This window comes from Haliotis rufescens, unplaced genomic scaffold (genome assembly GCF_023055435.1).
Source record: "Haliotis rufescens isolate VD_foot unplaced genomic scaffold, xgHalRufe1.0.p SCAF_11, whole genome shotgun sequence".
Lineage (NCBI taxonomy): Eukaryota > Metazoa > Mollusca > Gastropoda > Lepetellida > Haliotidae > Haliotis > Haliotis rufescens.
In genome coordinates, this window is record NW_025963791.1 from 27,230,476 (window position 1) to 27,302,564 (window position 72,089).

At 42.4% G+C, this 72,089-nt stretch overlaps 6 protein-coding genes and 1 non-coding gene across 7 annotated transcripts; 4 read left to right on the top strand and 3 right to left on the bottom strand.

Moving 5' to 3' along the window:
- Positions 1-226: 226 nt before the first annotated feature.
- On the bottom strand, positions 227-2,657 carry LOC124149323 (cytochrome P450 2C23-like). Its single transcript, XM_046520828.2, has one exon. It carries the CDS (start codon positions 2,420-2,422, stop codon positions 920-922), a length of 1,503 nt encoding a protein of 500 aa, XP_046376784.2. The 5' UTR covers positions 2,423-2,657; the 3' UTR covers positions 227-919.
- A 1,349-nt stretch (positions 2,658-4,006) lies between these two features.
- Positions 4,007-6,159, top strand: LOC124149325 (cytochrome P450 2H2-like). Its single transcript, XM_046520830.2, has one exon. The coding sequence runs from the start codon at positions 4,351-4,353 to the stop codon at positions 5,836-5,838; it is 1,488 nt and encodes a 495-aa protein (XP_046376786.1). The 5' UTR covers positions 4,007-4,350; the 3' UTR covers positions 5,839-6,159.
- Positions 6,160-6,344: 185 nt separating this feature from the next.
- Positions 6,345-9,798, top strand: LOC124149324 (cytochrome P450 2H2-like). The gene is made up of 2 exons (XM_046520829.2): positions 6,345-8,967; positions 9,056-9,798. The coding sequence occupies exon 1, from the start codon at positions 7,440-7,442 to the stop codon at positions 8,961-8,963; it is 1,524 nt and encodes a 507-aa protein (XP_046376785.1). The 5' UTR covers positions 6,345-7,439; the 3' UTR covers positions 8,964-8,967; positions 9,056-9,798.
- A 1,957-nt stretch (positions 9,799-11,755) lies between these two features.
- Positions 11,756-16,891, bottom strand: LOC124149326 (E3 SUMO-protein ligase ZBED1-like). The gene is made up of 2 exons (XM_046520832.2): positions 16,699-16,891; positions 11,756-14,269 (listed from the first exon to the last, which is right to left on the bottom strand). The coding sequence occupies exon 2, from the start codon at positions 14,248-14,250 to the stop codon at positions 12,271-12,273; it is 1,980 nt and encodes a 659-aa protein (XP_046376788.1). The 5' UTR covers positions 14,251-14,269; positions 16,699-16,891; the 3' UTR covers positions 11,756-12,270.
- Positions 16,892-21,272: 4,381 nt separating this feature from the next.
- Positions 21,273-29,394, top strand: LOC124149327 (phenazine biosynthesis-like domain-containing protein 1). The gene is made up of 9 exons (XM_046520833.2): positions 21,273-21,392; positions 22,479-22,578; positions 23,099-23,197; positions 23,540-23,649; positions 24,437-24,466; positions 24,996-25,084; positions 27,227-27,420; positions 27,816-27,878; positions 28,613-29,394. The coding sequence occupies exons 1-9, from the start codon at positions 21,288-21,290 to the stop codon at positions 28,720-28,722; spliced, it is 900 nt and encodes a 299-aa protein (XP_046376789.2). The 5' UTR covers positions 21,273-21,287; the 3' UTR covers positions 28,723-29,394.
- Positions 29,395-29,781: 387 nt separating this feature from the next.
- LOC125378086 (phenazine biosynthesis-like domain-containing protein 1) lies at positions 29,782-36,446 on the top strand. Its single transcript, XM_048392933.1, has 7 exons — positions 29,782-29,877; positions 30,924-31,023; positions 31,282-31,442; positions 33,877-33,965; positions 34,171-34,391; positions 35,154-35,216; positions 36,337-36,446. Exons 1-7 carry the CDS (start codon positions 29,782-29,784, stop codon positions 36,444-36,446), a joined length of 840 nt encoding a protein of 279 aa, XP_048248890.1.
- Positions 36,447-37,035: 589 nt separating this feature from the next.
- Trnaf-gaa lies at positions 37,036-37,108 on the bottom strand. Its single transcript has one exon. It is a non-coding gene; the product is annotated as a tRNA-Phe (tRNA).
- Positions 37,109-72,089: the final 34,981 nt, after the last annotated feature.

A 72,089-nucleotide genomic window follows, 5' to 3' on the forward strand; every position in this document is an offset into this window, starting at 1 on the left:
AAAACAGGAACGAGTCAATTATAAAACGATGGGAGAAGTGTGTTACTCTTGGTGGTTCCTATGTGGAGAAAGACTAATACCTATGCCAAGTTTCATTCAACTAGGTCCATTGGAAGTGGGTCAGGGGAAATCTTTAATGAACACCCCTCGTAGTTGTTGCAAGTGGTCATACCTCATCATATGTTAACTGTATGTATTGTATAATATATCACAATGTTTTGCAATACTTTTTTATTAAATATAGAATAATAGAATATCTCTTTCAATGTTACAACATACACCCAACAGTCAAATTTTCTAAACATACAAAATTACATCACTGTCCTTATATTCTCAAAAATGGATATTCTGTCAACAAATAGGGTAAATAAAGGCCACACAACCCTTTCCATTATCAAAAAGACATTTCCTGAAAGGAGTGTCAATTGTACATTTCTAATATCATAAACATGTGTCGGAATAAATCACTATCAAATAGTGATGACCCCAAGTGTTCATCAACTTCACAGTTCATAGTTCATATTACAGTAATTGATCCTGTCATCAGTCACAAAGTCTCCAACACTTATTAGATCAATATTCATCACCACGAATAAACATTTGCATTATATGTGTGCTACAACAGAAGGGGCATGTAGTTATTCATCACTGAAGTCGCCACTAATTCCATAATGTTTGTGACATTGCCGAAATCATTTATCATACTTTATGCCTCACAGGGATGCCATGTGTGAACTCATTCTTGATGTAGTTGTGGTACAATAAGAAGGATTATAAAATCTCACTCACTCACAAAGAGAAAGATTTAGGGTTCAGTTTGGCCAAACCACTGACTTGATAAATGTGGGATTCCAATGTTGGTCAAGGTTACAGAATCAATATGTGGTCATGGTCAAGTACAAGGAACAACCCACAGACATCAGACTCTTGGTGCTGCAATGAACTTAAATGGCAGTGGGGCAAACGTTACTCCCGGCACAGCCTCCATGGTTGGCGGTTGCTCATCTTCAGGTTGTTGGAACCGGAAGCGCTGAATCATTGCTGTCAGGAAAAGGAATAGTTCCATCCTTGCCAGAGACTCCCCAATACAGGCCCGCTTGCCCAGAAAGAAGGGGATGAGTTCCTCGGGCTTCACAAACTTTCCATCGTCATCCAAAAATCTCTCAGGCTGAAACCTTTCCGGATCTTTGAAGGTTCCAGGGTTCATAAGCACAGAGTCAATGTTGGGCAGCACGATAACTCCTTTAGGGAATGTGTAGCCCCTGAACTTTAGGTCATGAGGCACACTGTGCCAGATTGACACAGGGATGATGTTGGCCACTCTCTGTATCTCAGCTATGGTTGCTTCAACATAAGGTAACTCCAGCTTGTCCGACATAAGTGGCAGCCTCTCTTGGCCGATGTTCATCTTGATTTCTTGGAAACATTTTTCTTGAATTTCAGGATATTTCAAGAGCAGTAGAACGGCCCATCGTATGGTAGTCGCAGTGGTTTCAGTTCCTGCAAGGAACAAATCACCAATTACTTTTTCCAGATTTTCTAAGCCAATGGACGACTCCGCGTTTTCACGCTCCTTCCGCTTAATCTCTCTTATGTAAGCTGATATATAATCATCAATGTTGGACTCATCATACTCTTTCAAATGCTCATCCATAGAAGGTTTTGTCAGATTGTTGACAAAGAATGCCAGATTCGCCAGTGTCCTTTTGAACTTGAATGGGTCTCCCGGAATATACCGAGCAAGTGGTATGAAGTTCAAGCCGGCTGTAGCTCCAACTGACTGAAGGTTTTCATCTATTTTAGCTGTCAAGTCCTTGAAGAATTGGTCGCCATAGACAAATCTTTTGCCAAGCACTATAGAAGTGATGATGTTGGCCACCGCCGTGTGGATCAAATCTCGGAAATCAAACTTCTTTCCTTTCATCCCTGCAATTTCATGCAGAAACGAGGCTGATTCTTCGTTAACCTTCACCTGCAGTATGTTCCTGCCCATCCCGAAGTCTCTCAGCGTGGACAGCGTGAAGCGCCTCTGTTCCTTCCAGACCTGTCCGGATGTTCCGGCCAAGCCCATGCCGTTGCTAACCTCGTCAACCACAAAAACATGAGGACGATCAGAGAAAACATCACCGTGCTTCACAAAAGCGTCTTTCAAGACCTCATAGCCATTCAAGATGATCACTAACCGATTACCAATATACACACTAAAAATGTCACCGTATTTTTTATGCCATTCTCGGAATTTCTTCTTCGGATTCTTCCCGATGGACAACGCATGGCCGACAAGCGGTAAGGGGAAACCTGGCCCCGGGGGTGTTCCCGACGGCCTCCTGAACGTCAGCCACAGCACGAGGGCACCAACACCACAACTGAGAATTGCTGTCAGATTGTCCGTGAAAAATATACTCAGCATTGTCGCTTTCATTCTTTTAAAATAGGGTATTTGGGCCTCACCGAGAGGATTGTTATTTCCTTCAGTAGACGGTATACACGAGTGTAGATTTACTCAGTCAAGATATAGGGACGTAGATATATACACCAGTCGTGATACAGGACTGTAGATGTAACTTCACACACCAGTCGACTTAGTTCCACCACATATTTGTACTAGTTATTTCAAGTGAACGCGTAAATATAGCCCCCCCTACGCGTACCGCCTGCACAAATCAAGGGAATGTACAGTGTGGCGAAACGGGAAGACGTGTATGTTGGATTTGAATCAAGGCCAGTGAAACTATGACAGGCTGTATGTGAAAAGGCGAAACATGGACCTCGGACCCAGATAGTATTTTATCAGTGGTTGATCCCGTATCAAAGAATATCTTCTTGGCCCACTTTACTTTGCCCTATATTGCTCTTATGTTTGGGACCGCCTCCGTGGTCTAATGGTAGAGCGTCCGCCCGGAGAGCGGAAGGTCCGGGGTTCAATCCCCGGCCGCGTCATACCAAAAGACGTTAAAAGATGGTACTTATTGTTACCCTGTCTGGCGCTCGGCATTAAGGGGCTAAAACAAGGACAGGTCGGCTCGGAGTCAGTATACTGTGTCTGAGTGTGGTATTCATGTTAAACTGCGGCATGGTATCTCAGCAGGCTTGCACTATAAATCGGCATCAGTCCGGACTAGAACAAGCAGCCATTTACACGTGCATGCACGTCGCTATATAAGTGCAATAATCTTGGACGCGACGTTAAACCCCATTTCACCTCACCTCACCTCACCTCTCTTATGTTTCTTAATCTGTACAGGGACAGGTGTCGCCGATTTACTGTGCAGACAGTAAGTTACATTTAAAACCACATGACCGACAATAGAGCTGCACATACACTTCATCCCAAACCTTCAGGTTCAACATCTGTATATTATCCTTTGCTACCGTTCCACAAGTGTGCCTCACTTTCCCTGAACCATATTATTTTCCCTTCCGCCCATCCCTGACTGGAATGCTATAACCCAAAATAAAGCAAGTCTATATGTTTAACAGGTTCAGGGCTGAATCTCCCATCTCTCTGAGGCTCCTTTCAATTTAAATGAAGTCGTTTGTTTCTATCAAAATTGCATTCTGAATAATCAATGTCCATTGGTTGTCAAATTTGATGACGTATATCGATCCATCAGTTCATGTTTACCCCATTTACGCAAAGACATAACTATATGTCAGACTGAGTCTGCATTGTTACATTTTTCATGAACGCAGGTGATTCTCACTGCTGCTCACTTGAGGCAAACAAAAGTCAGCCCTGTAGACTTTCAGTATACAGGTGACCCCTGGTTTTGTATATTCAACAACGGGAATTGTTACATTTTTCATGAACGCAGGTCATTGTCACTGGTGTTCACCCTTAAAGCAAACAAAAGTCAGCTCTGTAGACTGTCAGTATACAGGTTACCCCTGGCTGTGTATATTCAACCACAGGAATTCGTAGCTGTACACAAATAGAACTGTTTTTACTGACCCATGTTTATTGACCCATGACATTTGGCCTCGAAGGATACAATGGTCAGTAAGTGAGTCGATAAAATAGGTTTGTGAACAGCTGCCATCGAATGCTTGTGGTTCAACAACGCCATAACGACGGGAAAAGGACTGAATGTACATATATCCCTGCATAGTGCTTAACACAGTGCAGCAGTGCGTATTTACACAACTCGCAGCCCAGTTTTTTCAATGCGACGATGAACCCTGGAGGCGCACTTTGAATGCACATGCATTGTCCTTGGCCTGTGGCTAAAAATAACCTATCGCGTTCGTGTGACAACGAAAGCCTCGTTACCCTGTGAAGTAAATCTGGGTTGAACAGTGGATTGGGAGTGTGGTCCGAGGATAGAGTATACGGAGAGACACAGGGTAACAATGTTGGAAGAAGTTTTCACCGGATATGCGACTCCGATTCTGGTATCAGGGATATGTCTGCTTGCACTGTGGTTCAGTACCAGACGTCCATCCGGGCTTCCTCCTGGGCCGAGACCTTTACCTGTCTTAGGCAACCTGCTGTCCTTGAAACCTGACTTTAGGGAACAGTTTCAAGCATGGAGAAAACAACACGGAGATTTGTTCACTCTCTATCTAGGCAACCGTTTAACTATAGTGTTAAACGGATACGATGCAGTGAAGGAGGCACTGGTGAAGAATAGCGAGGTCTTCGCCGTGAGGCCCTACGCAGTTGTGTTTGACGATCTTTTCAAGAACAAGGGAGTGATATCAAGCAATGGGGACGTGTGGAAGGAACAGAGAAGATTAACCCTCTCCACGCTGAGAGACTTTGGAATGGGGAAAAATATGCTTCAAGAAAAGATCAATGAGGAGATTAGGGTTTGTCTTGAGGTTATCGCAGACCAGAAGGGACAGAAGTACGACACTAATCATATTATCCAGACATCTGTGTCGAATATTATTTGTTCTATGGTGTTTGGGAGACGATTTCAGTATGACGATCCACTGTTTATAGAATATCTGAGAAGGACAGACGAGAACTTCAAGGCAGCTGGGAGGCTTGGCGGTCTCAACTTCATCCCATTTGCAAAGCATATTCCTGGTGACCTTTTCCTGTATCACAAGACAGCTGAGAACATTGCGTTTTACGAGGACAGGCTGATAAAACCTTCCATTGAAGAACATCTCAAGGCTTTTGATGAGAATAACATCGACGACTTTATCGCTGCATACATCAGAGAGATGAAGGTTAAGGAGAAACAAGGCGTGGAGACGTCCATTGGATATGACAATCTGGTAAAGGTCATCGGAGATTTGTTCATTGCTGGGACCGACACCACGTCTACTACCATTCAGTGGATACTGTTGTATCTAACAGTTCATCAAGACATCCAGGCTAAATGCTTCAAGGAAATCGAAGACAATATTGGAACACAGAAACTGCCCGGGATGACTGACAAGCTGAAGCTTCCTTACATAGAAGCAACCATTACAGAAGTACAGAGGATCGCCAATATTGCTACCATAGCTGGATTCCATGGCGTCACCGAAGACATAGTATTCAGAGGATATCGCCTCCCCGCTGGGTGCATTATCTTCCCAAACTTAGACTCTGTCATGATGGATCCTGCAATTTGGGAAAATCCTGGACAATTTCGACCAGAGAGGTTTCTCGGTGCGGATGGTAAATTCACCAAACCCGAGGAATTCATCCCGTTCTCAATGGGTAAGAGGGCGTGCCCAGGAGAGTCACTTGCCCGGATGGAGCTGTTCCTGTTCATCACGGGTCTCCTCCAACGGTTTCAATTCTTGCCACCGGAAGATGAACCGCCGCTCTCGATGGAGCCCGTGCCTGGAGCAGTGCTGAAGTCTCAACCCTTCAAGGTCGTGACTGTACCTAGGAATTAGATTGTGTCGCTGTGTACTTTATAACTGAACAGGGATCGTGTAATTATGTTTGAAATATCACCAAGAGGGTTAGTTATTTTTGTTATACGCAAACCCGATCACCAATTACATTTTCGAATGTATATATGTTTAACGTGTATCAAAACAAAACGCAAGGATGTAGGGGTGGGGTGGATGATATGTTTGCTGGTTCCGTGTATGCATTGGAGATTAGCTGTTGGTACAGACTGATGCAAGGTATAGTTGCCTGTAGCTCTTATCTTACCATTACTCTTGTATGAAGCCAATGGAATTAAGAGAGGTAAACAAGTATTAAATTTTGGTTTGTATTTGTAACAAATGTGAAGACCATCAAGCGCAATGTATTCTGACTCCCCTATGAGTGAGTGGGTATGGATTTACGCCGCTTTTAGTAATATTCCAGCAATATCACGGCGGGGGACACCAGAATTGGGCTTCACACGTGCTAACGCTTTAACCACTAGGCTACCCGACCGCCCCTCTCCCCTATGATGTGTCTCGGTTTGATCACTGGCTGCTAACTCTCAATCGGACATTGTTATACTATCTCTAGTGAGCTGTGCTTGCTACAGCAGGTGAGTGAGTAGTTTTACGCCGCTTTTAGAAATCTTTCAGCAATATCACGGCCAGGGACACCAGAAATAGGCTTCACACATTGTATCCCCGTAAGGAATCGAACCTGGATCTTCGGCGTGACGAACGGACGCTTTGACCATTGGGCTACCTCATCGCTCCTCAACTGATATGCAGTTAATTGAAAGCCCGAAGTGACGCATATTCAGGTGGCAGACATTTACCATAAAACATTGGGCTGGATAGTTAGAGCGTTCGCTCGTCGCGGGTTCACTTTCCATTGTGGGTTTACTGTATGAAACCCAACACCAACACCGTGATATTAAATAATTAATGCCAAAAGCGGTGTAAAGCATCACCCACTCACGGTATCCAGCGTTTGTATGTAGTGCAAATTTTTCTGGTAGAATGTGCTCGGAAACGAGAACATACATGTTGCATAATTTATTCTTTTGTTGACTCTCGCTTACCCAGTAGTGCTGAAGTGGAACTTAGTCACTATTTGGTAAAATTATTAATTATGATATAATTATTAACTCATACTGTAATACTAAATGAATAAATATTATTAAGTCAACAACTATTTTTACAATTTCATATGTGATGTAGTAATATCAATGTTCAAAACATTTAAATTACTAAAACATCTAGAAAAAACATTAAATAAAAAAATCTAATGTTAGTCATCAGAAATTATAGTCCACTTTCTCACACCGTAACAACATAGGCGTAAATTCTACATCTGAATGGCAATGTGGCGAGCTGGTGCACTATTCATAGTATCACTAAGACTATTCTATCCAATAACCTCTTTCAGTCGGTCGATACCCTGCGCAGAGCAATGCGGCGGTGAGCCTGGTATAGTCAGCCTTAATCGCTTTATTGACTGAGCTCCTGGGCCGTTTCGATTTGACGAATTATGTGACAGGTAAAATGTGTCTCGACATGTCTGGGATTTGGGAGATGGTTGTTTATAACAGTCGTCCTTGCAGCTGCAACCTGTAAGTATGGACCAGCTAACGCAGATGATTTGTGACAATGTTACTACGACCTTGATTGTCGTTGGATCCGTGCTAGTTGCTGTGTGGCACTTTAGCAGACGACACTCACAACTTCCGCCCGGACCCAGGCTGCGCTTGCCTTTGTTTGGAAATATGTTTTCAGTTACACGGGGCATTAGAGAGGCGTTACAAGAATGGAGGAAGGATTACGGTGATATATTCTGTTTATACCTTGGACAACGCCGTGTCGTGGTGCTAAACGGTTATGACGTCATAAACGAAAGCCTTGTCACACACGGGCACTTGTTCGTGAAACGGCCAGACCTGTTCGTTTCTGAGTATCCCAATCATGGCAGGGGCGTTCTGGGGACGGCTGTGACAGTTGGGTTGGAACAACAGCGAATAGCTGACGTTTGTCTCCGAGGTTTTACAAGCGGATCCGGAAAGGACATTTTGGAAATTAGGACTGGCGAAGAAGTCAATAATTTACTACGGCTTATCAAAGAAGAAAGTCGTCGAAATTTGGACCTACGATCTTTTATTAACTTCGCTGTCACTAACGTCACATGTTCTATTTTGTTCGGCAAACGATTTGAAGATGATGACCCACTCTTTGTTGAGTATTTGAAACGACGACAAGAGGATTTTAGTTTGACGGCCATTTTAGAGTTTATGCCATACCTGCGTTATTTGCCAGGAGATATATTCAATATAAAACGTTTGGCCGAAAATGTTGCATTTACAGAGGATGAAATAATCAAACCTTCCATAAAACGCCATGAGAAGGATTTTGATGACCACAATGTGACTCTTGTATCGGCTTTTTTAAAGGAGTGCCAAAATCTGGGCTTGCCTGTGAATGATGACCATCTTGTTAATATTGTTGCAGATTTGTTAATTGCTGGGTCGGAACCCACAGCTGTTGCTATCCAGTGGGGTATTCTTTATTTCATTGCTTACCCTGATGTACAGGACAGAGTCTACCAAGAAATCAAACAGAATGTAGGCTTGCATCGTGTCCCGAACATGTCGGATATGGAAAGCCTCCCTTATGTTCAAGCAACTATTTCTGAGGTGCTGAGGTGTGTGAACGTAAATCCTTACGGTGCCCGGCGGTTTGCTTCCCGTGACGTTATGTTCCGGGGATACCTTATTCCAGAAGACACAATGATTGTACCTGTTTTAGAATCAGCGTTGTTTGACCAAGAACATTGGGACAACCCAGAAGAATTTAAACCGGAGAGATTTCTGAATGAGGAAGGGCATTTTGTAAAACACAAACAATGGATTCCTTTTTCTATTGGTCAAAGCTCATGCTTAGGTGAACAATTGGCAACTTTGGAAATGTTCTTGTTTCTCTCAGCAATGATTCAACAATTTCGGTTTCGGAAATCAGAAAAGTCAAAGTCGCTATCTTTCAATTCCGATACAAATTTGTCATTCAGACCTTATCCGAAGTGTGTTCAGTTGATTGACAGGCACCGTGTAAGCGAACATAGGAATAACATTCCATCATGCTACCTTCGTTAATGACATATTTGTGGTGTTCCCCCGCCGTGATATTGCTGGAATATTGCTAAAAGCGGCGTAAAACCATACTCACTCACTCACTCGTTAATGACATGGTTTGCAAACGCGGGTCACCTACACACCGCATGATGTGTATTAAATGATGTGTTACCAAGAATACGTGTGTTAGCAAGGGAGTATTTAAAACTGCATCCTCTATATCAGGGCTGGCATTTCGGTAAATCTACACTGACGCCTGGATCCATTCCTCTGGATCTTGCGATCGCTAATTACCCGCCATTGATTTTTATTAATATTTTACCGACCAATCAAACGTCGACAAAAGGGAAAGGGTAAGGGAGGTAACTCGTGTTACCTAGAAAACAGGCTATCCCCAGTTTTAATGGACATGAAGACCTCCTTTTAATCATTAAGATTTATTTAGGGCAATTTTTGCGTCACGTTTTCGGTCAGTTTTTCAGTGTTGAATTTCTCGCAAACTCGATCATGATCAATGGAACTGTCCAAACCAACAATAAGGCTTGTCTGGTACGTTAGACCTAGTAGCTAGTCTATCAAATTGTCAAATGTAAATCAAGGGCGGGTTAGAATGGATCCTGGGGTTAGTGAAGGTTTACCGACATGCGAGCCCTGCATATACAGATGTTTAAAGGGAGGTCCAGTTGCTAAAGTGTTCACATCGTGACACCAAAGACTGTACATAGTGTGAGCCCATGTGTTATGTCGTGATTTTGCTGGAATATTTGGAACAAGTGGCGTAAAACCATCCTCACTCACATTTTGAGGCGACTAACGGGATCGGGTGGTCAGGCTCGCTGACTTGGTTGATGCATGTCATCGATCCCAATTGCGTGGATCGATGCTCATGATGTCAATCATTGGATTGTCTGGTCCAGACTCGATTATTTACAGACCGCTGTTATATAGCTGGAATATTGCTGAGTGCGGCGTTAAACAACAAACAAACAAAACATTTTGATCTAGATCTAACGTCGTGAGTTCTGTGTATGTAACCACCACTTGTATTCCCTTGCGGAGACTTTGGTGTAAAAGAGGTGACTCCGACCTTGTTTGTGTAAGAGGAGACTGAGATGGAGCGGGTAGGCGCTGGGCTCGCACAAGGCGTTATGTTTCTAGGTTTGTCAGCACCGTACCCGTGCTCGTGGGTTTCACCGAAGTGGTAAACGTCTTAGACCTGCATCACTTCGGGCTTTCCTCCCACAATAAGCTGGCACGCCGTGATATAACTGGAATAATGTTAAAAGCGGCGTTAAACCCAACTCACTCACTCACTCGTACAAGGCGACATGGATCAGGGACTGCTCAGGAGGATCAACACTCAACCATGACTGTTCGTTCGCATGTTGTTTAACGCTGCATTTTACTGGTATTCGGCGTGAACCCCCGTAGTCGTTTGAGAATGAGTTGGTTTGTAGTAGTGAGGTAGAATCTCAATACGTATATATGCATTGGTATTGTAATTTATTTCATAATAATATTTACCTTGTAATTTATTGAAAATTGTTTTTTTCATTTTCATGGGTTTTTTAATAACTGTTTAACATTGTATTCATTGTACTAATAACGTCGCTAAATAAAGGTACATCAGACTCTCAAGCCTGTCGTTTGTTTAGAACAAGGCCTTTTGATCTCAAATCAGTAATTGACGTTCAAGGCTAAATTAAGAAGGGGCGCCTGACTTCGTTGATGCATGTCAGCGTATCCCAATTGCGTAGATCGATGCTCGTGACGTGTATCGATTATTTCCAGACCGCCGCCATAGAGCTGGAATATTGCTGAGTGCGGCATTAAGCAACAAACAAACAAACAAACAAACAATCAGACCGCCTCCGTGGTATGGTGGATAGGGTGTCTGACTGGAGAGCGGAAGGTCAGTGGTTTGAACCCCGGCAGCGTCATACCAAAAGACGTCAGTCACGCTAAGTGTATCTCTCGGAATGAACAATCAAGCCGGTAGTGGTACGGAAATGTACACACACACGCACACACGCACACAATGTCCACCCGCTGTCTCGGGTTTAATTCCACACACGGTACGGCGTGGGAAGCCTATCCTAGTGTTGTTTTGAAAGAGTATTTATAAAAACATGATATAGCTTTCAAATCATGCCACTTCTCCATTATCATAAAGGCTCTCTAATATATACATGGACAGACCCCGTGGTGATTCTGGGTTAGAATTGGTCCCCAGCAAACAAAGGTGGTCAATAGCGGGGGCCTAATTTATTACGTGTCATCGTACCTTTGTTGTTTGTTTGTTCTTTAACGCCGCACTCAGCCATATTCCAGCTATATGACGGTTGAAGATACTTTAGATAATTTTGCATCTAAGTTCGATGTTCTACGCGTTATGTTTGAATGCGTAAACGCCACACCCAGCATTATTTCAGCTATATGACGGCTGTCTGTAAATAATCAAGTATGGACCATACAATCAAGTGATTAACATCATGAGCATCGATCTACGCAAATGGAATACAATGACATGCATCAACCAAGTCAGCAAGCCTGAACACCCGACTACGTTAACCGCCTCTTACGACAAGCATGGGTTGCTGAAGATCTATTCTACCCCGGATCTTCACGGGTTTGTCGTCGTACCTCGACGGCGTAGATCGTTGCTCACAATATCGATCACTGGATTGTCTGGTCCTGTGTCGATTATATACAGGCTGTTGTGATTCAGTTAGAATATTGCTGAGTGAGGCGTCAAACAACAAACAAACACACAGACATACATGGTACATCTGGGACAAAATCGACAACAGCCGCACTAGTACTCAATATATATTTCAAAGACACAAGTAAGTCAATGTTAATGGAAATATACATATTTTCACAACACCAGTGGTGGTCGTCAGTTTGTCCGTTTAAGTTTATGGTGTTGGGGCATTCACCCGAATGTTTTGGGGAAGCCCACAACTCAGTATTGCTCAGGACGCCAGTGAACGATTATGTTTCAGTAAGATCTGATGACAAAATACCCCCATCACAACGCGCCAAATCCTGAATCTGTCGGTCCCTGACCAACTTCAGGTGCCATAATGTGTGCGTGTGTAGTCCACAGAGCTTCTTTGATACAACCGTGCGTGCGTAGTGTCACCGATCACGACGGATGGAGATAACAAAGCATTGTCAGTATGACTGTTCCCGCTGTAGCATCATCACAGCGATGACGCAATGGCATAACGTTTTTACAGAAAGGCTGAACATAGTTAGAAAGCACTAAAACGGTACTCGAAGAAACCCTTCATTTCGTAAATGACAGAAGTATTTCTGCCTTGATTTAAAAAGTCATTTTGAGATTTTGATGATTCTTGTTGAGGAAAATCATGGCATCGAGGTTCTTGGGTGGAATGCATGACCTTTGAACCCTGACGGGATCTCTGTCTGGGAGGAAGATATGCTCAGCCGGTCTGGAGGTGGCCATGACGCACATGTACTTCTTCGCAAGGCATGAGATGTTGGGGAAGATCTTCTCCCTCTCGTACCACCAGATCAGTGAGGTGCTAGATGTGATCTGCTTCTCCGCCATAAACCGGTCAATTTCCGAACTCACCATCTCCACCGGCGACATTTTGTCCAAAGGGACGTCATCCTTGTGACCTACTACATCGGACAGCCAGTCGTTTTCAAATTTAGAAGCAGGAGATTTAAACTTCATCCTCTTTTTAACAGGTTCTTCCGAACTAGGGCTACTTCCATGGACGTCCGATCCGTTCGAGATAGAGAATGGTGGTCCTAGGATGATGTTCTGAATGTATTCATCGTCACTGTCCACTTCCTGTTTGATCTGAAAGTCCGTCAAGAAAGGTCGCAGCGCTGCATCATAGAGCAGCCGCCTGGCCTTTTCTCTCTCGACAGCCTCGACATAACGCAGTTCTTTATAACGAGGGTCTAACAGTGAGCAGACGAGAAGAATATCCCGGATGTTGTCCGAGGAGTATGGAGAACGTATTTCCTTCCAGATGGTGTTCCGACACTCTTTAATCACTGGGCAGTCTGTTTCACCTCCAAGAAGCGTGATCTCAAGCTTCTTCAGGACCGGCAGTATCATTGACACCGTGACCATCCTCTGCTCACAGAGTAACATAGAGGCATTGTTCAGGGGTCTCAGTAAGTCTACAAGCTCCTGACACAGTTTCTGGTTATTGGAATCGAACAGAAACAGACGCACGTCTTCCTTCTGTAAATCGGGATTCTGGAAAGCCATTTGTATTGAGGGCATATCTCTGATGATCTGTTCAAGCATTGTAAATGTAGAATTCCACCGATCCTCATCATCAACCTGCAAGGAATTCAAAGAAGGGAGGGATTGCTTCAGACTATCTCCAACGCCAGACATAAAGAAACGCGACAGTTTTCGGGCCGACACAATCATGCTCTGTATTTCGGGCTGGGCTAGTCCTTTCTTGGCTGCAGCGTTGATCGTTTCAGCGAAACAAGGCAAGTGTTTCCATTTCAGCAGCCCGCCGGACCTTAAAACAGTTTCATGACCTGACACAAGGATTGGTTCACATGTTATCCGCCAATTAGCTGCCTGGGTCTTCAGGGTTTCAGATATGTACCCAGCAGTTGCATCTACAGGCAGTTCCACTGTTTGCAACATAAAGGAATTTAACTGCCAAGACCTAGAAATGTAATTAGCCGTGATCGTCAAGTATCTCTCCGAGGACGACCAAATGTCTGTTGTCAAAGTAACATGCTCTTGATTTTCAAGTCTGGCTAAAACCTTAGTTCGCCCTTCCTCATACATCTGGGGCAGGAGGAAGTCCTCGAGATGTTTCCTTGAAGGAACATCTGTCTTCGGATCTAAAGTGTGTATTAGGTTCTGAAAAGCCTGACTAGCTATCGTTGTAAATGGCAGCATACCGTCAATAATAAACTCCATGATTGCATACGTCAGAGAAGAGGCTCTAGGAGACTCCTTCCCACTACTCGGTCCGTGCGCCGCTGCCATGGACGGAGGAATGTGGACGATATCGTTGACAGCTTGTGGACTTAGAGTGATGACCTGGTCATTTTCGGAGAAGCACATGACCTGAGCGACCCCGACCTGGTCCTTCTTCAGGTGATGGTTGACGTAGTGGGTGTGGAGGTTGGTGGTGTTGCCGGTGTAGCGGACGCCGATGCGGCAGTATTTGCAGATGGCCCTTGTTTTGTCCAGCGTATAACCGTCATCACTGAGATAGAAGCCGAAGTTCCTCCACACGTCGCTCTTGGCCTTGCCAGGAAACTCGAAGATCTGTCTGTATCCGCCCTCCATGTATTCAACGATCCTGGTGCTGAAAATAAATAATGACGATAATTGATAATTGGCCAAAAAAATAGTAAAATAGTAAAATACATACTAGTAACCGTCATTTCAGTGACATAGGGGGCGACGGGGTAGCCTAGTGGTTAAAACGTTCGCTCATCACGCCGAAGACCCGGGTTCGATTCCAGACATGGGTACAGTGTGTGAAGCCCATTTCTGGTGTCCCCCGCCGTGATATTGCTGGAATATTGCTAAAAGCGGCGTAAAACCATACACACTCACTCACTCAGTGTCATAGTATGTACGTTCTATTTTCTCTCTCTGGTATTCGACACGTGCTTCAGTCAATGTTGTGTGCAGTTGATTAATTGTGTAATTGTGCAATTTTGTAATTGTGCAAAGTGTATGAGAGGTGGATGCTACTGGTATATCTTTCGGCAAGACTGATTACTCTGTGGTGTTGACGTTTCATATTCATGTAAGAAAACAATAATTTCGATGTATGCCCAAAGCCAAAGAACGTATTTACTGCACCGAATGTTCTGGTTCGGGATTACGTTCAATCACTCGCCAACATGGTATGCGTTCCCGCTCCTTTCCAATGGAAGCGAGTGAGTGGTATAACGACGCCTCTAGTCATATGCGAAGAATATTCCGGCTTGGGTCGTCCAGAATTGCCTTCACATATATTGCCTGTGGTCTTTCAGCTTGACGCGCCAATACTTTCATCACTTAACTACAACACCGGCCACACGTCTCTTCGTTCTTTCGCCTCTGTGGTCCAGTGGTTGTCCGGAGGGCGGAATGTCGGTGGTTCGAAACCAGACCGTGTCATATAAAAAGAGTGAGTGAGTGAGTGAGTGAGTGAGTGAGTGAGTGAGTGAAATGTGTTTCACATATTGTACCCATGTGGGGAATCGAAACCGGGCCTTCAGCGTGACGAGCGAACGCTTTCACCACTAGGCTAACCCACCGCCCCCATACCAAAAGACGTTAATAGATGGTCGACTCGGAGTACGTATACTGTCCGTGTCTGAGTGTAGTCATGTTAAACTACGGCATGGTATCTCAGTGGGCTAGCACTAGAAAATCGGACTTAATTCGGATTAGTACAAGCGCGCGCGCGCACGCACACACACACACACACACACACACAGAGAGTATGCATGCACATGCACACAAGCCACACACACACACAGACACACGGGCATACACTTCATAAATGCAATAATCTTGAACGCGGCGTTAAACCCCATTTTCACCTCACCTTTGTTCTCATTTTACATGAAATATACTTTGAAGAAACACCTACCAAATCACATCAAATCGCATTGTGTACGAATAAAACATGACACACATCTGACCTTCGACCATGTTTTGTACCTCATCAGCAGAGAGATGTCATTTATTAATACTGTTAGATGATAACCTACTTTCAATAATTCATTATGGTGCTGGAATTTATGTTTCATATAATTAGATTGAGATGTATAACAAATTCATCTTAACAGCCTCAATACATCTGAGTTCACTCCATGATTAGAGTACAGGAAAAACCAATTTATATATACCATCGGTCAATTTCAGACTAAACAGAATATTTAACATTTCGTTATGAGCATATATATACAGCATATATACAACAAATGTCCGGGACTTAAAAATAAGTTCGTTATATCGGTCAGTTCGTTATAAGCGTGTTCGTTATAAACGTAGTTAACTGTAATGAAAATTTATGAACACTTTTATTACAGTTATGGAACTGGATTTATCCTGAACCAAAATATTGCTACTGAATTATTGGGTAAGTTTGGGGATAAAGCCAAAGTCATTTCATTTTTAAGAGTCATTCTTGCAATTAAATATAAATTTTACTTGCAAACAATTTACGAGATAAAAATAATCGGTGTACAAATAATGACGACAGAACGAAGACGTATTCCGATCCATAGGCGTCTTTGAACAGCCCGTCCACATTAGGACGCCCACACGTGGTATTATTCGGTAGCGATATCTGTGCGTTGTAGGCAATGACCTCTAATAACCGGTCAAGCATTCTCTTCATCAGACATGTGTCAGTCCTTAAACAACACACTAGCTGTGCTGTCGTGCTGGTTTGCAATCAGCCAAGTCTAGAGTTTCAGTGGTAGATGCGATAGATCCCCCAGATCCATACTATCAGACCAAAATCGAAACTGAAAGACCTCGGATAATTCACCTTGTCACATGCGAAGTGATGGTTTTCACAAACTCCGAAATGTAATAAAAACATGCATGTTAACATGTATATTTTAGTATTGGTTGGGATACCGAGTTTGCCGGAGGCGGATATGTAGACACGCCAACCTGTTATCTAGGTCAAAGTACAGCTCGATAGCCATGTACGGCTTGGTTGTGGCAGCCGAGAGACTGGTCTACAAAACGATGAAATATATTTACATCTTGTGAAACACTTACCCGTAGCACGCGCCTCGTTCTTTACTTCTTCAATAATGAACAGATTGTTTATATTCTGTCCTATCTACGTATATCTGTGGAAATTTCCATGCATTTTCATCGATAGACGACAAGAAAACGGAACCCGATAATCGCCATGAGAAATCGATCCTCCTCAGCTCGCTGGCTATACAATAACCGAGGTATTGGTCACTAGAGCGCAGTTACCTCCCTTTAACTAGTGCAATTAGAACCGGAGTTATCAGTGTGTTATTCGGGCCGTGTTACCGCGGGATATCATCTGCTTGTTTGCCTGCATTCTTTTTCTGTTGTAACTAGGACAGGTTGGGTCACTGTGACCTTTCACTTAGACGCTATATCGAAAATTTGCTGTATCAAAATAGCAGGCGATATATTTTCGATTTAATTTCATTTATATACAAGATATAAGATACAAAATGTTATTGCTGAAACGGTTCCATGTAGAAACAGTGACAGTATTCAATAAACTATATAAACAGACACATAATAAATATGTTACCTAAAGTCAATGAAAATACTGACAAAACGTTAGGGCAGGTCTCAGAATTGGCATTATCGTTTCAACACGCGCATGAACCCGACATCCATTTTAAACCGATAATGTCGAATAGATGTGTCTGTATATGGTATTTGTCGACATTGTAATGTAAGCGAAAATAGCCAAGTGTGCGAATGTTTATTTAGCGGATTATATCAACACACGAGCATGTCGGGATCAGCAAAACCTCGCTCGCGGATTGGCTGATTTTATCTGTAAACAATATACTTATTTAGGAAATGAATTTTACATTGTGGTTGTTTACTGGAGTATGTACGCTTTGAACCGTGCCAGTTAAAATCGTGTAAATATGGATGATATCACAGAACAGGGAATTTCCCACGGATTGAAAACCTTGAAGAGTAGCCTAATTATATTCGTGTGCGTCATGTATTTTGAATTGTATTCGACTTCAAAGTGAGGGTAGAAGAGGGAGGACATATTTGTCCCTGTGGCATCCAGGGGGTAATGTAATATGTTAAAATAAGTGTTTAATGAAACCTTGAGTGAAAAAGAAACATTAATTTCTCGTCCGACATTTCCGATCCTCACGATCGTGGTCAGCAGGGGAGAGAATAAAGAATTGTTCCACTCGGGGATTCCCTATGAAAAGTAGTTCTAGTCAAAAATTGTGTAACCGTCAAAAGGTGAAGTTTATACTTTGTAAACGTCACTTTGTCGAAAAATGAACGGGTCATGTGATCAGCAAATTAACCAATGAAATCATCGGAAATCCCTTAAATTTCAAAATAAGAATTTATTCTATATTAAAAAACATTACTCTGGATGAGGTCAGAATACGAAAAGAAGGACCCGAGGACTCGACCCCTGAGGTGGCCTGACCGGACCGAGACCGCAGGCCATTTAAACCGTCCTCTGTTTTATGACTGTATCTTCGCCGCCAGGCGTAAAATGTTAGCATACCAGACGCCATCTTGTTTTCTAGCAGACGAGTCAATTATCATCACGTGGAAGAACAATATTGATCATGTGACGAGTCAATATTTGAAGTCACTATCAGTCACATGATTTGGGGGTCTACATTGAAATGTATTGTTTCGTCACGTGGTACGGATGAAATTGCAAGATTCTTAATAGAGGCATAAGAATACCACATGTTGTCTGTATTGGGTCTAATATAGACACGGAATACCTATAGCCATACTCATGATAATCCGGACGCCCTTGAGAATCCTGATAAACGAGTTTTTGTCGTATACAATTTGAAGTCTGTACTTTATTATATCTATATCCTCTAGAGGTCGGGATTAAATCGGATCTGAGCGGACCAGAGTATATTCCATGTCCAGGTCCTGTGGTCGCCCTTATGCTTGGCCACACGGTGACTGCTGGTGTCTTGTGACCAGCAGATGCCTCTAGCAGACGATCCATTTGTATTTCCAAATGAGAAATTAATACATTGACAGACATAGATCTACTCATCTTTTAATAATAAATATGTAAGAGTTCAAACTGCATCTAAGCTAATTTATGTTCTTTTGTTCGATTGTATTTGGACATATATAGTTTTTGTTTCGAGCTTTAGTTTTGGTCTTTACTTTCCGATGATTGCATCTGCTTTTTTAATTATAACAAAAGGCCCCATTTATTCTAACATATTTTTAATTACACGTTTTAGGGCTGGAACAAGTGATGAGTACCACATATGTGAGCGTCATTTAGGGGGCTGTCAAGCCGTTGGAGATCATATTACTGAGCAAAGCCACTCTGTTACAAAGTAATTTGTACCAGGTGACCTGATCTCAAAGTGAGGGATGATAATGAGCTACATGGCACAGCTGATGCATAGTCTATCTTACAGTCTCTGAACCAAAGTATATATCCCTTCCGCCCAGTCCTTACTGTATTGTTATATGAAGCAAGGCTAGATTGGGGTTTTGTTTTATGTATGACAAAATCTCCCTGTTCTAATAATGGTATTGACGGATTCATACGCTAAGTGTTAAACTTCAACCACACCGGGATGTTATTTCGACAAAAAATGTTTGAATGTTTCTCTCGGCATTTTTGCAGTTATTATTTATTAGGAAATGTCCCCTTGTCACCTTATTCATATGAAACTCTTGGGGTTTATACAAGCTTTAAAAAAGGATATGTTCAATACAATAGACAACTACTAGCTGGGAAACAAACTAATTATTGTCCAATCATTCTCTGCGTGGCATTTGCAGAACAAATTACATCGAGTGTGAATGTATCCATTTGCTTCATATAATCGGGAACCTTCTGATAGTCGTATTCATACAGACCTGGTGTCTACAGTGCCCATGTATTAAGGTACTGTAAATGTATCTTGTGGAATAGCAATGTTTAAGAAAAACATTATTCAGCTGCATGGTTGGACTACTGCTTGTGTTTTTGCCATGAATCGAAGTACAGAAGCTAGTCCCCTGATTGGCGTTGTTAAAACGTGTCTGATAAGTTTTATACACTTACTGATAACCACCATCAACCTGTTTGATATATTGTCATTATTCATTGAAGGATTGTATATATACTACTCAAAAGAAGTTAAAGAACACCCGATTCTTTCATATTACTACAGTTAATCTTTTAAGGCACGACATAGTACCTATAGCAATATGACAGAAATCGGGTGTCACGGTATATACGATTAACTTTAGTAATATAAAAAGAATCGGGTGTCCTTAAGTTCTTTTGAGCACTATATTAATGGCAATCTCCAGGACATGTTACAGTGGCAATACCCCGTGCCGTGGTCCAGAGCGGATTATCGTGTACTACAAAATGGCAGCACATTCAGACCAAAAAAAATTATAAGAAAATTAAACTATATCACGACGACCTGTAAAAAATCGAGCATGTGCCAAACAGACTAGTGGTTGATATAATGGGCGATGTCCGACGCCGTCAGTGTGTGATGACGCGCAATGAGACAAGTCATCGAACTTTGTCGCCTCTCACAAGTTCTGGGGGTCCTATTATAACCCGGGTCCATGGGACTGGGGTCATCTAGTCGGTCTTACATTAATAACCGAATCGAGTTCCTCATACCAGTCTCATACTCCCAATACAGACAAACCACTGGGGCTAGCTGCAGTAGTAAAGTGTTAGTTCACACCAACATAAAGAAGCGTCTTGACACGTCAAACCAATGGCGGATATTATGTGCAATCGGCACGGACATCAGCGTACAGTGTCACTCAGTCTGCCAGGTCACACATTGCCACCACTCGGTCCCAATGTTAATCGGCGCTTGTAGCAATCACTTTATACAAAGGCTTATTCTGCCCCTTTACTACGGGAACAACTATCCTAATACAAAATTCTTAATATAAAATACTACCATGAAGAATTTTACCCCTGGGTAGAGTATGGCTTCAGCAACCCATGCTTGTCGTAAGAGGCGACTAACGGGATCAGGTGGCCAGGCTCGCTGACTTTGTTGATGCATGTCATCGTATCCCAGTTACGTGGATCGATGCTGGATCACTGAATTGTCGGGTCCAGACTCGATTATTTACAGACCGCCTTTATATAGCTGGAATATTGCTGAGTGCGGTGTGAAACAACAAACAAATAATATAAAATACTATCGTCATCATAATCATATATGTCGATGATATGTAATACCGATTATCTGAAAGTTCTGACAGAAGATATAACAAGGCCGTAGTTAACTTTTTTTGACAGGGGGGTGGCAAATATTTGTACAAGTATCACTTGTCCCAAACTTGTATTTTCATGATTCAAATCAAACTGTTTTCTATGAAAACTCACACACACACCCCGCGCTGGCTACGGCACTGTATAATGTTAGGTCTTATTTTGAAAAGAAAAAAGTGAGTAAAGTACATCTAAATTATAAGTTTTTTGTGTATCATACGTTTTTTTGAAATGACACAAAATAGCACATTTGTTATTAACCAGACCCACATATTTAATTACATTAAAAAAACAACAACATACAATAAAAGTACTTTTCCACGAAGACCTAAATACAATGTAAACCCGTCAGAAGGTCAAGGCTGTATGGGATTTGTCAACCATGTCCAAGTCAACTTGCCTCCCGGTTTTTTGCGTTGATGCGTTCACCAAGACGGCATTCAGTGGCAACCCCGCGGCTGTCTGCCTCGTTTCAGCGACCAGCACGGTGACTATGCGTTTGACCTATTATACAGCTGTCTCAGCTGATTTCAGCAATGTTTTGCTTACTGAGTTGGACATCCACTGCCCATGTGGCCGACTTTCAGTGTCGGTATGTTGCGCATTCGGCACCACTCGCCCTTTTCCGGTACCCGAATTGGGTTTGTCCCAGTTTGACGAGTGACCACGAAGGCGTGTTGGCAGTATACGATTTTAGAACCACTTCAAGTCCCCAGGGCTTAAATTGCATGTTTCTACCAAACACAACATGGTTTATTTAACTGCATATTTAAATATGTAATAATATTAATATAAAATTAATAACTTATTATTTGTCCATGCTTCTCATTATAAAACAACGCATACAAACGACTGTCAATTAAGTCCTTATATCGTATACTGACATTCTTGATACTACTATAATATGACTTGGTATGAAATAAGACATACTTACATATTTATTGCACAAAGCATTTATGACGACACCCAATACTATTAATTACAAAACACTACGTGAGAACTAACAACGTTATCAGTTCAAAATATACATGTAAAGTTTGTGGTGTTTTTTTCACAAGGTATCTAGTTTTCACATAAATTCGATTTATTTTACCAGTATTTTCCTGTTATTTATGATCAGGAGTGCCATTTTCTATTTGTTGACTGGATTCCTCAGCATTGAGCTATTTTATTCTATCGACAGTCGTCATTTTTTAAAGAATTATATGTATCATTTCTCTGCGGTCCTAGGTTTGTTATGTCGATTAGAGTTGTCTCCCTTAGCTAACGAGGTGTACTCGTTTCTGCAAACCGGAGCTGTATGCATAGCCATAACATGAACAAGTACTTATGTTAGGTTGGGTCGTGGAAGAATTTCGAACTTTTTAGAGGCTATTATAGTAAATGTATATCAAAGTTACATGTTCTGTTATACTATCCAGAATAGTTTGGTATTTATAAATGTATTGCGCTGAGATTAAACTTGCTGGAATCATCACAGGACGACAAACTGTTGCAATATGTGGATGTAGGAGAAATACTGGGCCCAAAGTATTGATAATGTAATTTAATAAGCTTTTTTTTTATTTCAAAGAATCTCACAGAAACATTGATGCAGAAGATCGCAGCTGAAATGAACTTGTCGGAGACAGCTTTTGTTTTCAGTGAGGGAAATGAAGATAGCTTCAAGAAAAGTAATTCTGATGTTATGCAATGTCTGCCTTTTTAAATTGAATTACACGAGTCGCTGCCCCCTGTCGTACCAGGATCCGCTGCCCGTGTGCAATCCTAGTCGCACACTGAGGATGATCCTTAGACTGTCCACACGAGTGCGCGTTGATTTCACCAAAGGGGCTAATGTCTATAACAGTGGCTTTAATCCCACGAAGCCGACACCTAGCGGAGAGTCCAGCTCACCCCCTCGCACGTGTTCATGTCGGCAGCATAATAAAAAACAGTATCTTGAGAGTACTGCATCACATACCGGTAGCTGATTATGAAACCTGACAAATCTCAATGCTAACCGGAAATCCCAGGCACCGGGCTCCATTTCAAACCGAGCGGTAACTCCACCATTTACACTCGGGTTAGTGGTTGAGCTACATTCATACTATATTATACTACATGACTAAATTGTTTACTTGGATTGAATAGAATAGAATATTATATCAAAGGAAACGGTACCCGGTGGAAACGCTGTGTTTTATTTTGCAGATTGCAGGTTTGGCCTGCGGTGGTTCACGCCCAAGACCGAAGTGAATCTCTGTGGCCATGCAACGCTTGGGTCGGCTGCTGTCCTGTTCAACAAGATAGGTAGGGCTTAGTGGAAAAGGAAAAGATGAGTGGGGTGTTGTGGGTAGGCCATAGGGTAGGTGGCCGGGTCTTGTCGGGTGTAAGGTGAAGGGGTGATATCGATGTTGGGGGTAGTGTGGTAGACTGGACACAGCATGGTATGGTGAATGGGTGTAGGTAGAGGAAGGGAGAGTGGGGGTAGGGTTTATAGTCGTTGGATGGAGAGAGAGAGAGAGAGAGAGAGAGAGATAGAGAGATATAAGTGGGGGGCGCCCAGTATAGAACATATTCAAGCGTGTTAATGAACCATATGCTATAGTTAAAAACTTAATCCCCTTAATCGGAAGTTGCGTCATTTTTCAGGAAATGAGTCACAAGAAATAAGTTTCGACACATTGAGCGGGATATTAACCACACGGCGACAGGACAAGTTAATCTCCATGGACTTTCCCTTGAACCCTTCTGAGGAACAGGTCATGTGCTGCTACTTGTCATTACCCTTGATTATGCAGTGTGTTATTATCTGGATAAATGAGAGTGGAGATACAATATCGGGGTTACTCCAGGGTGTCCTCAGTAATGGAGAATTAGCTGTAGTATATATTGTTAATGTTTATACCCGTGAAGAGCCGGGTTAGAATAGTTTTCAGCAACCCATGCTTGCCGTAAGAGGCGACTATGCTTGTCGTAAGAGGCGACTAACAGGATTGGCTGGTCAGGATCGCTGACTTGGTTGATGCACGTCATCGTATCACAGTTGCGTAGATCGATGATTATGATCAATCACTGGATTGTCTGGTTTAGACTCAATTATTTACAGGTCGCCGTCATATAGCTTGAGTGCGGCGTTAACCCCCCCCCCCCCAAAAAAAAAAAACCAAACAAAAAAAACCAACAAAAACAAACAACAACAACAACAAACAAACAACAAAACAAAACAACAACCCAAAACAAACAAACAAAACAACACAACAAAACAAACATCTAAACAAACAAAGTTAATGTTTCAGTAAGAAGCTACCGCTGACCATTTTGTTTCAGCGCTGCCCTGTAGAAATGAATATGAAGGGATGAACAGCGAACATCAGTATCGAGAGTTGTCTCCCTTATACTAGCCGAGAGGTCTACAAGTTGATTATTAATAAACAAGTGTACACTTCTGCAATATATACTAGTATACATGAAAAGCAAGCTTCCCATTAAATGAACATTGATTCAAGCAATATAAGGAACAAATAAATTTCGTTTTTTTTATTACAGGATAGATCCGAAATGGAAAATCTCCTTAAGGTATGTTCGGAAGAAACATACAATAAGCGATAACAGTCATCCTCCCGAGGCAGGGGCGTTAACTGACTATAATTAATTAATATTATATATAATTAATTCACACATGCTTTGCAAATCCTGCAGTCGACCGAAATCTGCACGTTACGCGATTTTGATTGGACTTTGCATAGACTCGTACTAGTATGCATAGACTGTGCATAGACTCGTTTGTCGAGCCAGAATGTAACTCCGGAATTCAAGCCAATCTCGACAAGGACGGAAACTGGACTTTTACAGTCAGTTAACGCCATTGCCTCGGGGAGATGATTAAAATAGACGATGGTGATTTCAAGGAACATGTTTGGATATTGTTTTAAAGGTTTCATCATCGTGTTTATCATCACCAGTACCACTCCAATAGTAAATCATCAGTATATATCATCATAAGGGACGTTACTCCACAATTTTGGTTTATCACTGTCCAGATTAACACAGTTTCACTGGACAGCCAAGCTAAGTTTAATACGTCCTCAATCCGTGTTCTTGTCAGGTTGTTGTAGACCCGTCACTGATTCAAGATCTGGAATACTCCCCCACAACCAAGAAGCTGGTGGTCCGGTTGTCGGACTCCGTGACACGGTAAGTCGGACCAGTTGTTACGCACGTGCATACATTTGCTACCCCTACGAAGCACACCTGTGATACACGAGCTTGTTACGTAAATGCAGATACCATTGTTGGCATAGTGTATTGACGTCACAAAAGATGATGACGTCATAATTTGTTGTCGACGTCATGTGACGCTTTTAGCTTCCCCCCAAACGGTCATAGTTTTCTGTACAAACATTCAGCAATATTTTTTTAATTTGACGTTTAAACGATATACGGCTTTTCCATTGGACGAGAGGTCGGTCACATGACCGCGAAGTTGACGTTCATAAGTGTATGAACGACACAATTTGACGTTCATACGTTTTTCACGAGACCGTGTTCTTGAAATGACGTAAACACTGACGGACTACTTCCATATTCCTGGGGAAACCCCTGGGAATTCCCTATAGGGATAGCACGAAAACATACATAAGCATTATTTCTGATCATTTAGAACCTTTAATCTTGTTCTCAGCATTTAAGTTTACATTGAGAAACGCCAGAGAGCTTGACTGCATGATTGTTCAAGAATTTCCTCGCTACGGCCCATCCTAATGAACAAACGAAAAAATGCACATCCAAACTATCGTCAGTATCGACTCGATCTGTGTCTAGGCTGACAGTGACCGTCTCCAGCAATCTACGAATTTACGTTGGTGTCTGTTTGACGCATCTTTAATCACCTTTCAATAATCGGTCAGTTGATCAATTATGACTAACACATGTAACCGCCACAGGTTCATTAACAACTTCGGAAATCCTCCCGTCACGTTTATCGTGTCGGCCATTTTGACGTCTTGTACTTGATGTAAATGTATTACGACGCGCTGTCATTGTGACTGACTTACTGAGGTAGTTCATTACAGACCTTTCTCGTCTAATGGGGTTATTATATGAACACATGTGTTGCGTAAGAAGTTTCTGAAGTGCAAGTTCTGCATCCATACGCTCATGCCACCTCTCTTTTTGGGGAACTATTTTATTCCGCGTTATAGCTGGTTGTTGTTTGGCTGTCAGTGTAAACATGAAGTCACACGTACTAAATAAAATTGTGTTTAGATTTTGGCCTACGTCCTTTGAGGAAAGAAATTGTGATAACAAATTATAAGAATTGACTTTCACTTTGTGTGAGTTCATTGGAGTATGAACCTGCATAGAGTGAGGGCCAAACATTGTATGAACGTTGTCGCAAGCTCCTACGTTCATACAGTTTGGCCCTCACTCTATGCAGGTTCATACTCCAATGAACTCACACAAAGTGAAGGTCAATTCTTAATAACATCACGCAAAACTTACAAAACGAAATATTTATCGACTTTGTACCATGAACGTTAAATAAAATCAGTATTTAGGAGGAACTTACTTACTGAGAGCATGACGTAACAAAACTGTCGTTATAACAATACGTCTCCTCGTGCTTACCTTCCACATTACATATGTATATGGTTCAAAATAAGCGAGTTAATATTAATCTACGAATCAGTCTGAAGCAATGATTTCACGCGCTTTACAGCATTCGTGACGAATTGCAAAAGCCATTTTTGATGTAATTTGTAATGACGTCACAATAGTAAAGGCCTCATAAACAGTCACTGTTGACGACATACGTATACCCAGTGTATAATATAGAACACAACACATCATCACTACAGCTAATAATAGTAAAGTGGGGAATAAATAAAATGTGATCATTATGATTATCCTGATCTTACGAAATCTATGTATTTCCCTTGCTCTAATTCGTATCTTACAAACACTAATGAAAGAAAAGAAAGAGCCCTATAGGCGGCTGTGTATGGCACCATTGTGAATATTCCCCATATTTTAATTGGCTCGTGGGACATACTTTTATTGTCGACGTAAATGTCATAACGCCACAGATTATCACTTCTGACGTCATACTGGCCTGTTAGCTTCTGGATACGGTTTATGGACGACAGACGACTTCCGACGATATGAGCTCACTTGGCTTTTCAGGTGATAGGTGACCAGGTGATATTAAAATAGTGTATTATAGAGGGTGAAAAACACGCTAAAATTCTGAGCCAATAAATGAATGTGAAAATTTCAGAAATAATAAAAACAAATCTTATAATCCTTGCAACTACACACTACCACGTGTCCCTGCAGATCGGAGCTGGAGAGTCTACAGCCCCAGATACCCCGTATGGTGGAGAGTGAGAGAACGGGCAAAGTGAGGGGGGTGATCATCACGCTGAGGGGGTCCCAGTCTAACGGAGCGGTGGACGCTGAGGGGAGGGGGTACGACTTTGTGTCCAGGTACTTCGCCCCATGGGTGGGGATACCGGAGGACCCTGTCACGGGTCAGTTTAAATTGTAACGTATGGTTATTCTTCTCTGCTGTTCATTTATTTTAAACCAGCACTTTTCTGTTTTTTTAGTTATTGTCTTGAGCCTAATTGTGCTTTCATGCTATTTGTGTTTTCATGGAAAAAACTCAGACAACACATATTGAGTGACGCTTATATATGTATAGACGTTCTCAAAAGGGTTTTAGCTCCGTATAGATGTAAAACCAGTATCACAGGCACGTATAAACGAAATATTAGATGATAAAATAGACACAATTTATGGATAACAACTTTTTTAATACTGTGAAAAGCGACGTTTCGGTATAGATCCTTATACCGTTGTCAAGCAAGACTTGCTTATTTTCTATAAATGGGGTTATGTTGATGGGCGATGTTTGTGGTTTCAGGGTCGGCCCACACAGTACTGGCCAGCTACTGGTCAAAACAGCTGGACAAACACGAGCTTTACGGTGAGTCACGTGACGTCACTCTGTAATTATATTAAATCAATCAATCAATCAATACTTTATTCAGTATCAAGGCCTAGATCCATATACAACAGACCATACAAGTAGAAAATGATATTTGTCCTGACCGCCTCCGTGGTCTAGTGGTAGAGCGTCCACCCGGAGACCGATTCCTGTCATACTACAAGACGTTAAAAGATGGTACCTGTTGTTTTCCTGTCTGGCGCTCGGCATTAAGGGGCTCGAAAACAGTATACTGTGTCTGAGTGGGGTATTCATGTTAAAGGGGCGGTCGGGTAGCCTCGTGGTTAAAGCGTTCGCTCGTCACGCCGAAGACCCAGGTTCGATTCCCGACATGGGTACAATGTGTGAAGCCCATTTCTGGTGTCCCCCGCCGTGATATTGCTGGAATATTGCTAAAAGCGGCGTAAAACCATACTCACTCACTATTCATGTTAAACTGCGTCATGGTGTCTCAGTGTGCTAGCAACGACATCAGTCCGGACTAGTACAAGCTTACAAACCTCTTTATGTTAGTATGCATACATGGACGTGCTCATTCCCTGAGAGACAAGAGGAGGATGAAATGGTCCTCCGCTGCAGCAGTTATATACAACTCAAAAGAAGTTAAAGAACACCCGAATTTGGTGTTGTTTTAAAGAACTTCTTTTGATTAGTATAACAGTTTAATGCAGAGTGTTAATATTGCATACTGCATGATGTGTTTGTGTTTCCAGCTCGCCAGTGCTCGCCCCGGGGTGGGGACATACACCTGAGGGTGGCGGGGGAGCGGGTACACCTGGCAGGGGACGCTGCCATCATTATGACGGGGACACTTGAAATATGATTCAACCTCGACTTACAGGGGAATATTTTTCAATATTTAGTATGCATGCATGTTTTTTTTATCAGAAAACGACATTGTATGTATGGTTTCATGGTATTTGAAATAGATAATATGTATTCAAGTTGTATATGTTGGTATACCCATGTGTCTGGTTTTGGGCATGTTTGTTGTTTGCAGCGGTCGTATGTGAATGTTATCGTTTGTTTAAGATTTGTTTGTCTGTTTGTATGTTGCTTAACGCCACTTTCAGCAATATCCCAGCTATGTGACTGCGGTCTGTAAATAATGGAGTCTGAACCAGACAATCCAGTGATTGATATCAAGAGCATCGATCTACGAAATAGGGACACGATGACATGCATGGGCGAGCCTGACCACCCGATCCCGTCAGTCGCCTTTTACGCGACAAGCATGGGATGCTGAAGACCTATTCTAACCCAGATCTTTTGTTTAAGACGGACATCGGTGGATAGAACTGGATACGTGGTTCATTCCTGCAAGACTTATAAATGCATGTTATTTAACATCCGGTATGTTATCATAATACTGTTTTGTTTTATTGGTTTTTTTTAATTTCATCGGTTGTATTTTTTCTTCTTTTTGTTTGGACCTTTTTTGCGTGTTTGTTATTATTAAAAAGAGTAAGCCAAAATAATGTTCAGTTATTATTCATTGACATTGATCCACCCGGCAGAAACATTAACAGCAACAAATATACGCAGGGCTAATACTGTGGTTTACACATAGTGACGAAGCCCAAATTGTACCATTTTAGTTTCCAGGCGTGTGTCCGCACAGCCACGTAAAATAAACAGATAAACATAGGAAGAATGTGTAAATATTACTTTTTATATCTACCGCAAGTAACATATTAAAAATACTGAAAACATTCATTTACATGATTTTCGGAACGAATGCATAAATCGAGCCTTTAGAAGACTATCTTCAAGATCTTGATATCCAAGTCAACACGAAGGCTTGACATATATCTCTGCCACCCCTTTAAGCAAACACAGCAGCCTGACAAGGAAAGGTCAAGGTTATACTAGGAGGTCGACCATGTCCGAACTACCAATATATTTCGTAGATGCTTTCACAAAGACTGCTTTCAGTGGCAACCCCGCGGCAGTATGCCTGGCGTCAATTAACAATGCGGTAAACACGTGTATTCATTCATCAGGCTTAGCTAATGTGACATTTGTCCTATACCCAGTCGGCAAAAGTAGATCGTGAAAACCCATGACCGAATTACCCCGATCGTGTATCAGAATACGAGATTGTGGCTCACGTGCAGGTAGTGGCCGGCGATACCCCGATACAGACGGATGGATGGATAGATACATAGAAAACGTAAATTAGGGTTCAAAATTACATTGTAAAATGTCGACATACCTCTGTTCTATCAATGATAAAGGTATAGTGAAAATAATCAGGAAACAGTTTATATAAAGAATACTATGTAGGATACCAGAGCCGGGTCTTATTCTATGTTGTCTTTCTGTAACCTCGATTCCTCGGATGCCTTTACTCAAATCTTCACTCGTGAAAGCTCTACTACTACTACTACTACTACTACTACTACTACTACTAATTATGGCCCGGTCGCATCACACCAAAAGACTCGACATTAAGGTTGGTTTGGTTGTTTTGTTGTTTAACGCCGCACTCAGCAATATTCCAGCTATATGACGGCGGTCTGTAAATAATCGAGTCTGAAACAGACAATCCAGTGATTAATATCATGAGCATCGATCCATGCAATTGGGATCGACGACATGCATTAACCAAGTCAGCGAGCCTGATCACCCGATCCCGTTAGTCGCCTTTTACGACAAGCATAGTCGACATTAAGGAGATAAAACAAGGATGGGTCAGCTCGGAGTCAGTATACTGTATACTGTGAGTTATTCATGTTAAACTGCGACATAGTATTTCAGTGGGCTAGCACTATAAATCGGATAAAGTCCGGACTAGCACAAGCAGCCACACACAAACACACACACACACACACACACACGTGTATGCACGTCGCTATATAAGTGCAATAATCTTGGACGCGACGTTAAACCCCATTTCATCTCACCTCACCACTAATTATGGTATACGGTTTCTTAAAATAGAATATATCAAATATCTGTCTCAGTTTTTAGAGTTCAGTATCAGTATCAGTATATTTCTAGTATTACCATCATTCTGCGCAGAATCTAACCGACAAACAAATGCAGAAGGTTGCTATAGAGACGAATATGCCGGCCACAGGCTTCATCTTCAGCGACGGGGATGACGAGAGCTTCAAAACACGTAATGTTGTTGATCGGGGTCGTTGTTCTTAAGTAACAGCCTTAGGAATCAGCTACTGAGACAAGGAACCTGTTGTTATGGTGATGAGCGAGTTGGGTTTAACGGCGCTTCGAACTGTATTAATCACGACGAGTAACTGACGGGTCACCATGGGAGGAACACCCGACGTGATGAAATAAAAATGAAAATTTAGGGTATCCGACGTTGAATTTTTGAAGTGCGCCCTAACCTACATCGAGTCTATGTTGTATTCCACAGGTTCTAGGTTTGGCCTGCGATTTTTCACCTCAAAGACAGATATAAATCTCTGTGGCCATGCAACTCTAGGCTCCACTGCAGTTCTGTTCAAGAAGCTAGGTAGTCGGATTAAAGTATTTAATAATAAATATCTTCAGCAACCCATTCATGCCGTAAAAGGCGACTATGCTTGTCGCAAAAGGCGAATGACGGGATCAGGTGGTCAGGCACACTGACTTGGTTGATGCATGTCATCGTATCCCAATTGCGTGGATCGATGCTCATGATGTCAATCATTGGATTGTCTAGTCCAGACTCGATTATTTACAGACCCCGTCATATAGCTGGAATATTGCTGAGTGCCGCGTTAAACACACAAAAAAGAACCTAACCAAACCAATAATATATCAATAAGTATTAAATCAAACAACATAATATAATATAATAATTGAAAAATGTCAAATATAAATATTATTTTTCCTCTTTAGCAATAAATTACACAGTATGAAAGAAACTATTATTTATCACTCTGTTTTAGGAAATGCATCGAAAGAAATTTCTTTGGACACCTTGAGTGGAACGTTGACAGTGAGCAGGCGGGATAACCTATACTAAATGGATTTCCCCCTGATTCCCTCCCACAAACAGGTGAAGTCGTAGTTCAGCTTCTTTACAGGATCTCTAACGTTCGTTTAACAAGATGACGGTGAAACATAGATCTATAACTGGAGGTATATAATTCTGGAGGGGGCACGGGTGGCCCAGTCGTCTAAGGCGCCGCGATTCGCTGTGCAGAGTTGCGTCCCTTGGGCACGCCAGAAATCTATGATCGTGGGTTCGAATCCCGGTTCGCCCCGATTATGTTTCTGAGTGCGGCGTTAAACAACAAACAAACAAAACATTTTGATCTAGATCTAACGTCGTGAGTTCTGTCTATGTAACCACCACTTGTATTCCCTTGCGGAGACTTTGGTGTAAAAGAGGTGACTCCGACCTTGTTTGTGTAAGAGGCGACTAAGATGGAGCGGGTAGGCGCTGGGCTCGCACAAGGCGTTATGTTTCTAGGTTTGTCAGCACCATACCCTTGCTCGTGGGTTTCACCGAAGTGGTAAACGTCTGAGACCTGCATCACTTGGGGCTTTCCTCCCACATTAAGCTGACACGCCGCGATATAACTGGAATACTGTTAAAAGCGGCGTAAAACCCAACTCACTCACTCACTCTTTCTGGAAGAAGTGACAGACGATTTGGGCAACAGAAAGGTTTTCCCTTTCCATCGGCATCGTAAAGGTCAGAGTTACTCCCCTTTGACCAGTCTTGTCCCGAAAAACAGCCTCACGCGAAGCTCATCTCCAGGCCCGCTTCTCATTCTGAACTTGGGAGCTTTCAGAGTGGCCTCTAGATCCAGTGATCCTCGCAGCCAAACTTTCATCCCTTCAGAGTATGAATCATCCTGGGTTAGTTTTAAAGTACAAAATACTATTTCAGAAATGGACTATAAGTCAAAAAGATTATTGTTACTGGGCAGAAATGACTAAAATTGACCCGTGAAGATTCCGGGGTAGAATAGGCAGACAATACCGTGAATACCGGGAACAGGTTAGATGTACACAAAATATATCAGATTTCATTTCATTAAGTTATCCATAAATTGTCTCTACTTTGTCGAATTACGATTAAGTTTGGACAATTTCGGTGAAACCCAGGAGTACGGGATAGTCATAATTCCTGAGGGGCGGTCGGGTAGCCTAGTGGTTAAAGCCTTCGCTCGTCACGCCGAAGACCCGGGTTCGATTCCCGACATGGGTACAATGTGTGAAGCCCATTTCTGGTGTCCCCCGCTGTGATATTGCTGGAATATTGCTAAAAGCGGCGTAAAACCATAACACTCACTCACTCATAATACCTGACAAAAACATCTGGGATTCGAACCCAAGGCATGGTACTCAAGAAAACGATAACCACAATGAATCATCCAGCAGCTAAGGGGCTAACTTCGTGTTATTCAACATCCGTCTTTTTAATACATTTGTTTTCTTTAACAAGATAGAGCGGAGCTGGGGAACCTTTTAAAGGTGGGTGTGGAAACCTGAAAACAAATATAAATTCAAAATATACAAAACACGCATGGAATATTTGTTCTTCGTTCCGTTGTTGTGTAGGTTACGGGCATTGGCACATTTTTAGACCTTAACTTTGGTAAATGTGATCACAAACATGGCCTTGTTACACGCGTACCATCCTAGACCCGTGAAGATCCGGGGTAGAATAGGTCTTCAGCAACTCATGCTTGCCGTAAAAGGCGACTATGCTTGTCGTAAAAGGCGACTAACGGGATCGGGTGGTCAGGCTCGCTGACTTGGTTGATGTATGTCATCGTATCTCAATTGTGTGGATCGATGCTCATGACGTCAATCACTGGATTGTCTGGTCCAGACTCAATTATTTACAGACCGCCGTCACATAGATGGAATATTGCTGAGTGAGGCGTTAAACAACAAACAAAAACAAAAGCGTTCCATCCTAAGTATCCTCTCTATAACGCGTCAACAAACTTGATATTCATGGAGTCAGCTGTGTTGGTGTTCTGAGTGTTGTTGTGCCTGACTGTCACAGGTGGTTGTACACTCGTCACTTATACAAGACGTGGAATACTCGTCCACCACTAACAGCCTACTGGTCAGATTGTCAGACTGCTGCTCAAGGTAAGAAACCATTTACAAAATTCAAAGTGCCGTATTTCCTTAAATAAGGGATCTACCCTCGGATAGCTTAATCTTTTAGAAATCATAAACTATGTATAACTTTGGAGGTCTTAATACTGAGTGTAAAGTAAATGTATTTGATGTGTTTTTTTGTTATTGTTTTAATATAATCCTTGCAACTACACACTACCACTTGTCCCTGCAGATCGGAGCTGGGGAGCCTACAGCCCCAGGTACCCCGTATGGTGGAGAGTGAGAGAACGGGGAAAGTGAGGGGGGTGATCATCACGCTGAGGGGGTCCCAGTCTAACGGAGCGGTGGACGCTGAGGGGAGGGGGTACGACTTTGCGTCCAGGTACTTCGCCCCATGGGTGGGGATACCGGAGGACCACGTGACATGGAAACATATAGCGGTTAGTAGACGAGGTAGAACTCTGCAGGTAATTATTTCGATGGCATTAATATATCTTACCTCACGTAAACTGCTGTGCAAAAAGCTTATACACCCATATTTGATGGTGGCTTAAGATACAAGTAACGTCCAATGGTACGATGTTTGAAGCCCATTTCTGGTGTCCCCAGCCGTGATATTGCTGAAATATTGCATAAAGCAGCGTAAAACAATACTCACTCACTTTTGGCAACAGTGCCCTAGAAAGATTACCTTTATTCACGATAAGATAAGATAACACTATATTATCCCGAAGGGAATTTGGGTTAAATCGCACAAGGTCTCAGCTTATTGATAAACACACGCATGTATAAGTATAAGAAAATCACATATGTAATTAACATTAAATGTGGCACTAGCTAATAAATGCTTAACATTTATTTATTACAAAACGTGTTATTAAACCTGGTACCAGCTGGTCCGGGCCCTGTTAGTTCTCAACATCGGCAACTGCTGCCGGCGGCCAGAAGGAAGAAGTCGATACTCAGGATGTAAAACATGCGAGATATCGCTTCATATATTATTTGCTGTGTTAAATATTTGCTGCTCATGAATGCCGCCGAATTCCTGGAGGGAGATATCAATGATTCGTTTCCCCGTGTCACAGATTTTGAACAGACAGATTTCCGTACCAGCTAGTGAAGTTAAAAGTTTGAATACTTAAAACAAATGTTTATACTTACCAGTGACCATATACCTGTATATGGTCTCTGTACTTACAAAGTTTATTATTTTAGGATCGGCCCACACAGAACTGGCCAGCTACTGGTCCCTACAGCTGGAGAAACGCGAGCTTTATGGTGAGAAGACGTCATGATTTGTTATATTGTTTATTAGGAACGCGAATACGTTCATATACCCGAAACACAAGTGTGAAAAAAACGTGTGGTGTCACCCTGGGCAAGTGACTTAGTTCAAATGTGCCTCTGTTCACCCAGCAGGGAATGGCTACCCGATATGTGAGGTGGATGTAAAAATCCGATATCGCCGGTAGGCAGCTTGGGTTGTATACTCACCAGGGAGTTGAGAATGATAACTTGAATGCATACGGATCCGTTGGTCGAGGAACAAATAACAAGTATCCGAGGAAGTGTGGTATATAAATGTAGAATAGAACAGAAAAACACAATTTTCATATTATTCATGTAGTTTTTTTATGGATTAATGGTAAAAGTAAGAACGAACAAGTTTAATATGTACAATATTTCTTGCTAACGTATGTTTTGATGTCACTATATTAAGCTTCTTTATGGGTTATATAAATTAAAGTGAGTGACTGTGAGTTTGAATGTGTGTCTATGTCAATGTCCAGTTTATTAAAAAAATATCTCAGTCCATAATAGCCACACCTCCAATATCAATCTTACTATTAGTAGCGACCTGCATCAATAGCTTCTAGAACTCATTTAATAACATTGCTAAAATTGTCTGTATATTTTGTCTTACCAGGCGAGGCACTTCCCTGGGTGTCAGGTCCGTTCTGTAACAGGGACTCAGAAATAAATTATCAATTATAAAAAACAAACAAACTAATGAACAAAAAGAGTTATGTATATAGGCGGTTGTTTATGACGTCAAAGTAAATATTTTTTTTATTGGATATTGAATCACGTGACATACCAACCCTTCCGTTACATTTGCCTGAAACCGATACAACTTTGCCATATTGAGTAGATAAAGTATATAAGAAGAATGAAAGACACCAAAAGAAATCATGATTGAAATGTCTAACATCCAGTCTCAACTCTCAGCCAATATGCATATTGGCATTAAATGTCAATCAATACGTACATTGCCTGAATTTTTCAGTCAGTATACATATAGCCTGATTATAGACGTCGACTGTAACATAGTCACGTGTGTGCGAGAGAAGCTGAACCAGAGAACATGTATTAACTAAGTTTATGTTTGTGTTTCCAGCTCGCCAGTGCTCACCCCGGGGTGGGGACATACACCTGAGGGTGGCGGGGGAGCGGGTACACCTGGCAGGGGACGCTGCCATCATTATGACGGGGACACTTGAAATATGATTCAACCTCGACTCGCAGGGGAACTACAATATATGTCGCGGTTATGATATACTAGTGAATAATATTAATAAAAACTCTTAACGTTTTTTATATATATTTTACACATGTATACGTATGGCTGGGATGAAAGATTGTCATTATTAATTGTTTGATCTACATTATTTCCTGCGATAATTCTGTAATGTTATTGAAATTATGATAATATTTTTTTTCCATATTTGAAAACAACACTATTTGTTGCCTGGTTAAATGACCTATACTGTATGAACACAGACATGTAATATACCTAATACTATATTTAAAATCTGGATTGCGTATATGTTTGTAACAGTTTGTATGACGTCATTCTAGTTTTCATTAACGTAATAGTTACGTCATTAAAATGTTAAGCAGTGCTTACATTTGTTATACAAGTGGTAATAACATTAATGTGGAAAATCGCTGGAAAAGTACGGTATTTCATAATATATATATCAATTATCTAAATAATATTATAGGAAGAGTTTCACTCACCATTTTGCTCGGTAACGATTCATGAAACCAGTAAATATGAAAAAAAATTGGTCAGCCGCCAGAGTCCTGCACTCTGTGCCGGAACCCGGGATTGAACCGGGGGCCTTTAGATCTTCAGTCTAACGCTCTCCCAACTGAGCTATTCCGGCCGACAAGATCAACGGTGTTAACCGCCGGCTATAAATGTACTGCGAACGCTAACGTTATTTCATGAAATTTATCAATCGCCTGTCGCGTTGAATAGGTCGTATGAGTATAACTGAAGTATATTACAAAACAAATTAGAAAATAGCTTTGGAATGAAATCAGGGCACAGCCGCGCTCTGTGACAAATTAATATCGCTATGGAAAGATCACGTGGTCAGTGGGATTTTCCTCATAGTAATAAATTATGCGATATTATTATTAGGTGTGTATATACGATGCGTAGGCCTGGGCGCCTCATGTTTGAATATATGTGATAGCCAGTCGGGGTCTACATTTACAGACCTGATTGGCGTTTAATAATATTAATAAAAGAAATATAAAAGGCATTCAATTTTAAAATAGTACTAGCTAAAGTCAAGGGGTATTTCATTTCAATCGGAATAATTAGAGAATCTCACCCTCGTGTCTTTTTACATGAAATCAGAGACCATATAATGGTCTCTGATGAAATATATCAACACGAGTTGATACAAATTATGGGACATTATGAGTGTTGATATAGATCTAGATCTAATTGATATCAAAAGACACACTAGTGATAGTGAGATTCTATTTATCATCCAACAGCATTCCTCCAACCCTTTTCAGTTTGAAAACAGTATAATTACTATAAGTGTTTTAAATTGAGTGTAAAAATACAGCTTCAATGGCAGAGAGATTTAAGACATCATTTGATTATATGTTATGACGTCACGGTAACCGATGACGTCACATTGGTCTGCGAAACATTGTGATGCACGTAGAAGCCATTCTTGATGATAAGAGTGTTTATCACTCTTGTTGTTGACGATGATATGAGACATCCGTTAACCATTTATTCCCTATTTCATTATATCAATATTTCGCAAATTCAATTTAATATCATTTAATTAAAAAATGATATTGATGAAATAATATGTATTATTGCCACATGTTCGCTTTTTATATTTTTAAATGAGTGCATATCTGAGTAATTTTTAAGTCGGATTTGAGATACATAAAATCTTAAGTGTGGATGTGATAATAATCGATTTGATGTCATCAATAATTCATATACTGATATATTATACTCGAATGTGTGATATCAATTTTTCACTCAATGACATCTTACAATCATAATGTTGATTTTAGATATGAGTAAATCGTATTTATGATATTATCCATTACCTTTTCATAATACCTGTCCTCTCGACTGAGCAGAATATCATGATTAGCTTATGAAACACAGCATAAAGTCTTGGAACCTGTTATTAATAGTTCGCACAAAAACACAAAGAAATATGGCTTGATATAGGTGACAGACAGTACCGCGATATGACTTTAAGACAGAATTCGTTAATGTCATGAACCAAGTAGTGAATTACATTATCACAAATTTGATTTTGGATATCAGTGAATCCATTTCGAATATAAACAATCGAATTCTAATCTGGTTTTGATATTTAAAACTTCTTCCTTGAAATTGATAATTAAAAAAAAAAAGAATTATTAATATCATACAACAGGAAATAAATAGTAAAACCGTGCATGAGGCCAGTGTTGTCAGTAGCATTCTCATCATTCATTGTATGATACCCATTTTTAGCATGTTGTCCCTGTGTTTTAAGATACCAACAATTCATTTTTTTATATCAATGAATTTTGATAAATATAACTACAGGTATTAGTGATTGCATTTATTTCCTGATATAACAAATTCGGATTTAGGTACCCAAAACAATTGTTGTGAAAATACATGGCCAAATAGTTATAATTTTTTATTCAAATTCAATTTGTAGTCTTGAAATATCAACTTCGAGAGTCAGTCCAATCAATAAATATTTATATGTAAATGAGTGAGTGAGTTGAGTTTTACGCCGCTTTTAACAATATTCCAGCAATATCACGGCATGGTGAGGTAAGGTAGTGACATCCGACATCAATGGCGCTAGAACCGGCCAACCAGTATATCCATATTTTGAGAATAAACATCACGTGTAAATAAAAGTGTCAGTTAATCGTCTCTCGTCTGTCTCACAGTCCCTGAACCATATTATTTTCCTTCCGCCAGACATGACACTAATGCTATAGCCCTACATGAAGCCGGTCCAGATTTCCCACTGGTAACTCCCTTCTCATTTGGGCTCTGTTTTAATTTAAATGTATTTGCTTGTTTTTACCAGACTTGCATGTTTTGAGAGCCGAAGCGTCAGTCTAAATCTTCCCTTATTAGGAAGGATGACGGAGTAGCCGATGTCCACGCTCACAAGATTATTACCAATTCCAATTAACTACATCTGCGAGCCCCGTCAGTAATGTCAAAAGAGGTGATATGCTCCTTGTTGGTTCATCTGTGCTAATTACATATTGGCTATTTTCTATTAACACATGAGACTAGTTAGGCAAGTACATTCGATATCCATTGTTGGGCAGATGTTGGCTACAATCTGCATGTCTGAACGAGTTTCATCATGACTCAATGATCTACCCAGTCTTACCATGTACAGAGTACGAGCATCTGTCAATATCAGTCTGAACCCGTGAAGATCCGGGGTAGAATAGGTCTTCAGCAACCATTGCCTGCCGTAAAAGACGACTGTGCTTGTCGTAAGAGGCAACTTACGGGATCGGGTGGTCAGGCTCGTTGACTTGGTTGATGCATGTCATCGTATCCCAATTGCGTGGATCGATGCTCATGATGTCACTCACTGGATTGTCTGGTCCAGACTCGATTATTTACAGACCGCCGTCATGTAGCCGGGATATTGCTGAGTGCGGCGTTTAACAACAAACAAACAATATCAATCTGAACGTTGAACACGCAAGCAGAGAGGAAGCTTCACTGTCATGTATTTGGGAGATGAAAGCAAAACGCCTGACTGTTTACTGCAATATAGACAGTTTATATACTTTCAGGTTACACATCCCTCTAAACAGATAACCCAGTAATTCACTGTGCTCCAGCTTTAAAGTGGCGGAGAGGGAGTTTTGTTCATATATGGTCAGACAGCGCTGCATGACAAACAATTGTTTTCTCAGAAAGGAAGAGAACACAATTATTGGTTTGTTATTAATGACTGGACACGTCTGCGGCGATGACCCATAACTATAAAGTCGGCGAGTTGATCATTTAATATTCTCAAGGGATTGCGAGAGTGACCATCTGTCTTGTCTAATCGATCTTGAACAATCGGCTGGTCTGAAGAGTCTGCAATATTACTGGCCGAACATCAAAAGAAATTAAACATTTATGGCTATGGTTGGAGTAATGACCGTTATCATTAGACACTCATTTCCCTCATGTCCAAATAAGGGAGGTCAAAGAGATGTTCGCGATGTCGCACGCCGTTATCGTTGCAGCGGACGGCAAGGCAGATGCAACCGTGTTTGCCTGTTATAGGACGTGTCACTGCAATAGTTGGAGGCTATCGGTGATTAAATTTAGATTCATTAGCTTCTGGGGTTTCGAGAAGAAGAACGAGCAACACAACCCGGCAATTTGATCGTCATGCACGCTCGAACACATCGGGAATACTCACGGAAATTACCGACTGCGTCCAATCGTCACCACTCGTACGTTTCCGTAACCGACGGCCTGTCCCGGAATGACACGAGTTGCATCGTAGTTTTTTCTTTCATCTTTTAACATTTCAAAATCTATAATGGATTACTGATATAATGCCATATTTAAGTGATTAGAAGCATTGGTGATGTGGGATAACATTTGCTCTATTAAAACTGTATGTGTTTCAACAGAAACTTTATTGATAGACGGCCTCCGGTTTTAAAGAAACTGGACGTTAATGTCTTAAACCATGCCCGTTATCTTGTTCGTAATATGACATCACCCAGAACGCTGACATTGATCATGCATCACAGCATCCTACGGAGTAACTGATTATGAAGATAAATATTGACTCATATTTAAATCGACCAAGCTCCAATATTTCATCACCGTAAGAATCATTCATGATATTTTAATAAACATTTGATTCAATGTTATTTCTCGAGTTTTTCTAAAACGGCAATAGTTAAGTCTCAAAATTATTATCACAGTAGAATGCATAGAATTATGGTAATGTCCCGAAGCCAATGTGTAAATGAGAGTTACCTCCCTTCCATTACTTGTATTCAAGCTCCTTGCCAGCACATGACACTTTTGTTACCTTCCCGGGGAGCTGTGACTGGTGGCAGCGATGGTACAGCGAGCTGGCTCTCGGTGTGAGGAGCTTGACTTGTATTCAGAGGCAAGGCTTCTCCGATACGATACTATACTATACTATAAACGTAAATATATTCAAAGGTCACGTGACTTATTTCGGCGTAAGTGCAATAAATGCCACCACAATTTCTTACATTAATAATTTTCTACGTAATGAAAAATATCAGCGAAAACTGTATATGAAAAGGCACTTCACCTATGAAGTTCTCCTATGATCAATTTTAGTGATTAAGCTTTGGAATTATTTTTTTATAAAAAACAGAATATATGGCTGTGTTGTAAATTATGGTCAATAAGCAGTGGAAGACAATGATTCATGTATATCCTATCTGTTCTTAAATGTGTTGATTTTCTGTTAAAAATAACGGCAACATGACACAAGCATACGTTTGCACGTGTATAACTTCTTTAAATTCTAAGCCTAATAATGAAGGATCGTATGGGAATTCTCAATTGCATTAATGCAAACGGAATAGTAATTAAATCCTTAATTGTTAGCAGAGCTTTTAAAAATAAGAAATACCCATTAAGTACGATGTAAATATATTCTATGGACGTAGCGCAATGTTCCAAACTGTGAAATATTTACATGAATATACGTATGGTGCAGCGTATTGATTTTTCCATATTACGCAATGGATTTTTACGCAATAAACCTGGTTTCCGCTATACAAGTGGGCAGTTCGTGTAAGTTTATCGACTAGAATGAGCTTCTGACGCTTCCGCGCGGTACAGTGCTATCTACCTACCAGACCTGTATTGAAACAGGACGTTGAGTCAACATCACAACATGAAGCAGTAACGAGTGGGAATATAAGCACGCGCTGCAGCCAGGGCCATTTTTTAAGTTGAATCTTAATTGTGATAGGACTAAGCCGTTTATTATTATTGAGATGACGGCACCAAGTGACACCTAAAATTACTGAATTCTGTAGTCGTGACATATTGATTGATATGAGGAAGCATAAAAATTGGTTAAATCTCGTAATGATATATTCTGGACCAATCAAAGAATCTCACTGAGACTTGGTACAATTCCATGCAGAATATTCTTTTGATTTACCGTAAATCTTCTATTAAACACCTCAATTAAAAAATAGATTTGTTACACAAGCTTCGAGCATTTCTGGTGCGAAGACGTTCAATTTTTGTGTGTTGCATTTGATTCATGTTTTGATCGTTAGTCATTTTGGGAATGTTTTTAAAATAAACTTTCACTTGAAATGCTGAAATGTTTAATCGATGTGTTATGGTTCTTTATGTTTCTATCATTAAGCTCATTTAAGAACTAGCAGTTGTACGTACAAAGACAGAAAAAATATGTTTCTCAGCTGCGTCGAAAACTGACGGCGGCGTTCGACATAAACATACAGTATTCACCCACCCAGCAGAAGGGGTGGGGGTGGGGGCACATCCCGGGGGATCGTCCATTATACTGACTAGTGTAACCAGACAGGATACAGGAGACCTCTCGGGGTAGTACAAGTCTGCTTTAGTCCCTTGATCGTATATTATCTTTCCTTCCTCCCATCCCTTACTTTCAGGCAAGAGCTCTAAATGAAGCAAGTCTAGATTTCCACAGGTTGAGGAATCTCCCTTCTCACTGGGGCTCCTTTTCAATGTTTTTTCCAATCAGAATTATATATTTTAGTGGCTAAGCTATAGTCTGGCTAGTACTAGTATTCTCACAACTAATGATATTTATCATTATACAAATGCTTTATAAGTGCAGAAGGTCACATAAGAAAAAAAATGTTTTTCATCCATTTTCAACAAACAATATATAGGTAGGTCGAATTCTAGTATATTTTGAATTTCCCAACCACTCAAACATAAATTTAAAATTGAACCAAAACGCCCATCCATGGCTTCGAAATGCCACAGCCTTCCTTGTGGTGGGGGCAGATCAAAAAGTGCAACTGTGAATGGAAAATTACTTTAAAAATGCGGAACGGGAACCGAAATTAGAATGCAAAATATTACAAAATACAACATTTGGGTCGGGCGGCGATGAGGAGCAGTACTGTATGTTTTGTGGCCTAATCTTTCATGCGATCATGATTGCCTCACGCCCGGACGCACCAATGTGTTTGAGTCGCCAACGTTTGGCGCTGTTGGTTATACCAACCCACGTCACTGACAAGTGGTGTTGATATACACAGCAATGGCTTAAATAAGGAGCACACATATGCAGCTATTGCATCGTACCACGACCAAGTTACTACAAACAAAGAGGCAGATGTTGACCCAACGTTCTGTCTGACCCGTGTCACCGACAACGCTCCTGAAAAGCAGATCATGCCCTTGTCAAACACAGTTTGTGGCTAATGCATTGATTCCTTCTCATCTCAACATCGTCTACCTGCTGATTGATTCACACTGAAAGCAGTGTAGTTCTACATGGGCTTACAGGACGAGACGGTGCCGAGAGTGGTCAGGGTGGAGACGGGGTGGAGTGGGCGCCGTGGGTTGGGTGGGGTGACGAGGGCCGGGTGGAGCGGAGAGGGGTGGAGAGGTGTTGGGTGTTGCTAGGGGTTGCTAGGGGTTGCGTGATGTTGTGAGGGGTGGAGTTGATGGGTCGCCGGGGATTGGATGGGATGGCGAAGGGTTTGATGGAATGGCGAGAGGCTGGATGTTGCTCAGGGGACTGGGTAAGGGTGGCGAGGGATTGATGGGTGGCGAGTGGTTTGGTGGGCTGGCCAAGGGATTGGCCTGTTATTGTAGGGCGGCATGTTGCCTTGTTAGTTTTAAACAAGACTGTACACATATGGTAAATGCGCTTCCAGACAAACAAGATTTGATAAAACATCGACTAAACCTACTGCAAACATATACCCAAGTACACGTGTATGGATGCATCGTCATGCATGTTTATATCCGTACAATAACAGTGTGAAAGTGCAACTCTACAGTCCGTTACTACAGCAACCGTTGCTGTTGGGTACCTCACACAATGGACGACAGGAAACCTGCATGTTCTGTATATTTAATGCACGATTGAGACGAGTATTTGTATACGTAAACAATCCCCGTGGGGACCCCTGTTATGTTTGATCGCCCGTTACACAGCCGTATGCCAGCACTACAATGGGGGAAATGAGGCCTATACATAAAAGCTATTAGAGTGACCTCGAGTCGTTTCTATATGCACAAGTCCCTCTTCGAATCACTTTCTGAGTTCATACGGGTATATCGCTTGTGTCCCAAGGCTATTTTCACTCACTCATGAATAAGCTTCTCACAAGCCACGCGTCTTCATGTACTCGGTTTCTGAACAAAAGTCATTGTTGTTTGGACACCAATAGGAAATATATATATATATATAAATCTGCCATGTCGGCCGGTATTTTCGTCATCTAACAAACGATCCAGGATAAAGTTACATTGGGAGAAAAAGACCCCCTTTTGTCCACATTGAAATGGGCCTCTGAGATAGGTCGTTTGGCCGTCCTGCCATACAAAGCTCACTATGCCTTCGTGGAGTTTATCAAAAGAATTCTTTTCGTATGAAAACGTAATTACGTAGGTTCACGTGTTATCAATGAAATCTACATTATAGGGTGTGAAATCGACACGAGTTACCTACCTATAATATATGGAACAACACATCTTTATTTACGTTAAAGTCTATACCCAAGGTCGCACCTTCACATGAGATGTAAATAACATCGATCAAGGTGACGTTGCTTCACAGGCCGTCAGAAGCCCCAGCAAGGTATGCGGCAATAACACAAGTCGTGTGGGAATTACAATCAATAGTAAACTCCGCGCTGAAATACGATCGCAAGTCCATGAGCTGATATTACCATCGTCAAGTGAAAGGGGTACTAATGTTTTCCTGACATCAACGAAGCAAGGGCCAATTAATTGAAACCAGTGTCCGCGGAGTTAATATCCGAACTGAACACGTTCGTTTCACATTTCCTATGTTCGGAGTAGGCTTGCGTGTCAAACTGATAGTTTTAATGTTGAGTTGGCATGTGCACTACCCACGTGCGTGTTGGTAAGGGAACATTTAACGGGAATATAAATATAACCATATGTCCAAAGAAAATACCATGAACATGCGTACAAATAGTAAGTTTACTGTTGTTGTTTTTCCACAAACGTTTATTTAACTGCTCTTGTCTGAATGTTGACTGTCACCCTGTTCACACCTGTAAGCCATACAATCCTAAGAAATTGTTAACGGAAGCCATCGAACCTACTAAAACTAAAAAGTTGGAAGACGTAAACTAACAAGTGACCAAAATGCGACACACTGGCATTCCGACCTGTGAAGATCCGGAGTAGAATAGGTCTTCAGCAACCCATTCTTGTCGTAAAAGGCGACTATGCTTGTCGTAAAAGGCGACTAACGGGATCTGGTGGTGAGGTGAGGTGAGGTGAAATTGGGTTTAACGTCGCGTCCAAGATTATTGCACTTATATAGCGACGTGCATGCACGTGTATGTGTGTGTGTGGCTGCTTGTACTAGTCCGGACTGATGCCGATTTATAGTGCTAGCTCACTGAGATACCATGCCGCAGTTTAACATGAATACCCCACTCAGACACAGTATACTGACTCTGAGCCGACCACTCCTTGTTTTAGCCCCTTAATGCCGAGCGCCAGACAGGGTAACAACAAGTACAATCTTTTAACGTCTTTTTGTATGACGCGGCCCGGGATCGAACCCTGGACCTTCCGCTCTCCGGGCGGACGCTCTACCACAAGACCACGGGGATCTGGTGGTCAAGTTCGCTGTCTTGGTTGATGCATGTCATTGTATCACATTTGCGCGGATCGATGCTCGTGATATCAATCACTGAACTATCTGATCCAGACTCGATTATTTACAGACCGCCGTCATATAGCTGGGATATTGCGGAGTGCGGCGTAAAACAACCAACCAACTAACCAACCAACCTTTCCCTTTCTGCACACGACACCACTGTCATAACGAACAGTGAGGACTTGTGTGTGGAGAAAACGTGACGCTAAATAATGAAAGCCTCGTTTTGGGATTATGCAGCGATTTGAATAAGCGCTCGACGACTACCTTTTAAAACTGAAGTGCACACTGTCCCGCCCTCCACAATTTCTACATTGTTCACTGCATGCACTGTGCGCGCATAGAATAGGCTCTCCATGGCATTGTTCCTGATCATGATGCATAAACCTTTTTCACACATAACGCCACATTTTGATTCATTGCTCACATTGTGTGACAGTTGTAAATCACAGTGAAATGTATAGTTTCCTTTTGAAAACCGCACTGGCGTATAAACATCTTTGACAAGTTCGGTCGATTAAGCAGCCCTCGTCACAGGTCCCCATGTATACCTGTCTGAAGTCGGTATTGAATTATCTCCGTTTTCCGTGACGTATAAGGATAAGTTAGAAGTTCAAATACCGTAAGTTCTCTGATAAATGTTTCCCTGACATAGGTTCCTACCTTAAATACACCCTGTGGGGAAGCCGGGATAGAAGTGGTCCCCAGCAACCTATACTGGTTGTAAGAGGCGACGTAATGTATCGGTTAGTCAGGCTTGGTAACTTTGTAGATTGCGTGACATCATATCTTGACATTGTGGGTCATTGCTCACAATATCGATCACTGGATCGCCTGGCCCAGATTCGATTATTTACAAGCCGCCGGCAAATAGCTGGGATATTGCTGAGTGTGCGCCGTTAAAAAAACCCAAAACCTTTAACAAGACTTGTTTTGATATGGATACCTACTGAGACACAAGCTACTGACTCCGAGCCGAGCCCTTAATGCCGAGCGCCAAGCAGGGTAACAACAAGTACCATATTTTAACGTATTTGGTATGACGCGGCGGGGGATCGAACCACCGACCTTCCGCTCTCCGGGCAGACGCTCTACTCACTGTCTATTTGACTATTGAAACGGATTTGTTTGCACCAGACAAAACGTTTAAGGAAGAATTAACATATTATATCTTTTTAACTTAACTTTCTGCCTACATTAAGCTGCCCCGCCATGATATATCGGACACGTTAGTCAGTTTGAAGTTCAAGCAAAACTCACTTACGGAACATGTGAGATAAATTCTGAATGTAACTACATTGTTTACGGTAATAATTGATTTTCATGTGAATCTATGTTGTTGTCTTCACCTACGCGTTTATGCACTTTATGCATGAAAGAACATGCCTAAATTCTCATGACTTTAGCTCGTATTTTACATTTAAATGTTTTCCTTCTATTTTAAACTTTAGGTCGAGTTGTTACAATGACAATGAACCAACGCATCGGCTGTATCCAGACCTTTTCAAAGTATTTGTATATGGTTACTAGTATCCAGTGGTATAAAAGCCATTAGCCCAATCGACGCTGTTTGTAATCGAGTCCCGCCCAGGTGAAATAGTTGATAGCAAGACAAACGCCGTCGGCGTATGACGACACGAATCAGTCAGGTCAGATCATAATCACCATAATTTTTTCGGCCCGTAAAACAAGAAACTAAGGTACTTTTTGTTCCATTCGACAAAGGGTGTTGGGAATCCACTCTGACACTGAATCTCCCTTCCCCATCATCTTCGTAATATTCAAATTCGTGTATATCCTCATCTGATCCTCACCCCACCCCCACCCCCACCCCCTCCCCCACCCGTTGAAACAACCCGCCATGACGGTAAACGTTTTACACACACCCTGACATTAATAAGTCGACAATGTGAACAGTTCATCATCATCCCTGCCCCTCCCCATCCCGCCAAACCCCTTAAAAATTGACACGAAGGGGAAAATAGACTAATAAAATGCCGACCCGTGAAGATCCGGGGTAGAATATGCTTGCCGTAAAAGGCGACTATATGCTTGTCGTAAGGGGCGACTAAAGGGATCGGCTGGTCAGGCTCGCTGACTTGGTTTGATGCATGTTGTCGTATCCCAATTGCGTGGATCGATGCTCATGATATCAATCACGGGGTTTTCTGGTCCAGACTCGATTGTTTACAGACCGCCGTCATATACCTTAAATACTGCTGATTGCGGCGTTAAAAAAACACAAATAAATAAACAAACAAACAAACAAAAAATGCCTTCGTGTATTTCTTGTGTCTGATAACTCTGCCTGTCAAGTGTCCACTCTCTGAGGTCGCTACAAAGTGGTCAAAAAGTTCCAAAGACTCCGGGGGCGGTCGGGTAGCCTAGTGGTAAAAGCGTTCGCTCGTCACGGCGAAGACCAGGGTTCGATTCCCGACATGGATACAATGTGTGAAGCCCATTAATGTAAACCATACTCACTCACTCCAGAGACTCCCATTATTGTAGAACAGAAAACATAATAACAAAACAAACAAAGCGGCAAGGGATATGTTTGACTTCACAATCAACCTGACAATAACAAGTTACTAGCTTGTTAAATACTGGCATCTCCATGTGTTGTCAAGGACGTGTAAAAGTGAGTGTGTGAATAAGTGAATAATTCACATCGGCAGTATGTCTGCCAATATTGGCAACATGCTATTCAATAATAATAAATACATTTAGAATATTTAAAACCTGTCGGCAAAGGACGGTTAAGTAAAATAGATTACCACAGAGATGTATTGAAAACCAGTATTTAACCATGAAAAGATATGACCATACATAACAATCAATAGAAACGGGCTTGAATTTAAGCTTCGGTCCGGATGAATCGGCCTACCTTGTTTTCCGAGGTGTGAGCGTGACGAGGAAGTGCGGAGTTTCTGTATTCTGTCATGCATAGCTAATGTCACTCAAAGATAACAATAAGACCTATCCCTTTCATATATAAATGATGCCTCCCAGGGAGAAAATACAAGGATATGATATTTTATAGCTTAAAGGGGAAAACAAATATATTATGTATGTGACCTGAGAAGATCCGGGTAGAGAATAGGTCTTCAGCAACCCATGCTTGCCGTACCTGGCCACTATGCTTGTTGTAAGAGGCGACTAACGGGATCGGGTGTCCAGGGTCGTTGACTTAGATGATGCATGTCATCGTATCCCAATTTCGTAGATCGATGCTCATGATATCAATCCCTGGATTGTCTGGTCCAGACTCGATTATATACAGACCGCCGTCATATAGCTGGAATATTGCTGAGTGCGGCGTGAAACAACAAACAAACAAACAAACTATTATGCATGTTCCTAAAAGAAAAAGAAAGTGATCAAACGGAGCCAAATTCATAGCACTTTTTGATGTTTTTACTTGCATTCTAGAAATTGTAACGTTTCCTAATTTAAACTGTCACTAGGAATAGTTAATCATTTGGGCAGGCGCGCGAACACCCTTGGAGTAACTAAAAGCTGCGACAGATTACAGGGGTGATGAGGTTTTGATCATCGTCCTCTCGGACCATAGGGTTGTGGGGGCGGTCGGGTAGCCTTGTAGTTAAATCGTTCGCTCGTGACGCCGAAGACCCGGGTTCGAATCCCGACATGGGTACATTGTGTGAAGCCCATTTCTGGTGTCCCCCGCCGTGATATTTCTGGAATATTGCTAAACGCGGCGTAAAACCATACTCACTCACTCACTCACTCATAGGGTTGTGTGATGTCCAAGCCATCGGGTATCCATAAAACAGACAGACAGACAGGCAGGCAGGCAGGCAGGCAGACAGGCAGGCAGGCAGGCAGGCAGGCTGACAGACAGACAGACAGACAGGCAGGCAGGCAGACAGACAGGCAGGCGTTGTTTTATGTCTCATCTCATGCATCTTTCTCTGTACCATTCTTTAAATTATTATTTTATTTCTTTTTTGGAGTACACAAACAATAAGTTTAATACAGTTCACATGCAACCTTAACTACCTTCACATTACAAAGTATATCTATGGATAAAAACAAACAAAACTATTCCAGTGGCAGGATGGCAAGACATCATGGTTGGAGAAAATGGTGACAGAGTGACCCAAATTTTGTGAACTGTGTGTATTTACATTGTGACTATGATATATTTCTGTCGATGTAATATGAGTTGGTTATTTCAGGTTTCATGTGTTGGAAATTTGGTAGGGAGTCGGAAATATTTTATTTTAATATATAAAATTATCAATTTTGAAAATCCCAGTTTTGTCTTTGATCCATATTGCAAAGATGTTCCAGACATGTTTTACAATATCACGGTCAAAGACTGCATCAAGGTTAGTTTTTCTCGTTTACAAAAATTGCAAAGAAATAATTCTTTATATCCAATTTTGTACAGCAACTCGTTTGTTGGTATAATTCTATGAATAATACTGTATTGGAACTATTTTTGTTTTGAGGGAATATATCTGTGGGGGTTACGATAAATCGTTTGCCAATATTTTTCCGTCATGTTAAGGGCAAAATCTAGTTCCCATCTTTGAATGTAAGTTCTCAAGGAAATATGGCATTAAGGGGCATATAAAACCTTGATGTTAGGGATATATTCTATTGCTTGACATATTGTTTTATTGCTTGCATAAGACTAGAATATTCCAGAAAACGTGTTTTACAATCGTATCTCTGTTTTAGGTCTAACAGATCTAGAATATTTCCACCCTCGTCTATCAAATCATTTATAAGATTAATACCTTTTCCCGTGTATATAAAATACCGGAGTGTTCCCATATATTCGTATTTTGCCATAAAGGTTGGGATAATATATCTTTTTCCTCTTTGATAGAATTTCTTTTTATCTACTTATGGTGGCTATCGTCTGTCTTTATCACAGTTTGACTGGATAATGCATTGTTACACCTGAAACAGGAAGCGTCGAACCTGCAGGTATACACACGTATATACTGGTAGATCGGTGTCGAGTGACAGATGTCCTTCATGGATCTGATAGTTTGTGTTTCTCAGATTCTTCACTTCATCCTGACTGAAAATATCAGAGGTTATAACTGCAAAGGTCATCAAATCTCCCAAGGTGTCTTATACCAGAGCCCTTATACCCTGTCTTTGTCTTATACCAGAGCCCTTATACCCCGCCTGTGTCTTATACCAGAGCCCTTATACCCTGTCTGTGTCTTATATCAGAGCCCTTATACCCCGCCTGTGTCTTATACCAGAGCCCTTATACCCTGTCTGTGTCTTATACCAGAGCCCTTATACCCCGCCTGTGTCTTATACCAGAGCCCTTATACCCTGTCTGCGTCTTATACCAGAGCCCTTATACCTCGTCTGTGTCTTACACCAGAGCCCTTATACCCTGTCTGTGTCTTATACCAGAGCCCTTATACCCCGCCTGTGTCTTATACCAGAGCCCTTATACCCTGTCTGTGTTTTATACCAGGGCCCTTATACCTTGTCTGTGTCTTACACAAGAGCCCTTATACCCTGTCTGTGTCTTAAACAAGGGCCCTTATACCCTGTCTGTGTCTTATACAAGGGCCATTATACTCTGTCTGTGTCTTATACCAGAACCCTGATACCCTTTCTGTGTCTTATACCAGGGCTCTTATACCCTGTCTGTGTCTAATACCAGAACCCTTATACTCTGCCTGTGTATTATACAAGAGCCCTTACTCCCTGTCTGTGTTGTATACCAGGGCCATATAACCTGTGTTATACCAGGGCCCTTAAACCCTGTCGGTGTCTTATACAAGGGCCCTTATACTCTGTCTGTGTCTTATACCAGGGCTCTTATACCCTGTCTGTGTCTAATACCAGAGCCCTTATCTCCTGTCTGTGTTGTATACCAGGGCTCTTATACCCTGTCTGTGTCTTATACCAGAGCCCTTATACCCCGCCTGTGTCTTATACCAGAGCCCTTATACCCTGTCTGCGTCTTATACCAGAGCCCTTATACCTCGTCTGTGTCTTACACCAGAGCCCTTATACCCTGTCTGTGTCTTATACCAGAGCCCTTATACCCCGCCTGTGTCTTATACCAGAGCCCTTATACCCTGTCTGTGTTTTATACCAGGGCCCTTATACCTTGTCTGTGTCTTACACAAGAGCCCTTATACCCTGTCTGTGTCTTAAACAAGGGCCCTTATACCCTGTCTGTGTCTTATACAAGGGCCATTATACTCTGTCTGTGTCTTATACCAGAACCCTGATACCCTTTCTGTGTCTTATACCAGGGCTCTTATACCCTGTCTGTGTCTAATACCAGAACCCTTATACTCTGTCTGTGTATTATACAAGAGCCCTTACTCCCTGTCTGTGTTGTATACCAGGGCCATATAACCTGTGTTATACCAGGGCCCTTAAACCCTGTCGGTGTCTTATACAAGGGCCCTTATACTCTGTCTGTGTCTTATACCAGGGCTCTTATACCCTGTCTGTGTCTAATACCAGAGCCCTTATCTCCTGTCTGTGTTGTATACCAGGGCTCTTATACCCTGTCTGTGTCTAATACCAGAACCCTTATTCTCTGTCTGTGTTTTATACCAGGGCTCTTATACCCTGTCTGTGTCTAATACCAGAGCCCTTATACTCTGTCTGTGTCTTATACCAGAACCCTTATACTCTGTCTGTGTCTTATACCAGGGCTCTTTTACCCTGTCTGTGTCTTATACCAGGGCTCTTATACCCTGTCTGTGTCTTATACCAGGGCTCTTATACCCTGTCTGTGTCTTATACCAGAACCCTGATACTCTGTCTGTGTCTTATACCAGGGCTCTTATACCCTGTCTGTGTCTTATACCAGGGCTCTTATACCCTGTCTGTGTTTTATACCAGAACCCTTATACTCTGTCTGTGTATAATACCAGAGCCCTTATTCCCTGTCTGTGTTGTATACCAGGGCTCTTATACCCTGTCTGTGTCTAATACCAGAACCCTTATACTCTGTCTGTGTCTTATACCAGGGCTCTTATACCCTGTCTGTGTCTAATACCAGAGCCCTTATACTCTGTCTGTGTCTTATACCAGAACCCTTATACTCTGTCTGTGTCTTATACCAGGGCCCTTATACCCTGTCTGTGTCTTATACCAGGGCTCTTATACCCTGTCTGTGTCTAATACCAGAACCCTTATACTCTGTCTGTGTATTATACCAGAGCCCTTATTCCCTGTCTGTGTTGTATACCAGGGCCATATACCCTGTGTTATACCAGGGCCCTTATACCCTGTCTGTGTTATACCAGGGCCATATACCCTGTCTGTCTTATACCAGGGCCCCTATATCATGCCTGTCTTATACCAGGGCCAGTATTCCCTGGCTATGTATTATACCAGTGCCCTTATACCCCCTTCTCTGCTATACCAGGGCTCTTGTACCATGTTTGGGTCTTATACAAGGGCCCCTATACCATGTCTGTGTCTTATACCAGGGCCCTTATACCCTGTCTGCGTCTTATACCAGAGAGTTTATACCTTGCCTGCGTCTTACACAAGAACCCTTATGTGTGTACATAGTCAATGACTTACGCCATGTACATGTCTGGGCGGTATTCAGTATCAACGTATGTGTTCTATACCACGTACATGTATGTGTGCAATTCTCAATGACTTGATCGTATACCTTGCTATCGTATTCATCTAATCCAATACCAAAGACTCCGTGTTCTCGTGATCATTCTGATATTCCCGCACAATAGTATTTAATGTCGATTTCAAACATCAACGTAGCAGCGTTCGAAACAACAAGAGTAGTCAACATATTCTCGATACGCTTCCGCTTGCTGGGTCTGATATCAAACAAGCAGCACACCAGTCGATAAGCAGGCTGTTCAGGTCTCACATGCTGCCGTCGCCTGTATACGCCCATATTCACCTGACCAGCTACCTCTCAGCAGCAATGTCCGCCGTCACACGGTGGCTGGCTCCGGCTTCTTCTCGACACCTGTACGGTGCTGCTTTGTTTTCCTTCGTGTTGCAAATAGAGAGATTGTCGTTTCGGAGTCGCTTGATTAAATTTGCTGAAAAACGGCCTGATTACATTCACAAGTGTCGAGCACTACAATGACAGGGAGACATGACGCTTAACCGACAATAAATTGTCTTTCCCACTACATCGATCCGTCTCCCAGCTTACAATGTGTCTTTTGTTTGTTGATAACTCAAATCTATAGTTTCTAATCAATATTGAGCCTTTGATGGTATTGTTACACCAAAATCAATTTGTGATTTTATCATTCCCTCCCAAACAACGGGGTCGAAGTGACATTGTTCATCGTCTACTGGCACACACAAACACAGAGAGAGAGAGAGAGAGAGAGAGAGAGAGAGAGAGAGAGAGAGAGAGAGAGAGAGAGAGAGAGAGAGAGAGTTTCTATCTAGCATGGAATCCCTCATTGACATCGATTCTACAATACTGTACACCTCAATACAATCATACAGTAACAGACTCGTCTCCGCCAGGGGGCGCTGGTGTAACTGTCGAACAATGTGAGGTTGACAAAATTCCAAGAAATATTTGTCCAATAAAAAAGCCAACATTTATATATAGCGAGATAAACTTCGTTAAACCGGACGGCTTCACCCAGAATCGGAATGCAGGTTATCGGATTAACGAATTGTTGTTAAAGAAGGTTTTCTTTTCAAATGTGTGGACGTTCCAGACATAGGTTGTTCGGAAAGAGGGTTTCCGGGCCGTCGAGATCAAGACGAACGTGTTTTCTTTATTTTAACATAAAAAATCCATATTTTGAAAGTACTTTGATATCGTGTTTCTTATCCGTTCCGATTTTGGTGAGTTACAGATATCCAATACGTCAGGCACGTGTCGTGTGTTATCAATTAGTACATGAAGACCATGCGGAAGTGTTGATGATCTACCGCTTTCCTGTTGTTGTTTACTTTATGTGGAATACTGTACAGGTAAACAATTACTTGAAACATATGTGTCAGCGGAGAAGGTCAAGGCCGTGACGAGCGAAGTCAACAGACACGTGGTACACCTTGACCTTGCAGCGCTAGTCGCAATACAAGACATCAAACGCAAGAGGGAAAATATGACAGCATGCCAAGAGGATAAAAGTAAGGTAAGCGCGCTGGCAACAGGGACAGCAGCGGATCGACTGCAGCACCAAGCGAACGACGACGACTACATAGTTCGAGTAACGGTAAAGATACAGAGCCGCTCAAGTGCTCGTGCGTTGGTAGGATAATCAAAAACACAGCATGGGTAGACAAAGATACTTGAAGTGTTACAAACAAATATCCGCCATCATCGCTGCATAACTGTTTTGTTTAGTGTGGATGCTGAAACAGCTAACACAGGAGACATATGTAACCGCGCGACAAGGGAAGATGCCTTCTGTTAATGTTCTTGCATAGTAACACGGGTTTCCTGATGTCTAAGGTTGAACATTATCATTTAATTATAACGTTTTGTTTGGGAGTTGATGGCAATGAAGAAATGGCCCCACGCACCACGTGATAGACCTTTGACGGGATTTTAAAAGGGGGGTGGTGGAGAGAGAGAGAGAGAGAGAAAGAGAGAGAGAGAGGGGAGGGGGGGGGGGGGGGGGGAGGGAGGGTGTCTGTAACTGGTCGTTGTACTGTAATCACTCTGGAAGTAGGAGTGAGTGAGTGAGTTGGGTTAAACGCCGCTTTTAACAGTATTCCAGTCATATCGCGGCGTGTCAACTTAATGTGGGAGGAAAGCCCGAAGTGATGGAAGTAGGAAGGCCACATCCTGTCTCTATGGAGATGTGGTCATACGCGTTGATTCTCGATGTCAGTTATTGTGCACATCCAGATATACACATCTTACAACAAGTACTGTATGGGACATGTTCTACCTTACCTGCGGCTGTCGTAACCCCGGGAGTGGTTTCGTGCAGGCCGCGCCGCCATCTTGTATTCACCAACCGTTTTCGATCTAGAGTCTATGGAATATCTATTGTTATATGGCAGTGTAATTTATTGTAAAACAATGAAATTGTATTACATTGTTTTTGCTGAGATTCAGTAGAAGTTCATATCATTGTGATTTCACAATAATTAGTTGTCAGGAATGTATTTACTATCTAATGTAGGCAGTGGTGTGGAAATAAAGAATCTCACCCGAGTATCTTTTGATATCAAATATATCAACACGAGTTGTTAAAAGTGGAAAAATTCCGAGGCTTGCCGAGGAATTTTGCCACTTTTTTGAACGAGTGTTGATATATTTGATATCAAAAGACACGAGGGTGAGATTTTATTTATCATCCAACATCATTCTTCCAACGTTTTCAGTTTGTAGACAGTAATTAGCAGTGACTTCAGTGTAAAAAGTACTGCTAACAGCTTCAGTAGCAGAGCCATTAGTGATGTCATTTGATTGTGATGTCATGGTAATCAGTGTACGCGGTATTACTGGTAACAAGTGTTGGGAGAAGAAGTGCGCACAATGGCACATTGTTCTTACGCGTTAGTAACCAAGTAATTACGGACGATTTCGATGAGACGGGCAACGTCCGGATTAAGGAGAGTTCATTGTATAGAGCAGTGGATGATAAGCCCGGACCGAATGAAGGAATACGGCAACTGTGGCCCAGCTCGGGCTCCACCGTAGGGATTGCGAACAGTTGGGAATGTTGGCAGAAATGTTTGAAAGGCAAAAACAGTAAAAACGAATATTCTCAACAGAAATTCAACCCACGTAGTTTTACCATCACATACCAGCCACACAAGCATCGTTAACCTCATTCAACACAGGTACAGCAATGTAGTGCTTCGTCCGAGTGTCTGATACTGGAACAGCTAGTCCATTGCCTGTGATTGTGATGAATATCGCCACGTGTGTACGGAGCACTGGCTGTCGTGTCGCTTGTGAAGCCAATGGTTTTACAGGGAGAAGGACATAGTAAATATTATATGGCACTTTTAACCACGAGCGTAATGTGACTGACCTCTCGTCTCACTGAACGATTTCTTCCTGTAATCGATAACACTTGGCCTGTTGGCCTGTATTCATTAATCCAGAATAACCCAACACTCCGGATTAACGAACATTGTTGGAGGTGAGGTGAAATTGGGTTTAACGTCGCGTCCAAGATTATTGCACTTATATAGCGACGTGCATGCACGTGTATGTGTGTGTGTGGCTGCTTTTACTAGTCCGGACTGATGCCGATTTATAGTGCTAGCTCACTGAGATACCATGCCGCAGTTTAACATGAATACCCCACTCAGACACAGTATACTGACTCTGAGCCGACCAGTCCTTGTTTTAGCCCCTTAATGCCGAGCGCCAGACAGGGTAACAACAAGTACAATCTTTTAACGTCTTTTTGTATGACGCGGCCCGGGATCGAACCCTGGACCTTCCGCTCTCCGGGCGGACGCTCTACCACAAGGCCACGGAGGCGGTCGAACATTGTTGGAAGCAAGGTGATTAGTTCAGTATATCGAATTCAATATAATCTGCCGGGCAAAAGAAAACATACACCCATATTTGATAAAATGAAACAAACAGGAAATTTATTCGATGGTGATGTATTTGATACGGGTATTACAGTCGTGTTTTTGACGTTACGTTTGCAGTGTTTCGGCTTTTAAACTTTTTGTCAATCCAATTTTCAAGTGTCTACTTTCGTTTGCCCGACAACTTATTTACACTCAAAGTAAGGCTTCCTTGAGTGGGTGAAGCTGTGGTCAATTCATCATTTAAATTTCATGAGAAAGGAAACGCGTATTCACATTGCAGCGGACCCGTGAAGATCCGGGGTAGAATAGGTCTTCAGCAACCCATGCTTGCCATAAAAGGCGACAAACGGGATCGGGCGGTCAGTCTCGCGCTGACTTGGTTGATGCATGTTATCGTATCCCCATTGCGTGGATCGATGCTCATGATATTAACCACAGGATTGTCTGGTCCAGACTCGATTATTTACAGACCGCCGTCATATAGCTGGGATATTGCTGAGTGCGGCGTTAAACAACAAACCAACCAACCAACGTAAAGACTGAACCAGTCTATTATAAATCATTAGTATAAAAACACACATACACCCGAATACTTGCACATGTCGTAAATAAAACGTAAACAAGAAATACACAAGTGCATGCATTTGGAAGAGTATCAGCACTGACTGAAAAAACCGGTTTGGATGAAAACACATTTCAAGCATGCTAAGCGCATAATATGCCTCCGTAATGAAGATTATATGACAAGTAGCCAGAAATACGGGACGATGCACGCCGCGATTGCCGTGTAATCTCCTCAACAATCGGAGACATGTACCAAGGGATGAACCCCGTGGCTGCAGCACGGAACCATTGGGCCTGGCAGAGCCAACGGAGTGATACAGACGCGAAGACAAATAATTGATGGGCCCAACCCGGTAGAGAAGTCGAGCTGTATTTTGCGGCACACGATCGACAATAGGTGGCATTAGCGCTGGATGGAATCACGGCCTCGGGGTGGTTACCACATAGTCAGCTTGCCCGGGGGTGGGGCTGTAGTGATAGGCAACATTCTTCCGCCACTGACGAGTAGGTGGGTGTGAGGAGATGGTAGTGGCACACGCACTGTTGTGGAGCTTGTGTAGGGAGTTGGCGATGATGTGACGGTGTGTGTGTGGGTGGGCATGTGTGTGTTTGTGTATGTGTGTGTGTGTGAAGGATAAAGGTGGGGGTGTATACATATACTCACGTCGTCGTGTGCATGCTTGCGTGAGTATCAACTAAACGTTATGGGAAACGTTGTGGCTCATATGTTGGAAGGGTGCTCAGCATTCGGAGTAAGTGATGAGGCACGTACAAGACTTAAGCTGTTTACAGCAATACCAGTACCGAGACAACAAAAATGACGAGGTATTCAAACCTGGATTCGATCCCGGGTCTGCTGTGTAATGAGTGACAGCGCTCACCACTAAACTACCGTAGTGTCACACTAACATCTCGTCTCAGAAATGAAAATATTTTACAAAAAAACGAATTGTTATATTAATAAAATATAAAAAAGGAGCCCAGAGACTTTCTTCATTTTCAAATTCTAGACTTGCATGGGCTCTATTTGATATATTGTTGAGAGTGTACGGAGAGCATGAATCAGGGGGATTCCTTTGCAGCGACGCCCACAAATCCACGCTTACCTCTGAAAACACCCCGACGTGATCGTGGGGAAACTTTCAAATTATATATATAAGAATGTTGAGCGGCAAACGAGTTACGGGTGGATATCGGAATGCAGGGATGGTGTGTAACGGGATATGTGCCACAATGGGCGGGTGCTTTGTACACTTGAAGACGTTCCCGTGTTTGTATAAGGGGCAGGACGTTTAGCGTGTGCAGGGTCTGTTTGTATAACACTTGCATTGCATATTGTCCTCGCACGACAGGATTGGCTCAGAGAATGTCTTGGTGTTATGAGGGACGAAATCAAACGGGTTAAAAAATTAACCAATAAACTGTTTCAACGCCTGCAGAAGTGAAGCAGTTTAATTTTATTGACAATGCAATGTCAATGACACTTGACCCGTTTGATGGTGCTATACGCCCATGCGTACCGGTCGAGAATCGGTCACCGCGTCCTGCATGAATTCAGTGGACCTATGTCTGCTAGATTATTACAATACGAGTCATCTTAGCACGTCTAGCACCCAGGGATGATTAAATTCACTCAATCTGATTTAATCAATGACAACCCAGGACAGAACCTGAAATTAACACCAAAATGTAAACCAAGGACATACTGTCACATGACTGTCTAGAGGAGACGCACTTTAGTTTGTTTTGTTGTTTTATTTGTTTAACGCTGCACTCAGCAATATTCAAGCCTTATGGCGGTGGTCTGTAAATAATCGAGTGTGGACCAGACAATCCAGTGATTGACATCATGAGAATCGATCCCCGCTATTGGGATACGATTACATGCATCAACCAAGACAGCGAACATGACCACCCGATCCCATTAGTCGCCTCTTACGACAAGCACTGTCGCCTTTTACGGCAAGCATGGGTTGCTGAAGACCTGCTCTCTATCCAGATTTTCAGTACGTTTGGGCAACTCTGATCAACCACAATATGACGTCAGTTAACAGTTAACATGGGCTAACATTGGTAAACCAAAGTCAACATCGTTCATTATTGGGTCAGTGAGGGTTCAAGAATGGTCGCCCAGCGTTTGAGGGCGAACACGAGCAGTGTCATAGCAAGGAATGGCAGGTGTCACGATTTCGTTCGTTTACGAAGTGCGTTATCTAGTGGTGACATAATCACGTGCTTAAACGTACCTACAAATTTTTCAGTACGAGTATGTACCTTGTACACAGATGTTTATTGCTTCCCGGGAAGGAGGGGATTAAGAATTAGGGTTGCCCTCGGCTCCTTCCCCGACACTGCTCTACAGAGGAAGACCCACGGGTATATTTGCCGACAGTGGTTGGGGCACACTGACATCTATCAAGCAGCTAGACAAGGTTTGTTTGTTTGTTTAATTGAATTGGTTCCATATTACTGATCGTGACTGACAGAGAAGCACACAACTTTCACGGGATCCCCCTACGCTCTCACTTTACATCATAGTCGACATGAAATAGAATGTAAGTTGACAAACAAACAAACAATTTAGGTGAGGTAAGAGTATTTGGGCGAGGCGTGCCTGACGGTGACGTGGAAGCAAAACTGGGCGTATCGCTTGACATCGGGGCCGGATGTTGTGCGCCCTCAACCGTAGATGCACCAACCGAATATGGCGGTCTTGTTGACGTGACGTCACACGTAGAAGACTGGCACGTGGAAAATCGTGAGTGTTGCGATAACGTCTCCTGCAACATACTCACGGCGCGTCGACGTTGATTTTCAGCAAACCGTGGCATTGCGTAAGCGTTATTTACTGTTAGACAAACGTGTTTTATGAGCACCTGGTAGCTGAACAATCATTGCGTCCTGTTCACATTTAAAAACACGCGAGTGAGTATCCTGGTCCCCAAAAACAAGGAAACATCCTAATTGTGCATGAACATGCACGTGCAAATGAATGTGATTTACGACCTTTGGTCTTCATGAAAATGTATCGAAGGATACATTATCTAATTTCAGAATATATTACTTAAAAGTTTGTATTCATCTTTATATAAAGCATTGTTACACTAAGTAGTATACAGCTTCTATACATTACAATAACCAGACATTCATCTGTGCACCAGAGGGAACGTGGTGGGAGTGGCGGGGTGTGTAAGGGGTAAATATATCCCACCCCTTTTTCGTGGCCCTTAGTGTTTTTGTTCACACCCCTTTCAAAATACTATTTGTACCTGCCGTTATATATTTAAATATTTAAGAAAAACCGCGGTTGGGTAAGAATGCTCCCCAGCAACCGATACTTGTCGAAAGAAGCAGATCCGTTAAGTGCCGGGTTAGAATAGGTCTTCATCAATCCATGCTTGTCGGAAAAAGGCGACTATACTTGTCGTAAGAGGCGACTAACGGGATCGGGTGCCAGGCTCGCTGGCTTGGTTGATGCATGTCATTGACCCCAATTGCTTGGATCGATGCTCATGATGTCAACCACTGGATTGTCTGGCCCAGACTCGATTATTTACAGACCGCCGTCATACAGCTGGAATATTGCTGAGTGCGGCGTTAAACAACAAACAAACGTGAGCGTCCACTAACGGGATCGGGTAGTCAGGCTCATCCTACACCGCCGACGTTGGGTGGTGCTCATGATGTCAATCACTGGTTTGTTGAAGGTCAAGACACGAGCCGACGTCATATAGCTGGAATATTACTGCCTTCGGCGTTAAACAACATTCACTCACGGTTGTTTATCAAAATCGCACAACAGTGCACAACATCAATCTCCCGAAGTATTGATTGCATATTCAGGAACATGGAGCGGTCACTGCGGTCGCATATCCCGAGGTGGCGTGACGTCCCGTCTAGTGACCTCCAGGTGAATGACCTACAGAGCCTAACCCTAAAGTGACAAGCCGGGGGGTTGGGGGTCCAAATTATATTGTGGCATCGTCAGGACCGGCGGGAATCCAATGCTGCCATTGATCGACTCCATGAATAGTTTTAAATTCATTGCCATTCTATAGCAAAAGATAAAACTATCGCTAATTCCGGAAAATAGATTTGTTGGAGAACGCACGGCTGTGTTTGGGAGATCTGTGTCGGAAGTAGAAGGGTAAGGTGAGGTGAAATGGGGTTTAGCGTCGCCTTCAAGATTACTGGACTCATGGAGCGACGTGCGTTTGCGTGCGTGCGTGCGTCCGTCCACGAGCGCAAGTGTGTGTGTGTGTGTGTGTGTGTGTGTGTGTGTGTGTGTGCTTGTAGGAACCTGGACCAATGCCTGTTTTATAGTGCTAGCCCACTGACATTCCTGTCTCTCGAAGATATTAGAATAGGTCTTCAACAACCCATGCTTGCCGTAAAAGGCGACCATGCCTGTCGTAAGGGGCAACTGGCGGGATTCTATTGTCACATTTGCTGACTTGGTTGATGCATGTCATCGCATCCCAATTGCGTAAATCGATGTTCGTGAAGTCAATCACTGGATTGTCTTGTCCAGACTCGATTATTTACAGACCGCCGTCATATAGCTGGAATACTGCTGAGTGCGGCGTTAAACAACAAACAAACAAAACTGACGTACCATGCCGCAGTTATACATTGATACCCCACTCAGACACAGTTTACCGACTCCATGTCGACATCTATGGGTGGTAAGAGAGTGTTGATAATGATTGTGTATGTCTTCACCAGTATCATAGAACCTGTGGTCGATAGTGGGAGCAAAGACAACACTGCATGTTGGTCAGATTAAAGAGTTGGAGTAATTTTGATTAAAAAAACCAAACAGAAATGACTTGACTTTTTATATATATTAAAACAATGGAACACTGTAGCAAACCTGTTCGACCTCATGCGAGACAGGGGCGGTCGGTTAGTCTAGTGGTTAAGCGTTCACTCGTCACGCCGAAGACCCGGGTTCGATTCCCCACATGGGAATAATGTGTGAAGCCAATTTCTGGTGTCCCCCGTCGTGATATTGTTGGAATATTGCTAAAAGCTGCGTAACACTTCTACGTGACAAAATTATGTTCTTTGTAAGGTATTTGAAATTACTTTTATCAAGGGAAATTTATAAATCAATTATTCAAAACTCAAAATCTCAAAAATATAATAAATTTAATAATAGTGACATTCCAACAACAAAAACACAACTGTTAGGTTATTCACAGGATCATACAAAACGTACAGCAGTTGTAAGCGGCAATGCCAGAGAATAACCAGTCTCGCTTATCCACCGAAAGCCCTTTGGGCGTGAAATAGCGGTGAAAATCATATGATAGGGTTACTGTGAAATCATTGATGTCACCAGCTGTTCGCGAAAAGGGTAAACATAAATCATGAATGTATACTGTGAATAAAGTTCAGAATGACGAGCTTTATCTTATCATCCTTACCAACTGAGAGACTACATTGCTAGAATTAGATACTAAAATACATGATAAAATAGACAAACCAAGCCAAACCGGTGCAATCACATGCACTAGTTTTACGATCCGGGCTTCGGGCCGGACGAATAAAATTAAATTACTGTCCCCGAGTGGGAAGTCAGGGTTTATCAAGTACAATGATCTGAAGTACAGCTAATGATCCGTGGCCGTGGAATCGCTACCTAGCTACGTACAGCCAACCGCATGGCAGTATCGCCGGTCAGGCAAGGCACCTATGCTGACACACGGGCGAGTGTATATTGACAACGTCACGTGCGATATGTACACGCGTATGTAGTGTACGCGCGAGGCGCGCATTTTTGTTTGCCTGGGAAAGAGAGAAGTGAGACGTCACGACATGACAGAAAATGTTTCTCATCCATATCGACCCCGTGACCTCGGGCCTACGTAATTCATTTATAAGAGAGCAATACTACCCAAATGACCTTGCGCCATGCAATTCTGTCATCAGTGATTAGAGCTGGTACATCGGTGCAGCTGTTTATCTCGATTAAAGCGTAGTCTCTGAAAATGTATAATATTGATACAAACTAAACTAACATCTCGTCTCTGAAATGAAATATTTTACAGACAAAACAGTTGTTAATTTATAGTTATAAAATATAACAAAGAGGAGCCCAGAGACTTTCTTCATTTTCAGACACTGCAGTAATCTAGACTTGCCAAATATTATAGACTTATAGACTTGCATTTGTTTCAGGGTCTGTATGACAGACTAGCACGCTATGTAAGTGCAATAATCGTGAACGCGACGTTAAACCCCATTTCACCCCACCGCACCAAACCTGTGCAACATCTGCATCAAGATACTGATCCCAGTCTGTATAGCTTTAACGCAGGGCCTGTATGACATATTAGATACAAACTAACGACTGCATATATATTGAAAAGGAGTCCCAGGGAGATGTGAGATTCAGAACCTGTGGCAAATCTAGGGCTATAGAATTACAGTAAAGCATGGGCGGAAAAGAATATGATTAATATGGTTCAGGGACTGAGACAGACCGCAAAGACTACAGAGATTGTCTTATTTGTTTTCGGATCATGCTTTTGGTCCTCAGTTGTAGGAATCATAGTTGAATTTTGTGGAGGCCACTGACAACATGTGACTTCATGGTACACGGAAGAGCCTTCTTTGGTTTTTAATTTCTACGTTGGTAATTTAGGACATGGAGCAGGTGCTGAGATACCTATTGCCTTAAAGTAGTGGCGCAGTAGTGAGGTATTTTAGTTTGAATTGTGAGCGAGTGAATGAGTTGGGTTTAACGCCGCTTTTACCAGTATTCAAGTTTATTTGTTTGTGTGCTGTTTAACGCCGCACTCAGCAATATTCCAGCTATATGACGGCGGTCTGTAAATAATCGAGTCTGGACTAGACAATCCAGTGATTGATAACATGAGCATCGATCCACGCAAATGGGATACGATGACATGCATCAACCAAGTCAGCGGGCCTGACCACCCGATCCCGTTAAGAGCCTCTTACGACAAGCATAGTCGCCTTTTACGGCAAGCATGGGTTGCTGAAGACCTATTCTACCCCGGAGCTTCACGGGTTTCACCGCTTTGGTAAAACCCATGAAGACGTGTTGACAGACCAAAGATCGGAATCCATGATAATTTGAGATTTTACGCAACAAAGTAATTGCGGCATCTCAGATCACAAGGTCACATGTTCCACCCTCATGCCAAACGATACATGAAAGCAAATCTATTTAAAAAGTATAATTATTGATATTTCATTATTTAGTTAGAAAATATCTACCCCTCGATTTTATCATTCGAAAGAAATCATGATGTATTTAAAATCTATTTCAATATAAAGCCGCACAAGCAATACTTTTGTTGCGCCGTTTAGTCCGAATATTCCAAAGAAATGTCTTGTAACATACATACGCTGTTCGTTCGTCGCTACAAACGACGGTTGTTGAACTGTCGTGATGTCCAATATAGTCATATTGACTTACGGCAGTCGTAAAGCTAAGATTGTTTCATGGTAGGCGGTTTGTATCATGAAAGTATGGTTTCTAAGGGACTGGATGACGATGGCATGGTTATTTTAGGATAGCGCCCATGAACACCTAGTTCTCAGAAAATACTGGCCAAGTATAAATACATAACGTCATCAGCAGACCACGGTGCTCCAGATATTTTAGGATATTGAACATTGATGTTGGGTTTGTTTTTACATTTAATGTTTCCTATTTTGATTCAGTGACCGGGGAAGTGCCTGTATAAAGTATGTTAAGTTAGCATGTAAAATACTGATTGCCTGGACTAAAACGGAGAATGATAGAGAGAATGATTGTTAAATACAAGACTCCGGATAATGTTTATATATTGAATTTTTTAACACAGACACTAACGTCACAGAATGTCTGGGTGTATAGACCTAGATGACACATACGTCAATGTTACAGAACAGGAATGTCTGGGTGTATAGACCTAGATGACACACACGTCAATGTTACAGAACAGGAATGTCTGGGTGTATGGACCTAGATGACACACACGTCAATGTTAAAGAACAGGAATGTCTGGGTGTATAGACCTAGATGACACACACGTCAATGTTACAGAACAGGAATGTCTGGGTGTATAGACCTAGATGACACACACGTCAATGTTACAGAACAGGAATGTCTGGGTGTGTTGGCCCACATGACACACACGTCAATGTTACAGAACAGGAATGTCTGGGTGTATTGACCCACATGACACACACGTCAATGTTACAGAACAGGAATGTCTGGGTGTGTTGGCCCACATGACACACACGTCAATGTTACAGAACAGGAATGTCTGGGTGTGTTGGCCCACATGACACACACGTCAATGTTACAGAACAGGAATGTCTGGGTGTATTGACCCACATGACACACACGTCAATGTTACAGAACAGGAATGTCTGGGTGTATTGACCCACATGACACACACGTCAATGTTACAGAACAGGAATGTCTGGGTGTACTGACCCACATGACACACACGTCAATGTTACAAAACAGGAATGTCTGGGTGTGTTGGCCCACATGACACACACGTCAATGTTACAGAACAGGAATGTCTGGGTGTGTTGGCCCACATGACACACACGTCAATGTTACAGAACAGGAATGTCTGGGTGTGTTGGCCCACATGACACACACGTCAATGTTACAGAACAGGAATGACCGGGTGTGTTGGCCCAAATGACACACACGTCAATGTTACAGAACAGGAATGTCTGGGTGTATTGACCCACACGACACACACGTCACCGTCACAGAACAGGAATGTCTGGGTGTACTGACCCACACGACACACACGTCACCGTCACAGAACAGGAATGTCTGGGTGTACTGACCCACACGACTAACACGTCACCGTCACAGAACAGGAATGTCTGGGTGTACTGACCCACATGACACACACGTCAATGTTACAGAACAGGAATGTCTGGGTGTACTGACCCACATGACACACACGTCAATGTTACAGAACAGGAATGTCTGGGTGTACTGACCCACATGACACATACGTCAATGTCACAGAACAGGAATGTCTGGGTGTACTGACCCACACGACACACACGTCACCGTCACAGAACAGGAATGTCTGGGTGTACTGACCCACACGACTAACACGTCACCGTCACAGAACAGGAATGTCTGGGTGTACTGACCCACACGACTAACACGTCACCGTCACAGAACAGGAATGTCTGGGTGTACCGAATCACATGACACATGTGTGAAAGAGAATTGAACTTCGAACATATGACTATAAGAACATGATGCACTGTACTACCCTACCCCACCCCCACCCCACCCTTCCAACCCCCACCCCACCCACACCCTTCCACCCCCATCCCCACAAAAACCTCAGTCCCCATCCAGAAGGGAAATACCACAACGATATCCCAGCCTAATAAACTTTTAACCAAAAAACAAAATCTTAGCTTCTGCATAACGACACAATGTAACAGTTCAGCCACGTGTTAGTAACGGCCGCCATTGAAAGATGCAGATGGATAGAGTGTGACCGTCTAAGGATGCCGAGGACATATGCACTGTAAACGCAGCAGTTCCAACATTCACACTGACTTAAGACATGCATTCGACATCTTCAACAAACCCAAAGGGCCTCTTTAGAAAGGCATCGACCTTAAATTACCAGGGTAAGTGCATTTTGCCCGCGGTAAAGTTTCGTTAAAAACCTTGCCAACGACGTTTTGCAATTCGGCTCCACAATGCGCTGATTAACAAATGAATTAGGTGAATGAGCCACGAGGTAGCTTGGAACACCACGGGGAGATGTACGCTCACTCTGCACCAATATTTGATGATAGAATAAATCATTAAGTTCATTACAAAATCAATAGCGTTAGGATTCAGTAATCGACGTATTTATCGGTAAAATAAAAGGCCGACGGAACAGAATGTTTCGCTTCAATAACAGCAAGAGGATTCATCATCAGAGTGCGACCCTACAAACAGCCTCGATGACAGTTGTTCTGATGTGTTGATGTATTGAGTGTGTACACTACAGTCCACGGCGAGAAGCTACAGGGTTATCTGTGCCATGGAGTCACCAGTTAACATTATCTACAGTGGCTTGTTTAACGCAGCTAGTCGGCAGCAGCGCATTTGCCGACGTTGTATGACATTAGGTTTTAGCCTTAGGTTGTATCAATAACCTTTGACCTTTATCCTCACGCGCAGTTTACGATTTTGTGATAAGGAAATATCGACTTTCAAAAACAATAAAATTATGAAACAATTTCAACTGCGGTGCAAAGTAAAACGTTGGATCAGATCAGTCTTTTAAATATGCTTTCGCATTATTTATATCTGTTTCACATGTTTGAAAAATGTATCGGACAAAACACATATTTTTTTCTTATTTTGTTACTTGCATGTTTTCCAAGGACGGTGGGTACGTGTTTGATAATAATATTCAGTATAACTTCAATTTGTCTGCTGATGTGCAACGCGAAAATAAAAAACCTTCCGTGTCCTAACAGGTCTAAGTACCCGTGTCCTACTGCAGAACAAGACAATTAAGTATCCTGATGACGTGTCAAGTCGACTACAGCCCTACAGAATCCAGTCCCTTCGTCAGCGGAAAACGCCTGTAGCTAGATGCGAACTTTAGCCATCACCATATTTTCTGTACGACTCGTCGAAATAACTAGAAGGATTCTACTGAGACTAACGACCTTGGAAATAGTATCCGCGAAGTGCACTTACGTGACGGCGAACAGTCCTTTCTTGTTATAGTAGATGTTATGTTGATTCTATGGGCTAGGTCTAACTAAGTACGAAATACAGCATGGAATAAGAGAAGTAATATCTGTTGATGTCTAGGTGGCGTGATAATACGAACGACGAAGGCCTCGTTCATCAATCGATCGCAGGGCCCCAGGACCCTAAAGCCAGTCATGTTAAAGGGGCCCCATTTTCAGGGCAACTGGCAGGCCCTGCAAGTTGGATTCAGAGAATTACAAACCAATTTTCTATTACTGCTTACTTCAATCTTCTTCTGTATAACAATCTGGCAGTTAAGTTCAACCTCGATGACACAGAGACATAGTCTGGGTTTCACACACGGCACACATCACACAACACACAGTCACTGTCTGGGTTCCACACACAACACACAACACACAACACACAGTCACTGTCTGGGTTCCACACACGACATACATCACAACACACAGTCACTGTCTGGGTTCCACACACAACACACAGCCCACAACACACAGACACTGTCTGGGTTCCACACACGACATACATCACAACACACAGACACTGTCTGGGTTCCACACACAACATACATCACAATACACAGACACTGTCTGGGTTCCACACACGGCACACATCACAACACACAGACACTGCCTGGGTTCCACACACAACACACAACCCACAACACACAGTCACTGTCTGGGTTCCACACACGACATACATCACAACACACAGACACTGTCTGGGTTCCACACACAACATACATCACAATACACAGACACTGTCTGGGTTCCACACACGACATACATCACAACACACGGACACTGTCTGGGTTCACACACGGCACACATCACAACACACAGTCACTGTCTGGGTTCCACACACGGCACACATCACAACACACAGACACTGTCTGGGTTCCACACACGACACACATCACAATACACAGTCACTGTCTGGGTTCCACACACAACACACAGCCCACAACACACAGTCACTGTCTGGGTTCCACACACGACATACATCACAACACACAGTCACTGTCTGGGTTCCACACACAACACACAACCCACAACACACAGTCACTGTCTGGGTTCCACACACGACATACATCACAACACACAGACACTGTCTGGGTTCCACACACAACATACATCACAATACACAGACACTGTCTGGGTTCCACACACGGCACACATCACAACACACGGACACTGTCTGGGTTCCACACACAACACACAACCCACAACACACAGTCACTGTCTGGGTTCCACACACGACATACATCACAACACACAGACACTGTCTGGGTTCCACACACAACATACATCACAATACACAGACACTGTCTGGGTTCCACACACGACATACATCACAACACACAGTCACTGTCTGGGTTCCACACACACCACACAACACACAACACACAGTCACTGTCTGGGTTCCACACACGACATACATCACAACACACAGACACTGTCTAGGTTCCACACACGACATAAATCACAACACACAGACACTGTCTAGGTTCCACACACGACATACATCACAACACACAGTCACTGTCTGGGTTCCACACACACCACACAACACACAACACACAGTCACTGTCTGGGTTCCACACACGACATACATCACAACACACAGACACTGTCTAGGTTCCACACACGACATAAATCACAACACACAGACACTGTCTAGGTTCCACACACGACATACATCACAACACACAGTCACTGTCTGGGTTCCACACACGACATACATCACAACACACAGTCACTGTCTGGGTTCCACACACAACATACATCACAATACACAGACACTGTCTGGGTTCCACACACGACACACATCACAACACACAGACACTGTCTGGGTTCAAACACAACCCACATCAAAACACACAGATATTGTCTGGGTTCACACACGGCACACATCACAACACACAGACACTGTCTGGGTTCACACACGGCACACATCACAACACACAGACACTGTCTGGGTTTTACACACGGCACACATCACAACACACAGACACTGTCAGGGTTTTACACACGGCACACATCACAAAACACAGACACTGTCTGGGTTCCAGACACGGCACACATCACAACACACAGACACTGTCTGGGTTTTACACACGGCACACATCACAAAACACAGACACTGTCTGGGTTCACACACGGCACACATCACAACACACTGACACTGTCTGGGTTCAAACACAACACACATCACAACACACAGACACTGTCTGGGTTCCACACACGGCGTACATCACAACACATAGACACTGTCTGGGTTCTACACACGGCGTACATCACAACACACAGACACTGTCTGGGTTCTACACACGGCATACAGCACAACACCCAGACACTGTCTGGATTCCACACACGACACACATCACAACACACAGACACTGTCTGGGTTCAAACGCAACCGACATCACAAAACACAGACACTGTCTGGGTTCCACACACGGCGTACATCACAACACACAGACACTGTCTGGATTCCACACACGACACACATCACAACACACAGACACTGTCTGGGTTCAAACGCAACCGACATCACAACACACAGACACTGCCTGGGTTCCACACACGACACACATCACCTAGACAAGATCTGGGTTTCACACACGGCACACATCACAACGTCTAGATCTGGACTTGAAGGCTGTGATGCCACATTCATAATGATTCTTACACAATCCATCTCCATGTACCCTGTACCCAGTATCAGTCGTAATGGGCTACTCAAATGGGGATCACATGATCACTGGGGGCATCATAAACTCGTTTTGCGGAATGCATTTAATTGTTTTTAGAAATCAAATCAATAGTGTATTTTCTCAGTCAATATATAGTTTTTAATATCATATTTTACCATTTGTGTGGGGGTTGTATATGCATTTGTGTTTATGACGAGTGCAAAGAAAACAGATAGAAAAACGTTGCTTACGTAACTCTGGTTCGCAATATTTACTTATTACTTCTGGACCGTCGGAGATAAAAGGCGTCGAACCACTCTGCTTTGTGCTGTTGTTGAGACGCGGTAGGCCGTGTTAATTATTAATTTTAAATGGTTTATTCTGTCGGGTACGTGTAAACAAGCTTTTTGTCCCAGGAAGTGAGTATTTACAAGCTGCAACCTCGAGGACGCAACACAAACGATCCTATAGCGATCAAATATACCACTCAAAAG

Coding starts and splice junctions, on each gene's coding strand:
- LOC124149323 (XM_046520828.2), bottom strand. CDS start 2,422: ATGAAAGCGACAATGCTGAGTATATTTTTCACGGACAATCTGACAGCA.
- LOC124149325 (XM_046520830.2), top strand. CDS start 4,351: ATGTTGGAAGAAGTTTTCACCGGATATGCGACTCCGATTCTGGTATCA.
- LOC124149324 (XM_046520829.2), top strand. CDS start 7,440: ATGGACCAGCTAACGCAGATGATTTGTGACAATGTTACTACGACCTTG.
- LOC124149326 (XM_046520832.2), bottom strand. CDS start 14,250: ATGGAGGGCGGATACAGACAGATCTTCGAGTTTCCTGGCAAGGCCAAG.
- LOC124149327 (XM_046520833.2), top strand. CDS start 21,288: ATGTCCAAGTCAACTTGCCTCCCGGTTTTTTGCGTTGATGCGTTCACC. Junction 21,393..22,478: donor TCGTTTCAGCGACCAGCACG/GTGACTATGCGT, acceptor TTTATTTCAAAG/AATCTCACAGAAACATTGAT. Junction 23,198..23,539: donor TGTCCTGTTCAACAAGATAG/GTAGGGCTTAGT, acceptor GTCATTTTTCAG/GAAATGAGTCACAAGAAATA.
- LOC125378086 (XM_048392933.1), top strand. CDS start 29,782: ATGTCCGAACTACCAATATATTTCGTAGATGCTTTCACAAAGACTGCT. Junction 31,024..31,281: donor TGACGAGAGCTTCAAAACAC/GTAATGTTGTTG, acceptor TGTATTCCACAG/GTTCTAGGTTTGGCCTGCGA. Junction 35,217..36,336: donor GGAGAAACGCGAGCTTTATG/GTGAGAAGACGT, acceptor TTGTGTTTCCAG/CTCGCCAGTGCTCACCCCGG.